This window comes from Camelus dromedarius, chromosome 21, assembly GCF_036321535.1.
Source record: "Camelus dromedarius isolate mCamDro1 chromosome 21, mCamDro1.pat, whole genome shotgun sequence".
Lineage (NCBI taxonomy): Eukaryota > Metazoa > Chordata > Mammalia > Artiodactyla > Camelidae > Camelus > Camelus dromedarius.
The window spans coordinates 23,453,627-23,524,943 of NC_087456.1; the positions used below are offsets into that span (position 1 = coordinate 23,453,627).

The 71,317-nt window shown below is 42.3% G+C and overlaps 2 protein-coding genes and 1 non-coding gene across 5 annotated transcripts; 2 read left to right on the forward strand and 1 right to left on the reverse strand.

Moving 5' to 3' along the window:
- Positions 1-2,567: 2,567 nt before the first annotated feature.
- On the forward strand, positions 2,568-31,649 carry TAF1A (TATA-box binding protein associated factor, RNA polymerase I subunit A). Of its 3 annotated transcripts, none has more exons than XM_010992886.3 (11): positions 2,568-2,705; positions 3,831-4,012; positions 7,825-7,994; positions 11,990-12,103; positions 14,986-15,184; positions 20,229-20,359; positions 21,626-21,784; positions 26,334-26,400; positions 27,124-27,247; positions 28,734-28,888; positions 31,112-31,649. In XM_010992886.3, exons 2-11 carry the CDS (start codon positions 3,892-3,894, stop codon positions 31,222-31,224), a joined length of 1,353 nt encoding a protein of 450 aa, XP_010991188.1. In that variant the 5' UTR covers positions 2,568-2,705; positions 3,831-3,891; the 3' UTR covers positions 31,225-31,649. The 3 variants fall into 3 exon arrangements, with proteins under 3 accessions (XP_010991188.1, XP_010991195.1, XP_010991205.1); XM_010992893.3 differs by having other exon boundaries at positions 3,880-4,012; XM_010992903.3 differs by having other exon boundaries at positions 3,890-4,012.
- Positions 31,650-37,476: 5,827 nt separating this feature from the next.
- HHIPL2 (HHIP like 2) lies at positions 37,477-56,831 on the forward strand. The gene is made up of 9 exons (XM_031438414.2): positions 37,477-37,836; positions 40,304-40,956; positions 41,844-41,987; positions 42,225-42,556; positions 43,504-43,630; positions 48,835-48,980; positions 52,525-52,606; positions 55,178-55,260; positions 55,953-56,831. The coding sequence occupies exons 1-9, from the start codon at positions 37,516-37,518 to the stop codon at positions 56,378-56,380; spliced, it is 2,316 nt and encodes a 771-aa protein (XP_031294274.2). The 5' UTR covers positions 37,477-37,515; the 3' UTR covers positions 56,381-56,831.
- Positions 56,832-59,837: 3,006 nt separating this feature from the next.
- TRNAT-UGU (transfer RNA threonine (anticodon UGU)) lies at positions 59,838-59,910 on the reverse strand. Its single transcript has one exon. It is a non-coding gene; the product is annotated as a tRNA-Thr (tRNA).
- Between the last annotated feature and the right edge of the window lie 11,407 nt (positions 59,911-71,317).

The following is a 71,317-nucleotide window of genomic DNA, read 5'->3' on the forward strand; positions in this document are numbered from 1 at the left end:
GTAGATCCAAGTAACTTTGCTTTATAGGGTTTTTTGTTTTTTTTTTGTCATTAAAGCTAATACTAACTTACTAAGTACATCACACTTCTGAATTTGTATTTTCCCTCCTCTTAGAAGGGTCTTATATTGCTCTACTTCCACATTCCCACATTTGTTCTCTCTTTTGCACTATCTTATCTTAAATTTAGATCTGAATGAATTATATGGCTTTTTTTGGTGTTTAATAGTCAAACTGTGCATATATTTTGAAATTATTTGGAATGGATAGAGAGGGATTTTCCCCCCTTTATTCTTAACAAAAGACCATGTTTCTCAATTAAAACTTAGGGGACTATAGGTTGAGATGCAGTATGTAGAATCATTAGGATAATAATTATAATTAAATAAATATACATCATCTTTATGATGATTGATCCCATTTACCCATTCTAACCAGGCTTCTCCACAACAGAACAGCAAAAACTCTGCAGCATTAACACCTACCAGTTGTATGTTAAAGTACCCAGGATAAGCAATATAGAGTGAGTGACTATCATAGTGATTGAGACGTATGATGGTATCAGTAATTATTTTTTAGTAAATATCTTTTTAGACACAAAAATCATCACTAAAAAGATCACGTATCTTTAAAATTGTATGTATGTATGCATATATGTATCCAAACTAAATCTAAATCTCTGTTGTGAACATAAACATTAATTGGTACATTAAGTGGTACTCTAGAGAAACTGTTGGCCAATGATAGTCCACAGGTCAAATCCAGCCTGTGAAAACCTGGTGAAGTTCATCTTAATGAGATGTAAGAAATGACTTCTCTAGAGAATTTTCAGGTAGATCTGATCTTTCCAATTTTCTAGAGTGTCTGAAGCTTGTTCTTTATTAGATTGCAGGAACTCTAATAAAGCATTCATGGGAGCAACTGAAGCGTTGTGGGAATAATATTCTCTAAATAACAGTTTGCAGTTCTTAAAAAATGTAATTCATCATATTAAGTTGCTCTTTAGCACAATGCAATCTTCCTGTTCCTTAAGATGTTTTCTCCTAGATTGGAGTCTAGAAGCCTTCTGTATGCTTTGCTTTGTTTTACGTTTGCATTTTTGTCATGCTTTCTTTTTTAAAATCTTATTTATGCTCTTGGGTGTGATATAGTATAGTTTTCTTTTTACTCTCTTCTCCCCAACACATTTTCTACCAGAATTACACCATGGAAAAGGGAAGAAGTAGGTAGAGCATATAAGGATATTAATTCTTAACTTTCTCTGTTTTATCTAATGTTGCCAAGTGTTGACTGAGAACATTAAGGTAAATCAGAAATTTCTTCCCCATTTTTGTGGGAGCATTAATTTCTAGCCAGATTATATCCAATCTAGGTTGGTCTGGGTGAAATTATACCTCACGGCAAAGGAAAAAATATAGCCAGACCAAAATCTTTACACTAGAAACGTGTGGCTGTGTTATTCTGTGTGTGCATTCCTCCTGGACCACAATGTCATTTTGGTCAACCTTACCTGCGGAGTTAGTGCACTGACTTGAGTGAGGCCAAGGATTTACGACCCAAAGAACAGCAGGAGAATTCTTCTCACAAGCCCATAGCTACTACGTAGTGTTTATGAAGACAACATAGTACTAAGTATTTCAGCATTTTAAGGAATCCCTCTACAAATTCTCCCTAGACCCTTTAATCACCTCTACAATACTGTGATTCTGCTCAAATGGTTCACTTTCAGGGCAGGGGCCACTCAAAAGATTCCTGTGGAAGCCTATGCCATTATTTGTGCAGCCTTAGTTATGAACAAAATACTTGTAATGACTTTAAAGCTGCCTCAGTTTAACTTTCACTACTTAGTCCTAGTTCTATTCTCTGATGCTACGAAAAGTCTGACCCTTCTTTCACACACATCAGCCCTCCAAATTTTGGAGATACTGTGTTCCCACGAGTCTCTGCTTTTCCAGGGTCATCACCCCTAGAGCCCCTCAATTTCCCCTCATTTCACATTTAACCATCTTACTTTCGGCCCTTATTTCGTAAGTTCGTCAACGTTCCCCATGAAAAGTGACCCCAGACAGGTCCACAGAACCACCCCGCTAAGGAGAAAAGTATTCTTGCCGAAATTTGGGCGGGACAGCCAGAGTCCCTTAAATTCAAAGCTAAACCTTTAATAAAAGAGAAAAGACTTCAAGGAAGCAATTAAAAGGCTAGACAAAGATTTATCTTGTCAGGACCGCGAGCCAAGCCTCTGAGGCTTGCGCCCTGCGCCCGCGAGCCAAGCAGTAAGGTAAAGGTCCTCTTACAGTGAATTACTAGGGCAAAGTGACATTCTGCTCTTTTGACTGCCACCCTAATCCAGCCTTCCTTCCCTTGCACTAGTCTCCCTTTGCAATTAAAGTCTCCCACTTTTCGGCTGAGACAGAATACGAGAGAAACCTGGGTCCAATTTGATGAGAAGGCGGCAGTCCGCGGCCACTTCCGGGTCACTTCCGGGGTCGAGGCGCCTCCACCACCCAATCGGGAGTTAGGGGCGGGGCCACGCCTGCGCGCCGCCTGAACGCCTGCGTCTGCGCGCCGGGGGAAAGCCAGAGGGAGGTTTTGCGCAAGTTCTCTCCAAGCGTTCGCTGGCGGACTCCGCTTCCGAGAGTTTGGTCACGCTGGTCTGGAGTCCGGAGAGTGGAGTTTAGTGTCACTGAAGAGCTCCGGCTTTTGGCGGGTAAGTCCAGCGTTTGTCGTCCATCAGTCATTGCCTGCGTCCCAGTGGAACGGGCAGGGCTGTGCTAGGATTCACCCGTGTTCTTCTCATATTTTCTGCTGATGCTCTGAAACCTCGAGTTCTGAGCGCGAGGCTGGAGAAGCAGCTTTGGTTACCGTGACAACTGCACGGCACCAGTTAAGTCTTGGGAGATTTGGGGAAGGAAGGTTGGGGGCTTCTTCTGGAATGACTCCTTTAAATACGTGTGAGTTGGGTTCAGATTCAGGTGTTATTTCAAACCCAGACTGCTAACCACAGAACTTGATTTTGAAAGGTTTACTCGGGCTGTAATGTGGAGAAGGCACATTTGAGGCAGGGTAACGAGTTAGAAAGCGAACGCAGTAATCCAGACACAGTTTGAAAGTGTCCCGAGCTAGGGGAGTGGTGTAGAGTGGCGGAGGAGAGGAAGATGGGAGAATTACTAGCAGGCAGTACCAGCAGAACCTAATAATCAGTTGGATGTATGAAAGAAGAGAGAGGGGCCCTGAGCATCTTGATGATTAAGTCCAAACTCACCTTGGCACAGGGCTGTTTTTGTAGATTATTTTCCCTCTATCAGTTCTGCCTTGCGTCCCCCTCCTCCACACACACCCCAAACTCTGTTCATTCCAACCGTGTTTGCTGTTCTAGTTCCTAGAATATTTTCCTCACCTTTTCTGTGACATTGGGCCAGAATACATAATTGCACTGAGCCCTTCGGTTTTTTTCAGCATGAAAATGGATGAAAATAATAGTACTTACCTCTGGATTTCTGTAATGATTAAGTTAGATACTGTATAGGCCTGGTGTATGGAAAGGGCCCAATAAATGTTAACTACCGTTATTCTTATTATTGTACTTAACGCTGTTTTGGTATTATACATCATTTGCTGTTTATTCCTCTAGATGAGTTTTTTAAATTGAAGCATTAGTATTTTTATATCTTTTTGAAATATATTAGTCATTGTAGTTCTCTTTTTTAATGAGTCATTCATTTCAGCTACTGCTGACATAATTAAATTTGTTTTCTTTAAAGGAACTACTAGGTACAATTAATTTTGTTGATCTTTGATATTCATTGGATAAAAGATGACTTTTCCTTTATAGCTCGGAAGCCTGTGGATTAAGATGTACAGAAAGTAACTGATATTCTCAGTTTGGAATAGGTATGAGTGATTTCAGTGAAGAATTAGTAAGGCCCACGACAGAAGATGAACAGGGGGAAACGTGTGTGCTCTCTGGTACAGGAATGTGCTTTCCTTGGCTCCAAAAGCATATAGAAACTGTGGGTAAGTAAAATAACATGCAACCATTTCAGCTTTAATGAAAGGAGATGATAAGATTCAATATGGGTACAAAAATGGATAACCAAGCTGGTTTAAGTTTCAAGATAAGACTATATGAGGGGTTTTTTTTTTTTAGACTGTTAATAAAAAAGAAATCACAAAACATAGATTCTTTTTTCCTTATAGAATTATTTTCCTTTTAATTAATAACAGTCGTATTATGGTAGATATACTTTTTTTTTTTTTACAGTAATCCTAAGTATTTACTGTATCCCTGACATTGGCTGAATATTGGGGATACACAGTTGAAGAAGTTATGGTCTCTGCCATTGAAGAGTACATACCAGAAGTTTCTGTTGAATTGCATTGAAATAATTTTTAATGGATCTATAATAGATTTCAAAAAAGGGTATTTTCTCCTATTTTCATGTAATATAGAAATAAGCAAGCTTTTCTATGGGATAAATTCCCCGTAAGAATATATAAAAGAAGCAGTTATAAGAAGCAGCATATAAAAGTATGCTGGCGTGTTGGGTGGAATAGGCCTGGGAATACATTGAACCAGCACTTTTCTAATTGACTGTAAATATATCTTTCTTAGCCTGGCCTCCCTTCCCCTTGACTGAGATTCCCTAACTCCTAGAATTTAGCTCCTGTTTCTTTATCTTTTAATCTAAATGTCATCTCATTTAATTATCTCAGTAAATTAATCCTTGGTAAATCTGTGCTAGGCATTTTAAAGATGAGGGAACTGAATTTTGAAGTTAAAACTCAAAATGCTGCTATCAGGAGTCAAACTCAGGTCTATCTGACCTCAAAGCCTACATTGAGATAGATACATATATGAAAAGGGATACTATATGTAAAGTGCCTAGCATAGAGCCTCATGCATAGTGAATGTTGAAAAAATAACAATTTATTTTCTCTTTCCTCGTTTTATTTTTGCTGGATCAGCGTACATAGTTTGAGCCAGGTTTGAATGGATGGCACTTCAGAGGGAGTGCTCCTTTACCCTTGTAGGGAACTAGTAATCTAGAGTTCCTGCTGGTTACAGCATAGCTGGGCATGTTTCTGTCACCAGTGTTCTATAGAGAGCTTGAGTCAGTCCACAGACAAGTAGATTTAAAACCAGAATTGACATGCTTAGAAATGTTTCGTATGTTACGGATAGCCTGTTAAACTCCAAATACTTTACGTCTGCAATGAGAATATTGTTGCAGGTAATATTGACATTATAATTGGTATAAGTGGTAATTAACCATAATAGGAAAACACAGTTGCCTAACAATTATTTATTTTTTATTCTCTTAGATTTCTTTTGGCATTTTGAAGGGTGTGCCCCCTAGAGCAGAAAATTTGAAGGCAGGCACCAATCTGGAATAAAGCTGTTATGTTGAATACCCAGAATAATGCTTGGAGCATGGTAGAGCTCAAAAAAGTATTTCATAGGTGGACAATTTTTCAGATTCTTTCAAGAGCATTAGAAATTAAGTCGATGATAACTGGTTCATTATTGTAACTCATTCTATCAAAATTTATTTTCCTTGACAGTTGTTCTTAAAGTTGATCAGCAACCGGTAAAATTATCTTTTGCTCTCAAAAGAATGAAATGAGAGCTATTCCTGAGGTAATTAGGCTCAGTTGGAAGACAGGAGGGGAATTTTCTAAGGATTTATATATAGTAGTCTAAAGTCAATTTCCAGTCTGAGCTGTGAAAACTAGAAGGGTAGAAGGGAGTTTGGCCTTCAAGTGAATGAATGAGGTTTTAGGGAAGAGGTATTTTGTCAGTTTCCTGGACTAGCTGCCTGGTGCTGCTGATCCTGGGAACAGATCTTATCAAACGCAGCTTCTAATTCAGAGAGGTGGGTGGCGCGTAGTATTCTGCATTTCTAGTAAGTTCCTGGTGATACTAAGGATGCTGGCTATAGGACCGCAGTGAGTTGCAAGCACCAGGATCCCAGGTAATTTGTATGTATAATTAGAAAAATTTGAGAAGCAGCACTGGTCAATGCAATAGTCGTCCACCCTTTTTTTTTTACCCCTGAAAAATTAGGTATTATCATGCAGACTCTTAAGGTGCCATCTAAAAATGGTATCCTAAGTTTGTTAGTTGCAAAAGGCATAATTTTCAACATATATTGACACTTTTAATTGAAATTATTATGTGACTTTTAAAAATATATTTGGTGGAATCTAAATAGTGTAGTAATGTGATACCTTTCACTAGCCATTTAGTATTTATGGAAGAGCTTTTAATAGATAGGAATTTTACATTGTTCCTTTCTTTTATACGTTTATTCTTGCCATAAACTATGTATCTACATTTGATTATTTTTTAACCATAATATCCTGTAAGGTTAAAACCTTAAGTATTAAAAGTATTAAAATTTCTTCTGGATTGAGACATCTTTATTATTGATAGTTGTACACAGCTGTTCAAAATAACGTAAGTATTAAAGTTTTTGTTAAATTTTAAATACTAAAAGTAAATTTTTATTGCTTATTTGTCTTGGTAGATAAGGTTTCCACTTTTTTCCATTTCTTATATCTATGAATGATATTATGTATTTCTAAAATGAGAAAAGATTTAGCTTCAATTCTATTATATTTTTTGTTTGTTAGTTTTGTTTTTTAATGGAGGTACTGGGGATTGAACCTAGGACCTTGTGCATGCTAAACACCACTGAGCTATACCCTCCTCCCTATTGTATTTTGTTTTAATTGGTAGGAATTCTGAGAGACTTTAGTCACATAAGTAAGTAGCTGGCAATGGATGGAGTTTAATTATAGCAATGTATCATGTCTTTGAATTCCTTCTGAATTGTTTATGAAAAAATTACATAGTGGTCTGTTACAAAAGTTACTAGGTTCTTCTACAGTTTTGATAAGTGATGAATTGGAAATCACCTGACTTTCAAATGGATGTGTTAGATTCGTTCTCTTTCTCAACACTTAGTACCTGTATTTTCACCTTAAAGTAATGTAGAATGATTTTGTCATGAAGTCTTGACATAGGCACCATTTTCTAGCAGATCAGTTTTAGGAAAGAGTATGTCAGAACGTTGAAGATCTGCTAGCTGATTGCTGTAAAACTGACTTTGTGTGGTACCTTTAGTCTCTGTGTACTCCCTAGGGTGAGGGTACCCAGCTGGAAGACTGCGGGCCTGGGCCTGTAGGGATCTCGTAGTGGTGTGGGAAGGGAAGAAGAGGTGGGAATACGCCACCTGTTACTCATAACGGGGTTTTAACTAAGCCCACATATTCTTAACATGAGGATTGTCAATACTTTGGAGATAAATAAATGCTAGTGTCTACAGTTGTTATAGTCTCATTTGCCTTTACTGTCATTGCCTTACTGGGAACTCTGTCCATAAAAAATAAAAGCTCACCTTTGGTGTTCTCAGAACATTGGTAGGTAAAAAAGACCAAGCTTCCCTAGGATGACCCTCGTGATTCTTACCCATTCTAAATACCCGGGACTGTGTTTGGGGGCGTCTTTGAGAGAGTCTTCCCAGATTGTTTAGTGCAAGGATGAAAAGACAGTTGAATCAGATTTGAAGGATCTGATGACCTTGGTAGCCCTAGAACATCCAATTAGACATCTCCTAATTAAACATTTGTTTCATTTGCTACAACTAGTTAAAATGGCATGGAAGAGTTTGTTTCAAGTGTTGCCAGCTTTGATAATTGGGCTGAGCTGGATTAAGTTATACCTCCTGCTCTGCTTGTGAAAACTATGCTTATCAGAAGTAAGCTTCTGGAATTGTTGAACTGGGGTCTCTGTGAGTCAAGACTCTTCTCTTTAACCTTTATAGCAACTGGAGGAAAGAGGGAGAAGGATTTTGCTCAGACAACAAGTGCTTGTTTAAGTTTTATCCAAGAAGCTCTGCTGAAGCACCAGTGGCAGCAAGCTGCGGAATACATGCACAGTTACTTGCAGATCTTGGAAGATTCAGATAGCAACAAAAGGCAGGGCGCGCCCGAGGTAAGTAAAGTGTGAGTCTGCTGGAAGAAGTGACAGAATCCTGGGAGATTCTGCCTCTTGAGCTCCACCCAGGATAGCTTTTGCTGTTCTCAAATTGATTTTACCAAAAGCTGCTAAAAGTAGTTTGGGGTGGAGAGTTGGTATCAGGACACTTTTTGCACATTTCTTTTTTCTATTATCATTTTAAAAGAGACTAAAAATAGTTTGGAGGGGAGGAAGGTATAGCTCAGTGGTAGACTGCCTGCTTAGCATGCACAAGGTCCTGGGTTCAATCCCCAGTACCTCTGTCAAATAAATAAACCTAATTACCTCCTCTCTCCAAAAAAAATAGTTTGAATTCTCAGATTTCCCAATATTTAATCATTCATTTAAATAATTCTTTCCCCTTGTCATAATTTTCCCCCACTGTAGAGTATTTCCCGTCTTCATACAAACATGTTGTTATTTCTTCCACTTTACACCATCTTTTTATTTTATTATTATTATTATTTTTATTTTTAATGGAGGTACTGAGAATTGAACCCAGGACCTCATGCATGCTAAGCATGTGCTCTACCACTGAGCTGTTACCCTCCCTCCCTTAATGACATCTCTTGACCCCCTACTTCTTCCACAGACTGATCCTCATTTTTCCACTCTCCCTTTCAGGAAAATTCCTAGAAAGGGTTGTATTCACCTGTTTGTTCCAAGCCCTCACCAGTTAGGCTCCCCCCACAACCACCACCATTTCTACTAAAGTGCTTTGTCAAGGTCAGCAGTGATCTCTGCTGAATCCAGTGGCTGATGGTCAGTGCTCGGCTAACTTAGTCTGTCAGCAGTTTTAAACGTGGTAGGTCACTCCCTCCTGTGTGATCACCGCACTCTCTGTTTTTCCTCCTCCCTCACTGGCTATTTCTCGGCCGTCTTTGATGGCTCCTCTTCTGCTTGGCCCTTTGACGTGGGAAGACCTGAGAAATCCAGTGCTTAGTCGTTGTCTTTATCTGAACTCACTCTTGACGATCCCATTCAGTTTCATAGCCTTAAATTCAGTCTCTGTGCCGATGATCGCCAACTGTCTCTGTGGCCCTGACATCTCTCTTCAAGTCCTCATTCCTACGTCCAGCTCTGCTCAGCGTCACCTCTTGGTATTGCGTATCAACTAGTATGAAATGTGACGTCATACTGACATATCTAAAATGGGTCTTCTGATATTCCCTGTCCAGCCCAATTTCCCTCATCTCAGGTGGTGCTGCTTTATGTACTTAATCGTGAGAGCCAAACTCTGGAGTCATTTTTCTTTTCTATCCCATATCCAAGCCATCAGAAAATCCTGCTGGCTCTACTTTGAAAGTATGCTCCCTGCAGTCTGAGTATATCTCACCACCTCCATTGCTGTGCTTTGATTCAAGCCACTGTCATCTCACTTAGATGACTGCTTGCCCTTCTCTGCCCCTAAGTCTATTTTGAGCATAATAACCAGACTGATACCTTTAAAAAAAATAATTTTATTCAGATACAGTTGACACACCATACAACTCACCCATTTACATTGTACAATTCAGTGTTTTTTCATATATTCACAGGGATCGTGCCACCATTACCACAGTCTGAATTTAGAACATTTTTGTCCCCACCCAAAAAAAGAAACCCTGTACCCACTTGTAGTGACTCCTTTCCATCCCCTAGACTCTGGCAATCACCAGTTTCTATTCCAGACATTTCATAAAAGTGAAATGTAATAAACGGCCTTTTGTGAATGAATTCTTTCACTGAACATAATGTTTTCAAGGTTTATCCATTTTGTAACGTGTTAGTACTTCATTCTTTTTTATTCTATATTTTCAAACTAATATTCCAGCGTATGGCTATCTCTCATTTTATGTATCCATTCATCAGCTTTTACACATGGTGTTGTTTTTACTTTTTGGTTACTATGAATAACGCTGCTATGAACATTCATGTATAAGTTTTTGTATGGGTGTTTGTAATTTCTTTTGGGTATATACCTAGGAGTGGAATTGCTGAGGCATATGGTAAATATATTTAATTTCTTAAGGAACTGCTAGACTGCTTTCCAAAGTGACTGCACCGTTTTGCATTCCCACCAGCAATGTGTGAGGGTTCCAGTTTCCCTACATCCTTGCCAGCATTGTTATTGTCTGTCTTTTTGATCATAGCCATCCTAGTGGTTGTGAAGTGGTGTCTCAATTGTGGTTTTGATTTGCATTTTCCTAATGATTAATGATGCAGCACAGTCCATTTAAAACATAAGTCACATCATGTCAGTCCTCTGCTGAAAACACTGCAGTGGCTTCCCATTTCATTCAGAGTAAGAGCCAAAGTCCTTGTCTTTCCCTGCAAGTTCTCCATGCTCTGCTCACTCCCTTTCCCCCTTTGACCTCATCTGCTATTACTCTCCAAGTTACTTTTTCTTCTCCAGCTTTATTGGTCTCCATGCTCTTTCTTAAACAGCCAGCCTTACTCCTTCCTGATTGCCTTTGCTATTTTACTGGAAAAGGTCTTTCTTCAGCTATCACTATGGCCACCCTCCTTCAAGTCACACTTTCATGACTGTTCAGAATCCCAACTGCACACCAGCCCCCCTTCACTTTCCGCGTGGCAGTCCTGATTCCCTTATCCTGCTTTATCCCCCCCCCAATAATATTTGCCAATTTAATTATTCTTTTTCTTGGTTTATTGTCAGTCTCTCTACAACAGAACGTGAATTCCACAAGGGCAGGGATCTGGAGCAGTGCCTGGCATATATTGTTAAATTTGTTCTGTAAAAGACAGTTTATCCACACAGAACTTCACATGACTGTCTCAAGTAGCTTTGACTAATGGAGTAACCACTGTATCAGTTAGGCATCTTAATAGAGCCCAACAATATGAAAGAAAAAAATTAACCATTGATTAAATAGTTTACGGACTTTAAGTTATGTAGATCTGTAAAACACTGGACAAGTTGCAGTCTCTTTTTGTCCAGAGTTTGTATTTTTAAAATGAAAGAATTAGATCAGTGGTTCCCAGACACTTAATTTGGGCTCTGTTTGTATCACATAGGGGTTTTGTTGAAAATACAGATTCTTGTGCTCCACCCCAGATCTACTGAATCAATCAGAGTTGACATCCCTAGAATATTTATTTTTAACTGGTGTCCAAGGTAATTCTTACATACAACTAGATTTAAGAACTAGTATGATAGGATAATCTGCACATTTTTTTTTAAGCTTCCAAATAGTGCAGTTTGGTGTTCTATGTATGAAATCTTGTTCTCATTTCTGACTTGGAAAGATGAATATTATGATGATAGCAAACAACTAATGTGTACTTGATCGATTTTCAGAGAAAGAACTAATTTAAAATTCACTTAAATTTACTTGAAAGTCAATATTATTGAAGTACTTTAAATTGGAGTAAGAGAAATAAGAGATTCATTCCCATGAAAAAGAAGATCTCCAAATTCTGTCACCAAAGTTTTGGTGCTCTGGGAAGAAGATAGTTTTATTAAGCTTTGTCCATAGCTGACGAGAATTCTTAAATTGGAGTTCTGAATATAGACCAGCTACAGTCTGTAGTCATAGAGCTTGTTGGCATCTTGGGAAACATCGAGTCCGGAGCTCTCATTTGGTAGATAACAAAGATGAGGCCGAGAGTGGTGAAAAAGCCAATAATAATAGAATCTGAGTTTTCTGACTTGAATATTCTTCATCCTATGGCAGCTAAAATTCTATTCCTTAATATGTATCTTAACTGCCTACCTTCTTTAGAATACTAGCTTAAAAATGACACTATTATATTTACCTGGTATTTTAACTTAATCAACAGAAGGATCTTTTTATCACATAAAACATTAGTTTCACTGGGTGAAGTACAGTACATTGTTGGCAGTTGTGGTATCCAGAAGAAGGAATTATAAGTTGTTTTTAATGTTGTAATCAGAAAAAAATTAACTTTCTTAGACAGTGGCTAAGGTGAAGATTTTACATTTTTGTTAGTAATTTCTGTTTTGACAGATTATTTGGAGGCTTGGAAGTGAAATTTTGTATTATCACCCCAAAAGCAGTCTGGAGACTTTCAATACCTTTGCAGACCGGATGAAAAATATTGGTGTCATGAATTACTTGAAGGTGAGATCGTAGGCTTTGTGAACTTACATTTGCAGTGCTCACTTTTTAAAATTGCGTGTCTCAGTGATAAGGCAGGTAAACAAGGGGGAAGGAGGTAAGACACTTGGATGAATGAGAGAAGCTGAAAGAAAGCAAAGCCTAAAATACTTATTTACCCTCTGGTTCCTGTTTTGTTTTATTTTTACTTTTCCTATTTTCCAAATATTTGAAAATTATTGTAAGATATATATAACATAGAACGTGGCATTATAACCATTTGTAAGTGTGTAATTCAATGATATTAATTACAATCACGGTGTTGTGCAACTATCACCAGTATTTCCAAAACTTTTCCATCACCCCAAACAGAAACTCTGGACCCATTAAGCAATAACTCCCCAGTCCCTCCTCCTCCCAGCCGCTGGGCACCTCTGGCCTGTTTTCTGTCTCTACAAGTTTGCCCATTCTAGATATTTCATAAAAGTGAAATCATAGTATCTGTCCTTTTTATGTTTTGGGTATTTCACTTAGCATAATGTTTTCAGGATGTATCCATGTTGTGGCATGTGTCAGACTTCATCTCTTTATGGCTGAATAATATTCTCTTGTACATATCTGTCACATTTTGTTTATCCTTTCATCTCTTGTTTGGTTGTTTCCACCTTTTGGCTATTGTGAATAAAAATGCAATGAACATTGATGTACAACTATCTGTTTGAGTCCCTGCTTTCATTTCTTTTGAATATATACCTGGGAATAGAATTGCTGGGTCATGTTTTATGTCACGTGCGTGTGTGTGTGTGTGTGTGTGTGTATATATATATATATATATATATATATATGTATATGCATATTGTATATATGTATGTAATATGTATAAGCATACAATTCTTTTTTTTTTTGGTGGGGTGAGGTAATTAGATTTATTTATTTATTTATTTTTTAGAGGAGGTACCAGGGGTCGAACCTAGGACCTTGTACATGCTAAGTGTGTGCTCTACCCCTGAGCTATACTTCATATAATTCTTTTTTATTGAAGTTTAGTTGATTTACAATGTTGTGTTAGTTTCTAGTGTACAGCATAGGGATTCAGTTATCCATGTATATTCTTTTTCATATTCTTTTCCATTATAGGTAATTGCAAGCTTTTGGCTGTAGTTCCCTGTGCTGGACAGCAGGACCTTGCTGTTAAACACAGATAATTCCATGTGTAACTTTTTTAGGACTCTCCAAACTGTTTTCCACAGTGGCTCTACTGTTTTACATTGCCACTGCTTTCTAATTATGAAAAAGGATTTTTCCTAGTTTAGGATTCTTTTCAGATTTTATTAATTAATTTAGGAGAAATCTTTTGTTTCTTCTTATGTGCCCGATTCTCCCTCATGTTCCCATTTCCTGGTAGACCACGTACGTGGTAAGTAGAAACGAAGTGGAAGCAGCATAAGGAAGAACTTTCTAAGTGAACAATCGGGAAAAGGAGTGGCCTGCCTTGGTGTTGTGGGCTCCCCCTTCTGTCCGTTCAGGGAGAAACTGGATAGCCATTTGATTGGGGGAGGGGAGGTAGAGTTTTTACTAAATTATTGGTTAGATCCTTTTAAGCTCATACAGTCTACTTAGTTGAAGTAAAGTAACCTGAGAGACACCTTATTTTGTACTCCAGAGTCTGAGGGTGGTGATTAGGATGGGCAATAAAACATTTTTTTTTTGTTAATAATTTTAAAAACACTGATTGCTGGTCTCCAGACAACGTGCTGGACATGGAACTTGTGGTAGAGGAAGACAGACGTGTTAATGGAATAAGTGGAGATGGGTGCCATGGAAGAAATGGGATGTGTAGGGAGAAGACCAAGTAGAAAACGGTCAGCTCTCTGGAACTGGTAAGGGCTGGGATTGAATGAGCAGGGGAGTCAGGAAAGGAAAAGAAATGATGCTTGAGATGAGTCTGGAATGGTGGTGGGTATTCACTCTGCTTACTGGGGGAGAGCGTAGTCTGGCGTGGCAGGGGATAATAAAGAACTTGATAGCTCTGTGCCTAATGCTTTAGGTACTCTAAGAATCACTTGGGTGGAAGCCAGGGGAAGGAAGCTGAGCTCTGTGTGCCATGTGTAAGGAGCTTAGATTTTTATTCTGTAGGCAGTGCAACTGTTGAAGGATTTACACAAATGACTAACAAGATCTCTTTGGCAATCACATGGAAGATGGGTTGTAGAGGGCAGGATTGGAGATAACAGTTGAGAAATGATTGCAATAGTTTAAGGTGAAAGCTTGAACTCCGACTCCCCTCGCGTGATTAACTGCACCTGCCGTTAGTATCCTTAATGCCCCGCCCCATAACGCTCGTTCTTTGTGTAATCTTACTGCTTCTCCTGTACCAGGGATACACTTTACATGTGAACCAGTGTCATTCTTCAGCACCCCTTACTAAGATGTCTTCTCTGAGTTTATATAACATGTATAAAATAATTTATTGGTTGCATACTGTAGGCCAAACGAGCCATTAGGTGATATGCAGATATTTCATTAATCCCTGTAATGCCCTTTAAAGGGGTTAATAATAATTATTCTGTATAAAAGATGAGACTCACAAAGGGTGAGAGCAACTTACTCAGGTTTATGTAGCTTTAAAGGTAGCATTTGAGCCTGGACTCTCTGTCGTCAAAGACCCTGATCTTTTCACACTGCTTTCTGTTTCAAGTTTATACAATTTAGCTCTCGTTTACATGATAATTTTTTCAAGTGTCTTTTTGCTAGATGGAAATTTTTGATAACAGGGACAATGTTGTTCCGTCATTTGTGTTTTCCCAAGGTCTTGGCCCCGCATATGTCATACATTTCCTGAGCTTTTTGACTAATGTTTCTCTAGTGACCTGTGTGACGGTGGGCTTTTCTCATCATTGTGGCAGATCTCCTTACAGCATGCATTATACCTTCTGCACCATGGGTTGCTTGAGGACGCGAACAGAAATCTCAGCCAGGCGGAGACGTGGAGATACGGTGAAAAGTCCTCTTCCAAGGAAGTGTTAATCAACCTTATTCAGGCCTATAAAGGGCTTTTGCAGTATTATACTTGGTCTAAAAAGAAGATGGAATTGTCTCAGCTCGGTGAGTGAATACGAGTGAACTTTTCTTATGGTGGTTAAGACTGAGTCAGAGGGACAAAAGGAATCTTAAGGAGTAATCTGATGCCCCTACCTCCATGCCTGGCTTTATCCAGACATTTCTGTTGCTGTAAAATTCTTGATCATCTTGTAGATTTCTGATATTTAAAAAAACTTTTCAGACATAAATTAGGTGGTTCACAGATTAAGTTCATGACCATTTTAGATTCATTGCTTTTTTTAAACATGATTTCCAGGAAAGGTTACATATTTTCTTCAGCAGGCATTATTACATATAATAAGCACTTCTTCCTGTGTGTTTAGAGTGGAGTTTAGTTTGTTTCATAACTTTGTCTCTTAGAAAAATATGTTTAAAGAATAGAGCAAGATTAAGTTGTTTCATTTCTGTACAAAGGTCATAACAGACAATTTTCTTGATTTACTGACCCCCCTCAAAATTGACCAGGTGTTCTTACTCCTCAAACTGACTTCCCCTTCTCTTACATTCTGTGGTGACGTCATCCTCACCTGTCCCTAAATGTGTGTTCCTTGGAGCTGTATGATTCTCTGCACTTTTCTTTCCCTCGTGTAGTTTTACAACTTCTCTAGGATCAAGTCCTTTCTATTTTCACGTCCTCTACCCAAATCTCAGTCTGACATTTATCACGTCATTTTTGTTAGGCAGTGTTTCCTTATTATTTCTTATGTGATAGTAGTATTTCCTTGGTCACTGGGCACATGGGTTCACTAATCTCGAAATTCCCTTCCTGCTTCCTGTCTGTGATCTCCCCCGAAACACTTCTGAAATGCTGTCTTCATCACGATACTCTTGTAAGACCTTTGTGCGCCCTCTTCCTCTAAAACGCCACCTGCCCTTCAAGACTCAGACCCCTCATTCTTTTACCTCCAACCTAACGTACCAGCTGCATATTCAGCCTGTGTCATTTGGCTCTTCACCTCTTGCTTTGTAATTTTTCTAAGTGTTCTCACATGTATTTTATGTTGTATCTCCTCGCCTAGACGCATTGGTTTTTTGAGGTCACACATCTGTCCTCTATTTCTTCTGTTAACTTTGCCGTAATGCCTGCTGTAATGTTTCTTTTTTTAAAAGGCTTGCTGATACTGATTTAGGTAAGTTTTAACATCAATATTTACTTTTCTTCTTACATGTTGTTAAGTAGAACTCAAGCCGATATTTGAGATGAAAGCAGTTGGAACATGGCCTTTACACCATCACTCCTGTGAAGATGATTCAGTCGCTTCTGCAGCTGGCACTGTTCTGTAGCAGCGAGAGTGAAGGCGGGACAATACATTGAGCTCTTTAGATGATCTTTAACCTCATATGTCTATTTAAGGAGAAAAATAGCTCGGACCGGTTCTGTATAGCCAGATTCCTAAGAACATGACACATGACTGTATGCTCAGAGTTGTCTTGGGATTTTTTCCTTGCTGCCGTGGCCTGTGCTGGTTGGGCTTGATGCACTTGGTGACTGGAAACCCTCTTCCATGTAAATTCAAACCCAACTTAATATTTACTTAGGGATCTGCCTTTTCTTCCTTTAAAATTTATTTTCGATATTCATACCTACTTTCCCGTTACCACTTCATTTCCAAGTTCATATTGATCCTTATTCAGTTGATCCACTAGGAAGAGAATAAATACCAAGCCCTATTTTTCAGTGGGGGAGAGGGTGTGGTGAAAAAGCAGCATTGGTACCAAAAAGTGTTCTGTGCTTCTGTTAGCTGTTGCTTTTGAAAGACTGTGTAACTTTCCTATTAAACCTTTAAGATTGTGAAATATAACATATACTGAAAAAGTCTTATGAAACAAATGTATGACAGATTGAATATGTGAAACAAACATCCATATAACTGCCACCCAGGCTGAGGAGCACAGCATTGCTGTCCCCCTAAAAATTCCCCTGTGTTCCTTTCTGATCACACTTCCTCTCATTCTGTCTCAAGAAAACCACTGTCCAACTTCATTGGTAATTACCCCCTTGCTTTTAAAGGACTTTTACCACTCAAGTATGCATCTGTAAACAATGTAATTTATACCTGAGTGTCAGATTGGATTTATACAGTATATATCCTTTGGGGCCTTGCATATTTTGTTCAACATTTAATGTGTGTCTGTATAGTTGAATTAGCTCTCGTTCACTCTTATTGCTGTAAAACTTACTATATGATATTCATGCAAGTTATTCCTTTTATATATTAATGGCCATTTAAGTTGTTAATAGTTTTGGGCTATTATAAATAATGCTGCTTTGAAATTCTTGGGCATGTGTAACGGTACACATACGCGTGTATTTCTAGGACTAGAATTGTCATAGAGTAAGTGTATCTTCAATTTAGCATATAGTAGGCTGACCTCTTTCCAAAGTGGTTACCAATTTATATTCCACTAGTTGTCTGATTAGGGCTTTCTTTTGTCTGTCTTCTCCTCATTGTTTGTTATTGTCAGATTTTTCATGTCACCCAGTTTATTGGGTGTGGTAATCTTTCATTTTTTTTATAAGAACTTTATTGAGAATTGAGATATGAGTCTTATTACAATTCACCCACTTAAAGTGTGCAATTCAGTGCTTTGTAGTATATTCACAGAGTTGTGCATCCATTGCCATAATCAATTTTAGAACATTTTCATCACCCCAAAAAGAAAGTCACCCTTGATTCTCCCCAGTCCCTCCAGTCCTAGGCAGCCACTAATCTACTTTCTGTCTTGAGAGAGCTGTCTATTCTAGGATAATCCATACAAATGGAGTCCTGAAATATGTGGTCTTTTGTTACTGACTTCTTTCACTTAGCCTAGTGTTCTAAAGGTTCACCTTGGTTGTAGCATGTAATGGCACTTCATTCCTTTTTGTTGCTGAATTACATTCCACTGTATGGATATACCACATTTGTGTATCCATTCATCAGTTGATGGACATTTGGGTGGTTTCGACTTTTTGGCTATTTTGAATAATGTTTCTGTGAACTTTTGAAGGACCACCAGACTGGTTTTCAAAGCAGCTGTGCCATTTTCCATTCCCACCAGCAGTGTATGACGGTACTGATTTCTCCATATCCTTGCCAACACTTGCTGTTATCTATCTTTGATAACAGTGTCCTAGTGAGTGTGAAGTAGTATCTTACTGTGGTTTTGCTTTGCATTGTTGAGCTTCTTTTCATGTATTTAATGGACCATTTATGTATCTTCGTTGGAAAACTGCATTCAGATCCTTTTCTCTTATTTTAATTGAATTAGTTTTTATTATTGAGTTATAAGAGTTCTTTATAAATTCTAGGTGTGAGACCCTTATTAAATAGATGGGGGATTTACAAATATTTTCTTCTGTTCTGTAGGTTATCTTTTTCACTTTCTTAATGGTGTTTTTTGAGTCTCAAAAGTTTTTAATTTTGATGAAATTCAATTATCTGTTTTTTCTTTTGTTGCTTTTGCTTTTGGCAAAGGCAAGAAATCATTGCCTACTGCAAGATCACAAAGATATAGACTTATGTTTTCTTCTAAGAGTTATATAGCTTTACTCTTACATTTTGGTTTTTTGATTCATTTTGAGTTAGTTTTTGTATATCATGTGAGATAGGTAGGACTTGAGCTCAGCTTTGTTATTTTGTGGATATTCAGTTGTTCCAGCATGTTTCTTGAAAAGGCTATTATTTTCCCACTGAATTGTTTTGATAAGGTACCCTTATCAAAAATCACTTGCTCATATATGAAGTTTTATTTATGGGCACTAAATTCTCTCCCATTGATCTATGTCTGTCTACAATTATGGCCATATCACGCAGTCTTGGTTACTGTAGTCTTGTAGTAACCTTTGAAGTCATAGTGTGAATCCTCCAAATTTGTTCTTTTTAGAGACTGTTTTGGGTATTCTTGGTCCCTTGCATTTCCATATGGATTATAGGATCAGCTGGTCAATTTATGCAAAAAAGCGAGCTGAGATTTTGGTAGGAAGTTCATTAAAGCTATAGATTAGTAAGTCTCCCAACCCAGGAACATGAGATGTCTTTCCATTTATTTAGGTCTGCTTTAATTTCTTTGAACAATATTGCTTTTCAGAGTACAATTTTATGTCTCTTTTGTTAAATTTGTACCCAAGTAGTTTATTGTTTTTGATGCTATTGTAAATGGCACTATTTTCCTAATTTCATTTTCGGATTGTTGATTGGAAATGTAGGCATAAAATCTGTTATTGTGTGTTGATTTTATATTCTGCAACTGTCAATTCATTTATTAGTTCTAATAAGTTTTTGGTGGATTCTTAGGATTTTTTATGTACAAGATCATCTAAAGATCTGTAAATAGAGATAGTTTTACTTACTCTTTTCCAGTCTGGACATTGTTTGAATTATTTTCTTGCCGATTGCCTGGCTAGAACCTCCGTGACAGTGTTGAATAGAAGTGGCCAGAGAGGGCCTCTCTCTTGCATTCAGTCTTTCACCATTAATTCTAATGTTAGTTGTGGGCTTTTCATAAGATTCCCTTTATCAGGCTGAAGAAGTTCCTCCCATTCCTAGATGTTGAGTGTTTTATCATAAAGGGTTGAATTTTGTCAGATGCTTTTTCTGCAGCAGTTGAGGTCGTTAAGAGGTTTTTGTCATTAATATTATTCTACTGATTTGGAGTATTAATTGATTTAAGGTGTTAAACAACCTTGCATTCCTGGAATAAACCCCACTTAGGCATGGTGTAAAATCCTTTTCATATGGTGCTAGATTCAATTTCAGAGTATTTTGTTGAGGATTTTTGCATCTGTATTTATAAGGGATATTGGTCCACGATTTTCCTATGTTGTCTTTGTCTGGTTTTGGTATCAGGGTAATACCAACCTCATAGAATACGTTGAGAAGTGCTCTTTTCTGCTCTTTTTTTGGGAGAGAGAGTTTGTAAAGAATTAGTACTATTCTTTAAATGTTTGTTAGAATTCACCAGTGAAACCATCAGGGTCTGAGCTTCTTTGTCGATAGTTTATCGATTACTGATTCAGAAGTCCTCAATACGGAATGACTTTGAAAAATCTTTTGTCTTTGGGCAGATGAAGATGATTATGCTTATAATACAGCATCCCAGAATATGCTCAACCACAGCTGGAAGACATCTATAAACCTTTGTGCACTGATTCAAATTCCTGGAGTTTGGGACCCTTTTGTGAAGAGTTATGTAGAGGTAAATAGACTTTTCATGAAGTTTTACTAGTTTCGTTCTGTTGTAAGCTTAATCCTTACTGATTAGAAGGCAATTAATGGAGAAAATTGTTTAAAAAATAAAAAAGGAATATGATGCCTTTTTGATCTGAATAATTTTTGTTTTACCAATTTACAGTATATTTTATTTTGCCAGTATACTATAAATATTTGTTTTTTTTTCACCTGGATAACATGTCTTGGCCAAATACAGTCGTCCCTCAGTATCTGTGGATGCTCAAGTCCCTTGTATAAAATGGTGTGGTATTTGCATATAACCTCTGCACATCCTCCTGTATACTTTAAATCATCTTTACAATGTAATACAGTGTAAATGCTATGTAAATAGTTGTCTGCACAGCAAGCATATTCAAATTTTGCATTTTGGAACTCACTGGAAATTTTTTTCCCAAATATTTTCAATTTGTGGTTGGTTGAACCCTAGGATGCGGCAACCAGGGATGCAGGGCCCACAGATGATGCAGGGCGCCTGACTGTATTTACAAAATTATTAACAAAATAGCTGTAAATGTCAATTTTATGTTCTTATTGAGCTTAAAAGAAAAAGATCTTTTATGATTTGGTGGAATATAGAGGCGAAAGGGACAAAAATCTGGAGCTAGGTCACAATATCTGAGATAAAGTATGGCTTTTGGAAGTTCTTAAAGATGTCCTGTTATCTCAGTCATTGTGAAAGGACAGAGGCCCTAGAACTGGGCACTAGGAATAAATCATCGAAATAATTTGCTTTTTGAAAGTATTATTAGTGCTAAAGTGATAATTGTGTTGTCAGAAGATAGTCTCTGAAACTATATGTCAGTGAATCTGGAAATTCCTGTGTCAGGATGAGAAGGAATGAAAAGGAAGGGGTTATAATTCCTGTGCACCCCTTGTGTGGCTGGAGTTATGTAGGGCACTGAGGTTAGTTGCATCATATAGTCTTTTTTCAGTCGTTAGTGTTCCCTACTTTAAAGGCTTTATTTCTTGTAGGAACAGTTCTTAACATTCAAGTTTTTGCATTTTTCAGGAACAAAATATGATAAGGAAAAAAATGGGAAACAGTGTAGGCCTTTGTTGTCTGTTCCATAGAGGTTGTGACATCTGCTGGTGAAAGCGACAGCCGGTGTCACTGTTGTTCCCCGTACAGTAAATACTGCTTCCCAGTTGTATGAGTTTTCTGTGCTCCTCAGGAAAGTTGTGCAGCTATCTTACAGAATTTAACTAAGATGCTATGACTTACTGTGTATAGATGCTGGAGTTCTACGGGGATCAAGATGGAGCCCGAGAGGTGCTCACCAATTACGCCTATGATGAGAAGTTCCCATCCAATCCAAATGCTCATATCTACTTGTATGGCTTCCTAAAGAGAGAGAGGGCACCAAGAGAGAAACTGATAAGTGTGCTTAAGGTATAGAATTTTTATTTCAGTGTTTCAACAGGGTTGGGATCTACTTTGGAACATTCTTAGGTCATTGCTTTCCAGCTTTCATGTTCTAGCACCCAGAGAAAATGACAGTGTAGGTGTGGTACTCTGAGGGGAGGAGAGGAGGCTGCAGGCTCCAGGCAGACTCCCTCCACTACCATGCCCCCATCCTCTGCCCAAGTGAGACATATTTCAGAAACCCTTTGCCTCCCTGGTTGGAAAGCTCTGCATTGCTATTTTTAGAAAATCACCTTTATTGAAATTTAATTTACATATAATAAAACACTTATTTTAAGTGCATACTTGGATACATTTTAACAAATATATACATCATGTAACCAGCGTAATAATCAAGATGCTGAACACTTCTATCACCCTAAAAAGTCCCTCGTTTCCCTTTACAGCCAACCTACCCACATGCTCCTGGCCCCGGCGGTCACTGATCTGCTTTCTGTCACTATAGATTAGTTTGATCTCTTCCAGAATTTCATATAAGTGAAATCCTACCGTGTGGACTTTTTTTGGTCTGGATTTTCTTGCTCAGCAGAATGTTTTTGAGATTCATCCATGTTATTGTATCAGTAATTTGTTCCCTATTACTGTATTCCATTTTTAAACATTCACTTCTGATGGTTATTTTCACTTTTTGGCTATTATGACTGCCACTGTAAACATTCATGTACAAGTCTTTGTGTGCACATATATTTTCATTTTTCTTGGGTAGCTACCTAAGAGAAGAATTGCTGGAAGATGTATGTTAAACTTAAGAAACTGCCCAGCTGTCTTCTGAGGTGACTGTACCGTTGACATGCCCACCATCAATGTATGTATCCACATCCTCAGTAACATTTGGTATTCAGTCCTTTGGATTATAGCCATTCTAGTGGGTGTGTAGTGGTGTCTCATGTGGTTTTAATTTCCATTTCCCTAATGACAAATGATGTTGAACATCTTTTAATATGCCTATTAGGCATATTAGGCACATAGGTTATTCCTATGTCTTCTTTTGTGAAGTGTCTGTTGAAATACTTTGTCTACTTTTTGAAGGCTTATTTGTCTTCTCATTAGTTTGGAAGTTTTCTGCATAGTCTGATTACAAGTCCTTTGTCAGGTATGTGGATTGTAAATACTTTCTCCCAGTCTGTGGCTTGCCTTTTTGTTTTCTTAACAGTATCTTCCAAAGAGCAGAAATTTCTAACTTTGATTTAAGTACAATTTTTTCATTTTTCTTTTACAGCTAGTACTTTTTGTCAAAGAAATTTTTGCCTACCCCAAGATAATGATGATTCTCTTCTGTGTTTTTTTCTAGAAGTGTTATAATTTTATGTTTAGGTCTGTTATAGATTTCAGCTAATTTTTTTTAATGTAGTATGAGGTAAAGATCAAGGTTCATTTTTTTCCCATGTGATTATTCCAACATCATTTACTGAAAAGATTATCCTTTCCTTGTTGAATTACATTGGTAACTTCATTGAAAGTCATCTGACCATAGGTATGGACTCTTTTATGCTCTAGTGATGTCTGTTTTCATCCGTATTAAATACCGCGTATCATGACTACTATAGCTTTATAGCAAGTCTTGGAATCATGTCATGAGAGTCATACAAATTTGTCCTTTTTCAAAATTGTTTTTAGCTTCCCTAGGTCCTTTGGCTTTTCATTTATTTGAAAATCAGCTTATGTAATGCTATAAATATATATATATATATATATAGAATGTATAGATCAATTTTGAAAGAATAGGCATCTAAACAGTGTTGAGGTTTCCAAACTGTGTACTTGGTATGCCTCTCCATTCATTTAGGTATTTTATTTCTCTCTGAAATGTTTTGTAGCTTTTAATATATATATTTCGTTGAATTTACCCCTAAGTGTTTCATATTTGGGATTATTATTGCATATGGTATTGCTTTAAAATTTTTTCTTACTGTGCTAAAATGTATGTAACATGAAATTTACCATTTTAACCATTTTTAAGTGCACACTTTATTGGCGTTAAGTACATTCATAATTTTGTGCAACCATCACCACTACCCATTTCCTGAAGTTTTTCATCATCCCAAGCATCAATTCTGTATCCATTAAACAGTAACTCCCCATTCCCTCAACTCTAGGTGACCTCTGTTTTACTTTCTGTCTCTGTAAATTTGCCTATTCGAGGAACCTCATCTAAGTAGATTCATACAATATTTGTCTTTTTATGTCTTATTTTGTAATGTTTTCAAGATTCATCCACATTATAGCATGTATCAGAGTTTCCTTCCTTTTTAAGCCTGAGTAACATTCCATTGTATATATACACATTCCACATTTTGGGCATTCATCTGTTGATAGACATTTGGATTGTTGCCAGTTTTTGGCTATTGTGAAGAGTACTTTGGTGAGCATTGGTGTCGAGTTTGTGTCTGAGCCCCTGCTTTCAGTTGTTTTGAGTGTATACCTAGGAGTGGAATTGCTGATCTTACGGTAATTCTTTGTTTAACCTTCTGAAGAGCCATCAGGTTGTTTCCACAGCAGCTGTACTATTTCACATTCCTACCAGCAGTGCATGAGGGTTTAAATTTCTCCACATCTTCCTCACCACCATTTCGTTACTTTCCTCTTTTTTTTTCTTTTAAAGAAATTGATAACAGCTATCCTGTTGTATGTGTGAAGTGGTATCTCATTTTTATTTTGATTTGCATTTTCCTAACAGCTGGTGATGTTGAGCATCTTTTCATGTGCTTATTGGTTATTTGTGCATCTTCTTTGGAGAAATGTCTGTATCATTTGCCCTTTTTGAACTGAGTGTTTTAATTTTGTGTTGTTGAATTTAGGAGTTCCTTATATATTTCATGGTTGGTTTCTAGTCATATTTTAGAGGAATAAGAAAAAGAAAGGTCCTTTTCGGTCTAAACAAATGACTGAGAAAAATCCTTTTCTATCAGTCTTCTTTTAAAAGGTCAGTTAGGTCTACTCTGTACTTGTCATCAAAATTGACATTATCGAACCTTCAGATATAGAAATTTTATGAAGTTTTCCACGGGCTTTGTTTTACTGCATAATACTTTTGAAGTTGCTATTTTAATTTTATTCCCCAAGATTTCTTTTTACCCACTTGTGCAAGAGGATACTAAGGCTAGTTACAACAAAAGCAAGATGGTGAACTTCATGCAGGTTGTCAATCATTACTGGTGCTTTTGAAAAGACTTTTAAGAATGTAGCAAAAGTACTGTGTTGAATACTTATGTATTTTCAAGACAGTAGATTTAGAGAAATTCTAAAAATGAAAATGAAAAATGCAGTATTTGAAATTAAGAACTCAATAAATGGGTTTAAGTAGCAGATTGACCACAGCAGAAGAGAGAATTAAGGAATTACATAGACCATCAGGCTAAAGAAGGAAGAGCAAAAAAGGATAAAAAGTGTGGAAAAGAGTGCACAGAGGACTTGTTGAAAGGTCTGACCTACTTGTAATTGGAGCCCAGGGAGAGGAGATAGAGAACAGGGCGAAAGCAAACAGACAAAGCCAATATTTGATGAGCTAATGGCTAAAAATTTTACAGAAGGGATGAAAGACTTCTAGAGTTCTGATAATACTCTGCTTTTTAATCTGGGTGCTGATTATGTGTATGTGTATGACTTGTGAAATTTATTGAATGGCAACTCATGATTCATATTCATTTCTAGTACATACGTTCTGTTTTGATAAAATATTTTTTAAAAAGTGAATTGAGCCATATACAGAATTTCATAAGTAATAAAACAAATGTGACTTCATAGGACTGAGTCTTAATAATACTCTGATATTGGTATATTGATCATGATTGATAGATCGCTAATTAAAAAAAATTAGAGAAATTAACAAAATTTACTTTTCGTTTGGTCAGAAATTATTTCAGTAGAAGATCAAAGTACTTCAGCAAGCAGATGAATAAATTTATTTCTAATATTAAATGTGTTTAGATGACAGATATAGTTTAAATCCTATTTTTGGCATATCCATAAAAATAGTCCCTCCTATTTTTGAAAAGAAAAATCTTTAACTTCTCCCTATTGTGTAAAAAGATTGTGAAAATATTGACTTGAATACTTCTTCGTGTACTGTGTTCCTGAACACAATCTTCCAAAATAACCACCCTTGCCCTTTTTTTGGTTTTTGTTTTATATATTCTGTGACCTTTTATGATCAATAAATATTAAATATCTTTTCTGCATAATATTGATTCTTTTGTCTTCTTTTTTTTCAAGTCCTGGCTACTGAAAAGAAATTAAATTTTTAAGTGTGGTAAACAGCATAAATATATACATGGAGAAAACAAGAAGTGTCTGTCTATCCTCCTCTCCCCTGGCCGCCCCAGCTATCTTGTTATTAGCAGGGATTTTTTTTTTTTAATAGCTTTACATAGAACACCTTTCTTTACCCAAATTGAAACTGGATAAAAGCAAAGTATCTTTTAAATCCTTAAATTTAATGAGGGCATATTGGACAGTAAGAGCTTTATTTGAAAGGAAGCTGAATGTATAAAAATCACAAGATTATTCTCTCTTCCAGATTTTGTATCAGATTGTACCATCTCATAAACTGATGTTAGAATTCCATAGATTACTGAGAAAATCAGGTAAGTCATTTTTGTTTTATCTCTCTCTGTGCAGATGAACCGTAGACCAGGGGTCAGCAGACTATGACCGTGGGCCAGAACCACCTCTCCCCTGTTTTTATAAATCAAGTTCTATTGGAGCACAGCCATGTCTGCTTATTTCCGTATTGTCTGTGGCCCTAACAGCGGAATTGTGCAGTTGTGATGGACTGTAAGGCTTGCAGAACTTAAACATTTAGCGTCTGGCTCTTAACAGGAAGAGTTTGCTATCCCTGCTTTAGAATGTTAGGCAAGAGTTGGCAAAAGAGAAATGGCTTCAGTTTATATAATTCACCTCATTTTAATGTTTCCTGGGTTTCAGCTTAGTATAGAAAAGAACATGATTCTTCATAGGAGTAGAGCTGCGTATTAAGGCCAGTGGGTGCTGGGACTACCTCAGTTCCTCTCCTAATCGAGAAGGTGTATAAAATGCCCAAAGAGGGCAGGCATCTTAAATAATGATCTCAATAGTGCAAACCCACATAGAGATCAGACTCAGCACCCTGCCTTCGTTAGCATAGATTAGATTAAATTATTGAATTTTTCAGATCCATCACAGGAGAGTATGATCGTAATGAATTGTTTTCAACTGTTAATCAACATAGAAGGCTTATGCTTCAGTGATACTTAATCAGTGGAATGTAATCTTTTAGCTTTGTGCTCTCCAGTGCTTTATGTAAACTCTACTTGTTATGACCGTTGCAGAGAAGGAAGAACACCATAAACTGGGGTTGGAGGTGTTATTTGGAGTCTTGGATTTTGCTGGATGCACTAAAAACATAACTGCTTGGAAGTATTTGGCAAAATATCTCAGACAGACTTTAATGGGGTAAGATGCACACAGCATTTATTACTGGATCAGCATGAATAATACTTTCCAGTATTTTAGCTAATATTTTAAAACAAAGTTCTTTATGTTTTTGGATTTCTTGAACTGTCTTCAGCTGTTTTCTTCTGAATACATCAGGAAATAGAAAGTCACAAGTAAAACGTACAAAAATTTTATCAAGCGTTTTTGTGCTTTCACAGTAAGTACCTTCCCTGACCACTGACTACACCGTGGAGGGGTAAGCATGTGCCTTCTAATCGGACTTGAGGATTGGAAGGGGTTGCCTGCACCCTTCACTAAACTCTTTGTCAAACTCTTTGTGATCTATGTCGTCAGCTTGTAAGGTCACACGAGAAGCAGCTTTTCTCCCAGCTGTTTTCCATCATTTTCAGTGGGGCTTTTAGGGCCTCATAAAATCATCATGGGTTATTCATTCAACAAATGCTTACTAAGTCCCTTGTGAGATGGAGATCTAAAACTATACATCTGATCGTAGACATCTGGGTACAAGAAAAGGAGTGGCCTCGTCATTTTTACTTTGTGTGTGAGAATAAAGAATATCACCAAGTTAAGTTTAATTGATTTATTATATCCATGTTAGTTGGTTAGGAAATTCATTATCAGCGGGAACTTGCTTCGGGCTTCAGACCTGACTTGACCTTAAAGGTTGAACAGTCTTGATTATAAAATGTTCTCAGGGTGCTAGGTTGATGTACTTATTGTAAACCGCTTTCTAAATCTAAAGCGCCATGCAAACCCTGACTAACCACAAAGTTCTTGAAGGCAGAAAAATGTGCTGTTCACTTTTTAAACCTCTAGAAGTTCTGCCACAGGGGGAAAATAGGTGCTAAATAAGCCTTTGCTCTATTAAATTATTGATGAACACTTAGCACTGCCTACGTTCAGCTGCCAAACCTATGTGTTCATGTCTTCGTGTAATAATGGCATCTTAATTTGGATAGTAATTTGTAGCATTTAATTTAAAGTAAGGTTTTAAAGTAACTTTTAAGTAATAAATTAATAATTTTGGGTAATATTTATTGAACATTTTCTTGGTACTAGACAGCATGCAGAGAGCTTTAAATGACACCTGCTGTACTGTGGACCAGTGAATCCTAGTAACAGTGCTATGAGATGGGCACCATTAGTCTCCTTAAGGAAGTTGAGGCTCAGAGAGATTTAAGCAGCTTCCCAGGAACACATAGATAGTAAATGGAAGAACTGAGATTTGAACCTGAGATTTTGACCTCAGAGTCTGCTGTTAACCACTGTCTGGTACGGAACTATTTCATTAAATGGAAAATGAGTCATGGAGATCGAAGAGGACTAGAAAGGATTTGCGTGTGCTATGCCATGGCCATCTTTGGAAGCTAGTTTGAGAACATCTTCCTTGTCATCTGTCCACAGACCCTACTTAAGTTCAGATTCTGATGATCTAGGTCTGTCTCCATCATTGACCTTCCCTTTTGACGTTTTTCTTTTCCAGGAGTCATCTTGCCTGGGTTCAAGAAGAGTGGAACTCCAGGAAAAACTGGTGGCCAAGGTTTCACTTCAGTTACTTTTGGGCAAAAAGTGATTGGAAGGATGATAAAACTTTGGCTTGTGAGAAAGCTTTGGTAGCTGGGATATTGTTAGGAAAAGGTATATGTTTTATTTTCTTTTTCTCTGGACATGGCTTTTAGGTGATTTTTGAAATGACAAATTATGACCATTCATTCATATTAGAGTTTACCTGGAATAGTGTCTAAGGATATTAGATGCTGGCAGAATGATTGAGTAAAAAAATGAGCACTGAGCTGGGCCAGGTGTTCTGCTTGTAAGGAATCTCCATGGATTAGAAACAGTGATTTCACACTGTTGATTGTCTTTGGTTTTTATGCTCTAATTTGAGTATCTTTAGGCGCTATTAAAATACAAGATGCAGACTGTTTTCACAACACATGACCATTTGGTTGTGCTGTGGAGAAAGTTTACTGAAATTGTCTACTGTAGTAGAAATAGAAAAATATTCTTTATTGACCTCATTTTTTATGATAGCTTTATATTATATTTACTTACCCCTTCCTGTAAGGGTGAAACATTTTCTCTTGCTAAGAAAAGAAAAAAAAATACCTCCTATTAACTTATTTAAAAATCCCTCTTAAGGGGAAATCGAGCTTTTCTTTGGGTAATATCTTGGCTGTTAAAACTCTTACCTGCTTTGTACCACTGAAATATGAAAAGGTAGCCGGTACCGAAATGAGACAGCCACAGAACGTGTCCAGAGGTGAAGAGAGTGACCCTCACAGTGGCCACAACTACGCGGTGTGTGGCTGGGGAGTTTAAAGTCTCCTAAAGAGATTCTTCAGGTCAGGTTTAAATATGTTTGTATTAATCTGGAGTTAGTGTTCTCCGTGAGTATTCCAGATGGTTACTGAGATTAATAAAATGCTGATTTTGTGGGGGGAAAGGGATTGATAGATGTGTAAGTCATTTTAAAATTTCTCTACTGTACTGATGACAAGAAACAGATCTGTGATTTGGACTGTGGCTCTACTTTGTGAGTAGAGAGGTTTCTAGCACAGATACCAAAAGGCACCCGTCTGATCAGAGGCTGAAGCCCTGGGTGAATTTTCCCATCCTGTCCGTTACTTGCATGTCAAGGTCAAGCAGTGAACCTTCGGGAGCCCTCTGTGAGAGATGAGCATTGTAACATCTGTTCTCATTTGCTTATGGGATTGCTGTAAGCATCACGCGGACATCACATCAGCGTGCTTTATAAATTCTAAAGGATTCTGTGAACATCAGGCACAAAAGGCCTGGAAATGGTCTCACTTCTTCTGACTTCAGCTCTGGTGGGCTTGAAGCTAGGCGTTTGCAGTTTATGTGGCTTTTCCTCTGTGTTAGGGTGGGAGCAAAGTTCTTTCCAGCTTTCTCTTTTCTAGGTAGAAGCAGAAATCTCTGCATGAAGTGTTTTGATTTTGCTAAAGTGGTAGATGTGTTTAGAAACACACATTATTATATTTAATACCACACATACCACTGCCTCCCAGCTAATAAAATATTAGCAATTCTGGCATACTGTTTTCAGGGATAATGAAATTGTTACTGGAGGTACGGTATATGTCCTAGCCATTTCCCAGGGAAGGTGGACATATGCACACTGAGACTGGAGTAAAATTAATTTTTCATATGTGATTTATGGTCTCACTTATCAAATATAAAAAGTTTCATAATATCCAGTATGATATTTTTCTTACAGGAATTTGGTTCATGTCTCTGAAATGTTTATCTCGTGATCCCCTTAGCATCATAAAACTCTGGAAAGCAGGTAGAACCTCTAATGAGCACCTTTGGCAGAGCTGCAGGCTCCCCGGCCAGATGCCGGCCAGATGGCAGGAGGGACTCGATAGCTCTTATCTCTTCTAACCTATGATTTGTTTATTCTAATTCTTCACATCAGGGTTTTCTACGGAGAACCTCCTTGTTGTTACAGATGTCTCTTTGGCTGTTGTACAAGTTACCGTTGAGAAGGAAGCGATAGCAATTTGCTTCTGGAGAAAACTCCTTTAACGTTTGGATGTACATAACAGGCACAGCACCTTAACTAAGGTTTGGGAGGGAAGGTGGAGAACCAGCCAAAGTACATGCCTTCATTATGATGGACTGGAAATATTTTCGTATGTAAGAAGCAGTACATTTCCTTGGTGACAGCTCTGCAAACGTGCTTAGACACATTGGTGTAGATGATACAGATCAGTCTATTTTCCCCATCATCAGTGTGCTGGACTTGAAGCAAAACTTTAAAAATGTAGAAATGTACTTGCAGAATTTGACAACAGGTATTAAAACTTTCTGTTTTTCTTGCTTTGTTTTGTTTTTTAGGTTGTAGATATTTTCGGTATGTTAAAAAACAAGATCACCAAGTCTTACAGAAGAAAATTAAGCAGATGAAGAAATCAGTGAAAAAGTACAGCATTGTCAATCCAGGCCTCTGATACTGAATTCTAGTTATTTCAGATTAGTAGCTACGGAGTACTACCTCAGTTGATAATTTTAAATATATTTATTTATTTGGTTTTTAGACAAGATCGGGCGGGTTCAGGGTGGTATGGCTGTAGACTATTTGGTGTTTTAGGAAGGGAGTTGATTTGGCTACAAAAAAGTTATTTTTACAATTTTTAATATATTTTTTTTTACTATCAGCTGTAACTAGAGAAACAACCTCACTGCCTTTGCTCTTTGTAAATATATATTTTTCCTTTTTTGTACTGTTAAATGTAATATTTATTAAAGAGGCGATAATCTTCCAATAGAAGTATATTTGTTCAATGAGAGAATACAGCTCTACAGCAGTTATTGTTGAGTGCAGGTAATTTGCCTCTGATAATTATATAATAAAATATAACTCATGGTACTCATATTTGAAGTTATATTCTTATAAAGTTTTTTGGTTTGTTTTTTTTTTTAATGGAGGTACTGGAGATTGAACCCAGGACCTCGCACATACTCATAAGCACACGCTCTACCACTGAGCTGTACCCCTAGCCCGCTTTTAGATTCTCAGTGGTCCATGTCAGGTGTACCACCGTGAAGAATATATTGGTGATGAGTTCTGGTGAGGAATTTTGGACAGAGAGAAGGATTTAGAAAAGGACTCCTCCGCTTTCTGTTTTGGTAGTAAGACATGGCAGTTTGGAGTTAAGTGACCTCTGAGGGAGGTACCTTTGACTCTAGAGGGCTAATTTGGGTCTCAGAGAGGTTAGAGGGTTCTGGTTGCTTTCAGCTGGCACTGGCCTAAGTTTAAAGGGCTCTAGGTTTGTGTGTGTGTGTGTGTGTGTGTGTGTGTGTGTGTGTGTGTTTGCCTGGCACAGCGATCGAAGACATGCTCTAGAGCCCCCGTGTCCCTCTCCTTTCTCTTGGAAACCAGGATGCAGCCGTAGGCAGCCGGACAGCGGAGAGGACTCTGCTGGTGCAACAGTGTCCGGGTCAGACAGGAAGCCCAGTGTGGAAACCTTCGCTCAGAGGCCGAGCGCAGCTTTCCTGGAATATGAGCTGAGCTTTCTGACATGTTGTGGTAACTGGTAGAGGAAGTGCTTCTTCAGAACTGTCTTGGCCCATATACTTTTACTGTTCAGATAATTAGTACTTGTGTTCCATGAAAGCTCACTCACTTCAGAGCAAGTCCAATATTAAGGTGGCAAACCACACATTTTCCCCATTGGCATATATTCCTACTAATTTCAAACCGTCTGTGAGAAAATTGGGGGACAAATTATGCTTTGTTAATGATTTCATTTGATATTTTATACTTAGTAACAAAGACTATCAATAGATAATTGCCCAACCTTACGATCTATGCATGAAACAAGTAGGTGCCCCACAGAACCAAAGTAAAGCAAGTGAAAGCCACCAGTGAACAAGGCCGACCCTACACTGGGAGGCAGTGGTTGGGCAGTACAGGAGTTCCGTGTAAGAGCAACACCACGGGGATGAAATTCCCAGAGGATGTGGACAGGGTCTCAACGCCAAGATCGTCAGGGCATCTACTCCCTGGAACCTTTAGTCAAAAGCTGTAAAACTGGATTTAGGAATTCTCGTTATCCCTCGTAGAATGGAGGCGAGGATGAAAGAGAAATGAGTAGATACGGTTCTTGGTTTCCACCCAAAGCTTAGTTTCCTAGAGGTTTTCTATCAAATGTTCATACCTAATTATGCAATAAGAGCAGCGTGCATCGACCGAAATCCTTTTAAGCCACTGAAGTTAAAGCCAGCTTCGTGAATAATGGCTAAAGTTTATCAAGCGTCTGGGCGTTACATTTCATCCTGTCATCGCCGCAGTCCTATGTACCCGTCTTACCAAGAAAGAAAGCGGGGTCCTCAGTAACTTGCCCAAGGTCACAGCTGGTGGGCGCTGGCACCAGGACTAACCCAGTCAGTGTGGTTCCAAAGGTCGCACCCTGTCTGTGCTGTCTGTACTGCCTCCCAGTTTAGTCAGTGTTTATAGCCTGCAGAGCCCTGAGCTGGTAGCAGGGAAAAGAATGGAGGGGGTTCGTAGCCTGTCCCCTCTCCCAGGCGTGGAAGGTTCCCTCTCTGTGTCCTCGCTGATCTCTCCCCCTACAGCCTCTTGTTAGATCACTGCATTGCTTAATTAGATAATTAACCTTTGTACATGTCCTTCTCAGTAGTGTATTATCTAGGCTTAATAATCTCCATATCACCAACACCTAACAGAGTTTCTGGCTTATTAAATATCAACTAGAACTGAATGCAAATTTATAAATGTTACTGACTTGAGTATACTTGTCCCATAGGCAGTAATGCTTGGTGAATTTATGCCAAGCATAGGCCTCGGGAGACTTAGGTTTGAATCCTAGGTTTATCAGAAGCTCGTAATTTTTTTACTTGAATTTTATTGCCATCTTTTCCGTTCACCTAAAGCATGACCCTAAGTATTTCATGGAACCATTCTGAAACTTAAGTCACTTGTCTATATATTAGTAGTTAATAGCTGCCCTGCTTAGCTAATAGAATTATTGTGAAGGTCACGTGAGATGAAGTATGAGAAATACTTTGTAAACTATAGTGTGTAACACAAATGAACAACATTATTAATACCTTCCCTAAGCTCACACACGCCTGCTCATTTTCAGACTGAGAGGAGGCAGATAGACTGCCAGAGAAATCAGTAAACTATGTGATAGGCAACGTGTGTGTGTGTTTGTGTGTGTGTGTGTGTGTGTGTGTCTCTTCCAAAGATACATATATTCCTAACCCTCAGTACCTCAGAATATGACTGTTTGGAGATCGGGTCTTTACAGAGGTCATCAAGGTAAAATGAGATCATTAAGGTGAGCCCGAATCTGACTGAGGTCTTTATGAGAGGGAAGTTTGGACACAGACATGCACACAGGAAGAATGTCACGTGAACACGAAGACAGAAATTGGGGTGATGCATCTACAAGCTGAGTTATGCAAAACATTGCCAGAAAACCCTGAAAAACCTAGAGGGGTGGCGTGGACCAGAGTCTCCCTCCTGGTCCTCAGAAGGAACCCCCGCTGTCCACACCTGGATCTCAAGAGTTCCAACCTCCAGGACTGGGAGATAATAAATGTTTAAACCACCCAGTTTGTGATACTTTGTTATGGCAGCCCATGGAAACTAACAAAATGTTTTTAAAAATATACATATCATGTCTGCTTCAAAATTGGGAGCTAAAGTGATTTCAGGTACTCAGCCTGGTCCCACCTTGTGGTTCCAGATTCATCTCCTAAGCTCACCTAACAGTCAACTTGTCTTGCGCCTTATCTGCGTACCCTGCTCAATCTTCCCTGAGATTTTCTTTGTCCCCTCCAGCTTGATGTCATCTCTCCCTCCTTGGAATCCAATAGCAGTTTGTTCCTTCCTTATTATCTTAATACAATCTGCCTTGTATTATTTGGAAAGTTTTTTTTTGCATTTTTTATTGAAGTATAGTCAGTTTACAGTGTGTCAATTTCTGGTGTACAGCATAATATTTCAGTCATACATGTTGGACATTTATTTTAACCTTTCTTAGAGCATAAACTTCTTGAAAAAATTTGTGTATCAATTTTCTATTACACATTCCTCTGCCAGCATAATGCATTACATATGACAATACATACCTACTAAATTGACACAGAGACATCCATTATAAAACTGCGTCATTATTACACAATCACATGTATCATGTAATTATATCTAAAATAATATGCAGTCCTGTCTGAAATATTACTCATTTTAATCAGAAGTTCATGCTGTCATTACGTCTGAAGGGAACTGCTTGCTGATTTCTCCCTGCTAATTTTGTAATCAGTCTGTTGAAAACAGTAAGATCTGATGTCCTGGGTAGGTACTGGAAGATTTATGTTTTACTAAGGTCAAGTTTTGTTTGTTTGTTTGATTTTTTTTCAATGCTGTGCTACAATTCTGTAAACAGAATCATTTAGAATTATTTTCCAAAAAGGAGACATTCCTTTGGACTCAATTTTTTTCCATGGCAAAAGGGAAACAGACACAAATGTCAATTAAAAAAAATCAAAAAGTTGTCTCAGGTCCTGCATGGATGAGAGAATGCTCTCATTTTTACAAATCACATCACAGGGTGGACGGTGACCTCTCAATTATGAGGCCTTGGTGCTGTGAATTCACTGGCTGAAGTTAGTCCAAGTGTGGCTCCTCCCGCCCAAGGCTTCCAGAGCAATGACATCATCTGACCTTTGCACAAACAACCCCGTGGAATCAGCATAGCCACGCGTGAATTACAGGTGTTGTACTGTATTTTAAAAAGTGACATTCACAAGGGTTTACCATATAGCTCAGTGAACTATATATATGTGTGTGTGTGTGTGTGTGTGTATATATATATACTGAATCACTTTGCTGTACACCTGAAACTAACACAACATTGTAAATCAACTATACTTCAATTTTAAAAAAAAAGCAACGTTCAACAAGGTGTGATGTTGAACAGTGCCAACAGGAGAGCAGGCTGTGTTGGCAATCATTCTGGTTTCTCCTCTCGACTTCCCTCTCAGTTATAAAAATGTCTGTATTTTAGTGCTACTTTGGGCTTCCATAATCTAGAGCATGGTGAGCACAGACTTGGCTAGACTGAGGCTCAGTGTTGCTTCCTGGTGACAGTCTGGTAAAGGCTGTTGGTGGTGAGGGGAGAGCTGGGTGGGGAGCCCTCCTGGGAAGCCATCAGGACTGAGAAGAATCTCTGGCTTCAGCTGCATTTCAAAGGGCAGCTTTTGCAAGTATGGAAATTTCAGGGTGGAGAGAACCGTGGAAAATACCGAAAGGAAAGGGAGCTCAGGTACCGGATGTGCCCTGAGGGCCTGAGCCCCCCCCCCCCCCCGCGCCCCGCGCGTGCCGCAGTTAGGGTTTGGGTTTGGGACCCTGTGAGTTTGGGATTTCCTGTCCTTCATCACTCATTCAAGAAATATTTATCAAAGGCCCATTATGTGCAAGGGGCATGTATAAGACAAAGCACATTCGAACAGATGCTAAGTGAGGAGGGGCGTCCCCAGGGTAGGCGTAGCTTTGGCAAAAATAAAGAACCCAGATGCTCTGTGCTTCCTGATGAAGCTGTCCCAAACAGCCTTGCTGACATCTTGTTTACACCAGGCCACACTCCCTCCCTTTCCTTTACCATCTTTTTTATTTTTCTGCCTTAGTTTTATTGAGTTACAGCACTGTATGACTCTAAGGTGTACAGCACAATGATTCGAGCTACATTCACCACAAAATGATTAACACAGTAAGTTTAGTGATCATGAGATGAGAACTCTTAGGATTTACTTTCTTAACAACTTTCATATAGAATATGCTGCAGTGTTAATTATATTTATCATGTTGTACATTATATCCCTAGTACTTACTTATCTTGTAAGGAGGAAGTCTGTGCCTTTTGACCGCCTTCATCCAATTCCCCACTCAGCCACCTGTGATAATCACAAGTCTGATCTCTTTTTCTATGACTTTGTTTTTCATGTATAATTGACATATAACACTGTGTTAGTTCCATTTACACAACAGTGATTCGAGATTTCCATACATTTCAAAATGATCGCCAGGATAAGTCTAGTTACTATTCACCATCTCCTCCTGATTTGTGAAACACCCTGTCTTTCTAACCCTCAGAATACACACCTTTTCGGATGGCAGGAATCGCACAGCCCCCCTTCCTCCACAGCCTCCCCTCTGTCTTCCCAGATCCACACCCGCGTCCCCCTGGTGCCATTCAGCACAGTGGAACCTGAAGGTGCTGGAACCTCACCTTTAGGTCTGCAGTCCGGGACTATATGATATGTGGTGTTCTCCTTGGAAGACTGGGCTGCTCAGCTTGTGAAGGGACTGTAAACAATGTGTGAATTTCCGGCCCCCATCCCCACCCCCACCCCACGCAGGAATCCTCTGCAGTTTGAATGAACCACAGCCTGTCTACTGTGGACATCACTGCCCCTTTCTGTCAGCAGCCATGCACCCCAGTAACTCAGCAGTCAGGGCAGGATTTGTGCCAGCTTCCTGTTTAGGGGATTGGAGGAGACGGGGACACCGTTCACTACTTTCACAAGAGACAGCTACCCAGCCCCCAGAAGGGACACGGCTCATAAACCACCTCCATGAATCTGGTGAGAGGAGGGAAGAGAAGGAGGGAAGGAAAAAGCAGCGGGGGAGGGAGGGAGGGAGAGAGGGAGGGCACCAGCACAGAGCAGGAAGCCAACCTGAGCACACAGCCACTGCCGGAGTGCCCAGGGCCAAGATGCTCAGAAGGTCCATTCCTAGGAGTGGTTGGAGTCAGCGGGCCCCCTGGCTCCTTACCTCTTCTCGAATTTTCTACCTCTGCCTCACAGTCTTGTGGGGCCAGGTGGGCTTGCTGCAGGGACACCCCCAGTGCCTGGATTATGGACCCCCCTTCCGACCCCTCCTGCACCTGGAGTTTTGCTCTGACTATGAGTCCTTCGGCTGCTGTGACCAGCGTAAGGACCACCGCATCGCCGCCCGGTACTGGGACATCATGGAATACTTTGATCTGAAGGGCCATGAATTGTGTGGTGGTTACATTAAAGACATCCTTTGCCAGGTAGGCCTGAGCGTAATCCTGTGGGGAAGCGAAGGAACCAGCGGAGAAGAGTGCCTTCCAGTCCCAGCCATGGGGTGCTGGGCTGGCTGGCCTGGGTCCTCGGGGGAGGGCTCTTTGGGCGCCCAGCCCTTTAGGAGCTTGCCTGCTAGCTGCCTTGACCTGGCTTTGGGCTCTGCACGGGCATGCTGAGATGCAGTCTGGTTTCCAGAGCTCTCCCTCTGGGGTTGTATGGGCCCTGGTGCTTTCTCAGGCCCCGAAAGAATGAGACTGAGATACTTCATGGAGCTCTCTGGGCAGCTCTTGTCTGCATCCTCCCTGCAGGGCTCCGAGAGGGCACAGCACACACCTGCGGTGCTCACGGAGTATGAGGAGGGAGTGGTGGCGTCTGCTGGGACGCAGTCCTAGACAAGGTCATTTGTGCCAGGGGGTCTCTGGTGTGATGGTGGGGGCTTTCCAGACCTGGACTAGGAGAGCTTCAAGCTGCTGACTGGCAGTGACTCAGAGGTTCTGCTTCTCTTGGCTTTCCAGCCACCAAAACCCACACCCCTGGCAGACATCACCTCAGTGGGGCTCAGCCTTAACCCATGCCGGATGCAGGCTGCACACACTGACTTTGTGGGAAGAGGGGTTCGGGGATGCAGCACTGGAGAATGGATGAAAGAGGTTGCCGTGAGGAGAGGTGCTCTAGTGATGTGTTGGGGGAGAGACACAGCAAATCCAGGCAGACCTTTGATCTGAGACCCTCCTGGGCATGTCAGTGCAGTTACTTGGCTCTCCTGCTGGCACGATTCCTGAGCCAACTGGCCACCCCAACTTCCTGTGCAGGGAACAGAACAGAGCCAGGCACAGAGCCTGGCACACAGGTGGCTGGCCACCTGGAAGGCATTGCCCCAGGCTGTCCTCTCTCACCTCGGGCACCACCCCTTGGCTGTTTCCTGGAGAATTAACTCTGGGATAACCATTTGGGCAGAAGCTGGGCTCTTAGGAGCAACACTGAGACTCAATTTCTGAGAGAGCCCCTGAGAAAAATGTCTCCTCCCTCCCCCCTACCTCCCCCTCCCCTATTGGGTGATGTTTCAGAAAGCCAAATTCAGCAGCTCTCCCATTTCAGGGATTTCAGAAAACAGAATAACCTACACATGTCTATTTATTAAAATTCACAATTTAAACTTCTTTGCCCACTTTCGTCCCCCGTTGTGTGTTCCCACTGATGACTCTGCAGGCAGCTACTATGACCCCCATTTTACTGATAAGGAATCAGGAGAATTTTTGTCTCCTGTCTGTCTTCTTTCCACTCCCCAGGAGTGAACAGGTCAGTCAGGTGAGACTCAGAGCAGTTCATCTGGCTTCTCGTCTGCAGCTCTGACAAGTATCCTAAACTGAAACAGACAACCCAGAGAGAAACGCTGCGAATCCCCAGGCTCTTTCCTCCCCTCTTCCTGATATCCAAGAGCTTGCTCTGCAGCCTGCAGTCAGGGTTGAAATAAGAGAGAAGGGGGACCTCAAATACATCTGAGAATTGCTGCTGGTCCCTCTGTGAAGTGATGAGAGACAGAGGTGAAGGAGATGTTCTCCGGGGCCGGCGGCTGCTGGGGGAGCTGTCAGTGATCAGAAGTTGGTTCAGCGGACACTGCTCAATTCCACGGCCCCAAACTATAGCCTTTAAACTGGCCTGTCTTACTTTCCTCGTCTCAGTTGCCTCTGTCTTTCATCACCACTCAGAGTTGGATGGCTTCCCACAATATCCTATTTTCCTCCTAGAAAATGTAGTTTAGGGAAGCCCAAGTAGCAGATACGCCTTTGGTTCACAGTCCTTGTATGTCTGTAAAGAGGAGTCGTACAGACCATTAGCCACGATTCAGATTTGTGCAGCTCCCAGCATGGTGCTCTGTATATATGAAACACTTCAATGCCTTTAATAAATAAGGGAAAGTACGACTAGATGCCCGATCTCTGGGAGGAGTACCCTTGCATATTCATTTTGAGCATACTATTTTTAAATTATAAAATATTTTGAACCTATGGAAAAGCACGGAAAATTAAATAATTAACACCACGTAGCCAACATTGAGATTCAATAAATGTAAAACTCTTGCCTCGCTGCTTCAGATTTGCATAAAGAAGTAAAATCTTACAGATACAGCATTTATGATAAAAGATGGAGACATCTGGTATTCTCTTTTTTAAAAAAGTTATCATTTCATAAAACTTTATATGACAAAAACTAAGTTAAAGTGCTAGAGGCAGTGTAGTGCATATGAGAGTTTTTTTTTTTTTTTTCCCTTTCTGCCTTTTAGGAGCATGAACTAGGTAGAAAATTTGAGTCCAGAGAATAGCGTTACCAGTAGTTGGTAATAGAGGTTCTGATTCTTTCCCAGACCGTTTTCCCTTCTGTTTGCTCAACAACTGGGGCCAGCCCCACCGCGGCCAGCCTGAGAGCCAGGCTGAGCTGCTGCTGCTTTTCTAGGAGTGCTCGCCCTACGCAGCCCACCTCTACGATGCTGAGAACCCGCAGACGCCACTCCGGAACCTTCCCGGCCTCTGCTCTGACTACTGCTCTGCGTTCCACTCCAGCTGCCACTCTGCCATCTCCCTGCTGACCAATGACCACCGCCTCCAGAAACCCCACCAAAAGGATGGTGCGCACTTCTGCCACCTCCTCAACCTTCCTGACAAAGACTACTGCTTCCCTAAAGTCCTGAGGAGTGACCATCTCAACCGCAACCTGGGGGTGGTGGCCGAGGACCATCGGGGCTGCCTGCAGCTCTGCCTGACTGAGGTGGCCAATGGGCTGAGGAACCCGGTCTCCATGGTCCACGCAGGGGATGGCACCCATCGCTTCTTCGTGGCCGAGCAGATTGGGGTGGTGTGGGTCTATCTGCCTGATGGGAGTCGCCTGGAACAACCCTTCTTGGACCTCAAGAGCATCGTGCTGACCACGCCATGGGTTGGGGATGAGAGAGGCTTCCTGGGGTTGGCGTTTCACCCCAAATTCCGCCGCAACCGCAAGTTCTATATTTATTATTCATGCCTGGGCAAGAAGAGGGTAGAAAAGATCCGGATTAGTGAGATGAAGGTTTCTCGGGCTGATCCCAACAAAGCTGATCCCAAGTCAGAGAGGTGAGGCACATCTGTGAGAATCTGCTGCTGTGTACCGTGTTCCAAAAGAATGCCAGTCAGTCCCCTGAGATGACATTGAGGAACTTTCCTGGTTTTAGAGCCACCAGCTTATAATGCTGACAAAGGAGTCATTGCTGATTGATGAGGTTAACCTGAGTTTGACTCTGGGTCCATGGTCTTCATAGGGTAGAGCCATCCACCTTACAGTTACTGGAGCCATGCTTTCTTGATTTAATAGAGGGTGAGCAAGGGCCAGCAGCCATGAGTTTGAGAAATTACTTTAGATAATATCGATATATTAAATATAACAGCAACACCTGGTTATCGTGTGGCCGTTGGATCCCAGGCCCTTTACCTTTCTCATGGGAGTTCTCATCCTCATGGGAAGCTATGATTCAAGGTCATAAAGCTACTCATGTGCGGTCAGATGAAGGGCTCAGTTCTAACTGACCCCAAGCTCATGCTCTTTTACTCTACCTTGCTGTCTTTTTCCCTTGTCCCTTCTGCCCCATCTCTCTCTCCCCACATAGTCAGGTTGGGGGGCTGAAAAGAGCATGAAGACGCGATAGACTAACCCCTGCTAGGTTGCCCAAGGGAAGGGACTGAGAGTTCTGGTAGAGCGGAGAATAAGGCCAGGCCCCAGAAAAGGAGGATGGTTACCCTGCTGTGTCTACAGCTCATGAAGTCATGATACGAAAGAAAAATGACCCATGAAGGAGTCATTCTAGGAAGCAAGGGGTGGCCCAGAGCCCCTGTGCTACCTGCTTTGTGATCCTTGGAAACTCCGAAGCAGGTCTTGGCGGGCTCGCACCATCCAGCCGTTTCTGGATGTCTCAGGAGGATGCTGTTCCAGCTTGCATCAAAGCATGGTTTCTCTTTCCTTCCAGGGTCATCTTGGAGATAGAAGAACCAGCCTCAAATCACAATGGTGGACAACTTCTTTTTGGCCTGGATGGTTACATGTACATATTCACTGGGGATGGGGGACAGACTGGGGATCCCTTTGGCAAGTTTGGAAACGCTCAGAACAAGTAAGCTAGAATGATTATTATAAAAAAACAAACAAACAAACAAAAGACAAGTGTTGGCAGGATGTGGAGAAATTTGAACCTTTGTATACTGTTGGTGGGAATGCAAAATCTAGAGAGCAGCTGCTAAGGAAGACACTGGAGAGTCTTCAAAATATTAGAAATAGAACTAGCATAGATCCAGCAATCCCACATCCGAGGACTTATCCTGTGCCTGTGTCTTGGCCTTCTTCCTTTCAGGAGTTCCCTGCTGGGAAAAGTGTTAAGGATCGATGTGGATGGGGCAAGCTCAGGTGGCAGGCGGTATCGAATTCCCCTGGACAATCCGTTTGTTTCTGAGCCAGGGGCCCATCCCGCCATCTACGCCTACGGGATCAGAAACATGTGGCGCTGTGCCGTGGACCGAGGGGACCCCACCACGGGTCAGGGCCGAGGCCGGATGTTCTGTGGGGATGTGGGACAGAACCGGTTCGAAGAAGTTGACATCATTGTTAAAGGCGGGAACTACGGCTGGAGGGCAAAGGAAGGGTTTGAATGTTATGACAAAAAACTTTGTCACAACGCCTCCTTGGGTAAGTGAGAAGCCTGATTTCTTGGATGAGTTGAGTGAGTTGCAGGTGGAGATTGGGACTGTCTTGCCCAGTGGGTCATTATAGTGCCTTTAAACATTTTTTTTATTATTACTATTATGTTTTAATGGAGGTACTGGGAATTGAGCCCAGGACCCTGTGCATGCTAAGCATGTGCTCTACCACTGAGCTATCCCGCCATCCTCTGTTACAGTGCCTTTGTTTGTGTCCTGTGGGACAGGGTGGTCCTCCAGCCACTGGGGCCTGAAACGCCTTGGGCAGTGCTCGCTAACCTAGTAAATGTGGATCGTGGGTGGACTGGGGGAGTGTACTGACCTAGGAATCTATATTTTATCTAAGTTACTCATGTGATTTTCAGGCACACAATTTTGAACCAATGGCAGAAGAAAATAGGTGGCTGTATGTTTTTACTTATTTCCCATTTGGGATGGCCCACTGAAAATTCCACACACAGTCAAGTAACAGTACAACCCCTAAGCATCAATACTCAAGGTGTGCTTTAGAAACTCCCTTTGGCTTAAAATTCCATTTTTCTGACTTTATCACCACTGCTTAGTCTTTTTTGTCCTCTAAGTTATGGAGCCGTCTTCCAGACCCTCCGAACACTCCAAATCCTTAAGCCTGAGTATTGGCCGTATCAACCCAGAGGAAAAAATTTAGGTGTGTGGATTTCCAGGTCACTGCCTCACAGACGGGGGAATCTGAGGCTTCCTCTCTGCCTGCAGAAGCCAGTCGAGTGGGAAATTCACAAATCTCAAGGCTGGTCTGTTGGGAAAAATAAACATGATTCACGTGGCTGCCTGTCCTCCCAAAGACCAAGAGATGAAATGTCCTCCACTCAATCAGGCAACTACATTAAAAACCCCCCTCCTTCCTCTTTGAAGCTTCCAGTTTTTAGGCATAACACTCTTCCCCTTGTTCCCGGACAGATGACGTTCTGCCAATCTACGCTTATGGCCATGCAGTGGGGAAGTCAGTCACTGGAGGTTATGTCTACCGTGGATGTGAATCCCCAAACCTCAATGGCCTCTACATCTTTGGGGACTTCATGAGTGGGTAAGGAAGGACTGGTGTCCCGTCCCTCTTTTTTTAAACATTTTTACGGAAGTCTAAATTACATATGATGAAATGCAGCCTCTTAAGAGCATGGTTGGATAGTTTTACAAATGTTTATACTCATATTGCTACCAACCATGTCAAGATACAGGACATTTCCATCACTATAGAAGGTTCCTTCTTGCCTACTGCCTGTCAGTACCACCCCTCTCTCTCTATCAAACACACACACACACACTAGCCAGAGATAACTGTGCTCATCGCAGATTAGTTCTGGAATTTCACACAAACAGAATTATATAGTGTGTGCTCTTTTTTTGTATATGCTTCTTTCATTCAGTCATGTCTGGGAAATTCATCAATATTGTTGCAGGTATCAGTTGTTTGTCTATTATTGCTTTGTAATATTCAGTTGCATGAATATGCCACAGTTTGTCCATCTGTTTTCCTGTTGATGGTTGCTTTGGTTATCCCCAGTTTACTGTGAATAAAACTGCTACAAAGTTTTGTAGTTTTCAGTGTAAAGGTCTTGCACATCTAAGTATTTCATAGTGTCTGAACTCCTCATTAGATCTAGTGACTTTTTTTTGACGATTCTATTGGATTTTCTATGTAGCAGATCATTTTGCTGTGAATGTAGGTATTTTAATTTTTTCTTTTCCTGAATTGGAAGCTTTCTGTTACTATTTTATTGACTTGTTTCTTCAGTACAGTGTTGGACAGAAGCGGTGGGGAGCGTTCAGTTTTTCACCAATGAGTATGAGATCAGCTGTTGGTGTTTTGTACACGCCCTTCATCAGACTGAGGATGTTTCCTTCAATTCCTAGCTTGCTGAGAGTTTGCATTAGGTATGGCTGTTGTGTTTTGTCATATACATCTTTGCGTCTAGTAAGAGAATCATGACTTTTTCATTTTTAGTTTGTCAATATGGTGAATTGCAGTGACTTTTTTTTTTAAATCACGGAAGCAATCTTGTATTCTTAGGATAAACACCACTGGGTCATGTTGTGTTTGATTAACATACTGTTTTATTGTTGAATTCGATTTGCTAACATGTTTGGAATTTTTGGATCTATGCTCATGAAGAAATAGTGAGCTGTAGTGTTTCTTTCTTGTAATATCTTTATCAGACTTTGGCATCAAATTAACGCAAGTTTTGCAAGGTGAGTTGAAGAGTATTTCCTTCTCTTTAATTATCTGGACTAGTTTCAGTAAAGTGTGTGTTTCTTTCTTCCAAGTGGAGCCATCAAGGCCTGAAGCTTTCTTACAGACAACATATAGTTGAGTTTTATTTTTTGATCCATTCTAATAATCTCTGTCTTTTAATTGATACATTTATACCATTGACATTCAAAGTGATTATTGACAGAGTTTGATTAATATCTGCCATATTCATTTGTGTTTTCTGTTTGTTGACCTTGTTCTTTGTTCCTGTTTTTCCTTCCACTCTTTCTCCTCCTTTTGCAGATTTAACTGAACATTGCATATGATTCCGTTTTCTCTCCTTCCTTAGCATATCAGTTATACTATTTTTTAACAGCATTTTTTTAATGGTTGCCTTAGAATCTGCAATATATATTTACAACTAACGTAAGTCCACTTTCAAGTAACGTTATACCATTTCATGGGTAGTGTGGGTCTTAAAATAATCTTCCTTCTTTCCTCTTGTCCCTCTTATCACTGTTGTCATTTATTTCACTTATAAATCATACATAAATATATAATATATTATGTATATGATCATATATAGTATATACTATAATACTATTATTTTATTATATACATGAGCATACATAATCAAATACATTGTTGCTATTAGTATATTGAACACACTGTTATCTGTTAGATCAATGAAGAATAAGAAAAATAAATGTTTTGATTTTACCTTCACTTATTCCTTCCTTAATGCTCTTCCTTTCTTTATATAGATTTGAGTTTCTGACCTATATCATTTTTCTTCTCTCTGAAGAACTTCTTTTAACATTTCTGGCAAGGCAGAGCTACTGGTAACAGATACCTTCAACTTTTGTTTGTCTGAGGAAGTCTTTATTTCTCCTTCAGTTTTGAAGTATAATTTCACCAGGCAGAGGATTCTAGGTTGGTGGCATTTTTCTCTCAACACTTTAAATCTTTCACTGCACGCTCTTCTTGCTTGCATGGTTTCTGAGAAGTTTAACGTAATTTTTATCTTTGCTCCTCTGTAGGTAAGGTTTTTTCCCTCTGTCTTCTTTTGAGGTTTTTTTCCCCTTTATTTTTGATTTCTTGTATTTTGAATATGATATGCCTACTTGTAGTTTTAAAGCATTTATCCTGCTTGGTGTCCTCTGAGCTTCCTAGATATGGGGTTTGGTATCTGACATTAATTAGGGGACATTCTCAATAATCGTTGTTTAAAATATTTCTTCTGTTCCTTTCTCTCTTCTCCTTTTGATATTCCTGTTATGCTTATGTTACACCTTTTATAGTTGTCTCACTTTTCTTGGATATTTTGTTCTTTTTCAGTCTTTTTACTCTTTGCTTTTTAGTTTTGGAGGTTTCTGTTGAGATATTCTCAAGCTTAGAGATTCTTTCTTCAGCCACGTCCAGTCTACTAATAAACCCGCCAAATGCATTCTTCCTTTATGTTACAATGTTTTTTGATCTCTGGCATTTCTTTTTGGTTCATTCTTAGACTTTCCATTTCTCTGCTTACATTGCCCATCTGTTCTTGGATGCTGTCTACTTTACCCATTAGAGCCCTTAGCATATTAATCATAATTGTTTTAGATATTTACTTATTTATTTATTTTAACGGAGGCGCTGGGGATTGAACCCAGGACCGCCTGCTTGCTAAGCATGTGCTCCACCACTGAGTTATACCCTGCCCCCATCATAGTCGTTTTAAATTACTAGTCCGATAATTCCAGCATCTCTGCCATGTCTGAGTCTGGCTGTGATACTTGCTCTGTCTTTTTGAACTATTTTTTTTTTTTGCCTTTCAGTATGCCTTGCAATTTTTTTCCTGATTGCCAGATATGATGTACTGAGTAAAAGGAACTGCTGTAAATAAGTCTTCAGCAAAGCGGGCAATGAGGTGCTGGGGGAAGGGAATTGTCCTGGTTGTTTGATTAGGTCTCCGATTTTTACTGAGCCTGTGCCTCTGGACTAAGAATTTCATAAGTGTTGTCTGTTGTTCTACCCCCTCCAGGCACACTTAAGTGAGACAGGATGGCTAGAGTGGGCTGGAGTTAGCTACTTCCCTTCCCTCAAGTCTGTGAGGCTTCTGATAAAAATCCCATCAGGTTAGTCTCTGCCTAAATCATTTCTCCTGAGGGCAGACATTTGTTAAGAAGAACAGAAAGCATATTTCAAAATGATTCCTTTCCCCCTCCCCCTGCTGGAAGCACAAGGGGATTTTTCCCTATTTACTGTTGGAAACTGGTCCAGCTCCTGGAGGTAAAAGTCACAAAAGTGTGGGGATCCTCTGATGACGGGGCACCCCTGCAGTTTTTAACTCTCATACTTTCTCTCACTGAGCGTCTAGCAACTTGTTAATTGTGTGTTAGGTTTTCCAACCCTGGAGCTGATTCCTGCGAAGGTTTCTGCTTGTGGTTTTCTGTAAGTTGTGATTCTCTGCATCCTCCTGTTTTTCTCTCCAATTTAGGGGGTAGTGGTTTACCCTGAGACCTCACTTCTCTTACAGATCTAAGAAGAGTTGTTGATTTTTCAGTTTGTTCAGGCTTTTATTTATTGTTAGGATGGACTGATGACTTCCAAGCTTCTTACTTACTGGACCAGAAAACAGAAGTCCTCAAATTCAATTTCTTTAATAGATACAGCATATTTAGTTTCTTTCCTTCTTTTAAGGAATTCATCCAGTTCAGGTAAGTTTTCAAATGTATTGGCATAATGTTTCCTTATTATCCTTTTAACAATGTGGAAACTATAGTAATGGCACTTATCTTATTCCAAATATTGGTAATTTGTATCTTTGCTCTCTCTCTTTTTTTTTTCTCTGATCAGTCTGACTAGAGGTTTACCACATTTATCGATCTTTTCAAAAACCAGCTTTTGAGTTCATTGATTTTTGTCCTATTATTTTCCTGTTTTCTATTTCACTAATTTATGCTCCTTTTCCTTCCTTCCTCTTGCTTTGAGTTTGATTTGATCTTCTATTTCTAGTTTCTCAAGATGGAAGCTGAGGGCATTGATCTGAGACCCACCATCTTTTCTAACAGATGTTTAGTGATATAAATCACCTCTCAAATACTGCTTTGACAATATCCCATACATTTTAATATATTTGTTTTCAGTTTCATTTGGTTAAAAAAGATTTTCTGATTCCTCTTTTCATTTCTTTGTCCCATGATTTATTTTGAAGTGTGTTATTTAGTTTCCAAATATCTGAAGGTTTCCAAACATTTCTTTTTGCTCTTGATCTCTAATTTAGTTTGATTATGGTCACAAAACATACTGCATATGATTTGGGAGATTATCCTGTAATAGCTGGGTGGGTCCTAAATGTACTCACAAGTGTCTTCAGAAGAAGGAGGTTTGAAGACAGCAGAGATAGAAGGTGATGACAGTGGAAGCAGTGGGAGAAAAGGCAGTGTGATGTAGGACCATGAGACAAGGAATGAGGAAGGACAGCATCCTGAAGCTGGGCTTCTCCCCCCCAAGCCACTGGTGGGAGCACAGCCCTGCCAATACCTTGATTTTGACCTAGTGGAACCCATTTTAGAATTTTGAGCCTCCAAAAGTCTAAGAGGATAAATGTGTGTGTTTTTTTTAAGCTACAAGTTGTGGTGATGTGTTACAGTGGCTGTAAAAACGAATACAGTTACTGTTCCTAATACTCATCATTCCTACGTATAGATGTATATCTCTTTCTGATTTCACTTTTATTCTGCTTGAATAACTGCCTTTAACATTTTTTGAAAAATGGGTCTAGTGGTGATGATTCTTTCTACTTTTGCATCTTTATTTTCCCTTCATTTTTGAAAGATACTTTCGCTGGGTATAGGAGTCTATGTTGACATATTCTTTCTTTAACTCTTTAAAAATGTCCACTATCAGAAATTCTGCTTTGCAAGAAGATAGTTATGGATCTCCTATGGGAGACTCAGTTATCAGTGCTCAATGATTCCCTGATTCTAGGAGTAAAAAAATACCTTGCAGGGTGGCAATATGGATTCCTAAAATATAAGGTTTTATTTTTCATCTAGTCGACTTATGGCTTTGCAGGAAGATAGAAGAACCAAGAAGTGGAAGAAACAGGACATTTGCCTGGGCAGCCCTGAGTCCTGTGCCTTCCCAGGGCTAATTAGCACATACAGCAAGTTTATCATCTCCTTTGCTGAAGATGAAGCAGGTAACAGTTGTACAAGGTTATTCTATTTCTGCCTACAGGAACTTAGATAATCATGGGCATTGTGAACTGCACGTTTATTATAGTAATTACTATTATTACTATTGTTGTTGTTATTATTGTTATTTAAATAGCAACTACCACTTCTCCTATTTTCACTGTCATTTTATAATGTTCTGGATACTGTTCTAAGCACTTTATATTTATTTTTTGTCCTTTTACTACTCACAACACCCCCATGATGTAATTATTATGCTTGTTTCACCAAGGGGGAAACAGATTGACTGTGCCAACTACTTACCTCCTCTTGGTTGAGCTGCACACCTCACTGTGCAGGACAGACCAAGGTCTAACACTTCGGTATTTTCAGCCCTTTGACTGTGAAGGAGGTGCATGTGTTCCTTCCTCCCTGATTTTATTCTAATCTGCAATTATACGAATGTGAACAGGGCCAACAGTGGGGCAGACAGTGGCTATTCATCATACTGATGTTGCCTGGGAGAAAGGAGCTCTGATGGCCAGCCACCGGCTGGGCTGGGCTCTTTCCGGATGCTGCCAAGAGTTTGTTAGGCAACTTCTGTGAATGAACAAGGGAGAATTTCTTTCTGGAGAGATTTGAGAAAAGGGTAGACAGCTAGGTAGGAGGCTATTCACTAGAGAGATTAGGTGTATGTTAAGAGCATCAGCAAAGCAAGACGTGTGCACATATAGGGTGGTGGGGGGGGAGGAAGGGAGAGACAGAGGGAGAGGGGCTCAGCTTTAATAAATAACCTCAGATTTTGTAATCAGAAAATGAAGTTTTGATTTCAGCTTGATGTAAGTTCTGTTTCATTCTGGGAGTTAAAATTTTATTTTGTTTTATGTAAGTGGCGACAGGGCCTGTGTTCTTTCTAGTTTTTGGCACTGCGTCTAGCCATGCTTGGAGGCAAGCAGGAGAACAGAATGATCTCGTAGGGGTCCCTCCCAGACAGTGGATGCTCTGCAAGTGGACGCCAGAGCCTTGAAGGTTTCTTCAGTGTTTGGTTTGTTTCCACTCTGAGCCACGGGTCCCTGTACAGGAGATTCATTGGAGTGGGACATAAAGAAAGTCAGTCAGTGGAGCCTCTCCTCTCAGGTAGCTATGAATAGATAGTTTGAGATGAATATTTTACAGGAGCAGAAGATATTTTGGAAAATTCAAGCTGTAAGTTCCAAATTGGAAGTCCAAACATACAAAAAAGGAGAGAAACCACAGGCCGTGGTGGGGCCTCTCCCCTGCTGGAGCCCCAAGGAGGCTGGAGCCCCCTAGGAGCAGCCTGTGCAGGGATCCCAGGATGCCACAGGACCCCAGCTTTTGGTGGTTCGGTTTGTTGTGCTGGTAGAAGTCTCACAGGAGAAAACAGGCAGCTTTTGAATACCACTCAGTACGTCTGGCAAACGAAGTGTCCTTGGCTGAATTTTATCGAGTGGACTTGCCAAGGTGTTCCCAAGCCAGACCCTGCCCAAGGGCAGCCCTAAAGCCAGGGAGGCTGTTCCCAGGGCAGATTGCTTTCTTCCAGAGTTGCTTGTTTGTGTGTTTTGGCACAGAGTGATTCAGATTTTCTGCATGTGGCATGGTCCTTCCCATTACAGGCGTATTTAGAAGTGAGTATTATTTCATGATTTTTACCATCAGTCACCAGTGTTAGACAAGTCATTGTAGTTGCTCCAGAGCTCTGCCTCCACTGTTACTATTTATTTCCCGAGTTCTCCTAGCTAGCAACTGGCACGAATACACAAGTGAGCAAACAAACGAGCGAGCAGCGGGCGTGGGGCTGCCCGCGGCTGGGTTCCGATGGGTGCGGTTTCTGAATGTCAGCCACTGAGGCACATTCTCGAGGGGACTTGCTGAGGTCAGAGCGCTTGCAGGAAGTTCACGTTGCCTGCATTTTGCTTTACATGGCATATTATAATATTTTGGTGGTTTTTTTTTTTTTTTGCCCTAAAATATATTTGTAAAATGTCAGTTGGTCATTACTGATGAAATTTACTTAAGGCATTGTCTTCTAAAAATACAGTGGGAAGTCTAAGGCATGGTTAAGACTTATAATTTACACAAACTCTAGTCATATATAGGGAATAGGCAGCAAGGCAGGGTCTCCAATTCTCCTTAGACCGGAAATTATTTGCATGGTTTGGAGGAACCCCTGCCTCCGGGCGCCTTGTGTCCTGACACAGGGCAGATACTTGGTAGACACCTCGCTGATCGAATGTCAGCATCACCCCGGATGGTGCATGGGATTTGTAATCAGAGGGGCAAACTGGCTCTAAGGGAAGGGTTTGTCCTAACTCCTCAGACCCCCTTACGAGGGGAAGATTCTGGTCTGTCAGCACACAGAACCAGTCAGTTAGGCACTGTTACCTGTGTAGGGGCCTCTGCGAGGAATATCAGTCTTACACTCAGCAGGAGATAAACTTTGGTCACTGTTCTCCATGAATTTAAGTAGCTCAGGGCTGTCTAAAGCTCTAGGCTTTTCCAATTTGCAACTCAGTAAGACGTTTCCTTCCATAATGTTGAGACAGCGCGTGTGTCAAGCACGCAACAGCAAGTGGATTCAGTTCAGCAAGACGGCACAGGCACGAATGTCGTGCCAGGCTCCCCAAACTGTCACCGCACCGGCCCTTGGGGAGCAGACAGACAGGAAGGTACGAGGAACTGCTGGCTAGCGAACACTTCCTGATTTAACCCCTAATAATCACGGGAGGGGTTATTACCCCTGTTCTACAAATGACTAAATAACACGAGGGCCGCCCAGGGGGAGAGGTTGCCCAGGACAACACTGAGGGGAACTGGTGTTATCAGAAGTCGAACTCAGATTTACCCAACTGAAGTTGGGCTGCAAACCCAATCCTGCACTGTCCTCACCGGGAACTGTGAAACGAGGTGGAATGAGGTACTTTCTGGGAGAAAGGGATGGCGTTTAGGAAACAGGAGCCCCTTGTAAAGATGATGAAGGAGACAGTGGGAGGAGGCTATTTCTGCGGGGTGTGAGATGGCACGGGGGGCTTTGGGGAGTGGGGGAATGGTCACGGGAGATAAGGGACCAAGGACTGGGGAAGGTGGAGCTGGAGGAAAAGAGTGAGGTGGGGCGAGGAGGGGGAACTAACGGATTAATGAAGGGGAATGTCAGGTGTCTGATAAGTGGTCCTCAGCCTGGAAATCACCTATTTCTGCCTTCACAGAGAATCCATATCAGTGGTGAGGAGGTGGGGGCCGGGGAGATGGAGACTCACGGAGGTGAAGTGTCTGAAAGCAAAGAGATGACCAAGGGGATGAGAAGCTCTCTGGCTCAGGGAACACGAGCACACAGGTGCCTCTGCTGGGTGACACCCCGAGCTGGTCTGGAGGCTGAGATGGACGTTTTCCTCGGGGGGCTCACAGATCTAGCTGCCAGTCAGGATGCTGGGGTCCCCTTCCTGGGGCTCACGCATTTCGGGGCCACACCCCCTGATGATGATCTCCTGTGCGTCCAGAGGTCCCGGCCCGGCCTCGGGTCCTGTCCTTGATGGCCTGCTCTTGTTTTCTCAGGGGAGCTCTACTTCCTGGCCACCTCCTACCCAAGTGCCTACACACCGCGTGGATCCATTTACAAGTTTGTTGACCCGTCAAGGTGAGATCTGGGCTCTTTTTCTTTCCAGGTGTTTTGTATTAGTCCTTATCTCCACGGCAGATCAGAACAACAATCCTTACTCCTCAAGAATTACCAGAAATGAACAGGGAAGCAAATCTTTGCTTTAGATGCAAAGCAGGTTGGGCAAACAAATGTGTAGGACAATGCGTCTACAGGAACTATGGAATATCTGGGAAACGGTCTCTTTGTGGTTGGAAATGAGGATCTTGAGCCTTTTTGGGATGACTAGCCTAGACCTGTGGCTCCTGTTTTGTTTCTGTTTTTTAAATATGCTTCTGGAAACGTCTCTCTTGGATCATCTGACAGTGGGTGTACACTTCCTGAGTAAATATTGCTGCCCTAACCTGGATTGGTCTTTGGCAAATACAGTTGGCCTCCGTATCTGTGGGTTCCACATCCCAACTAGCCGTGGATCGAAAAAAAAAAAATCCCAGAAAGTTACAAAAAGCAAACCTTGAATTTGCCATGCCCCAGCAACTATTTATGTAATATTTACATTGTATTTACAACTATTTATATAACATTTACATTTCTTTATAATTATTTACATAGCATCTGCACTGTGTTAGGTATTGTAAGTACTCTAGAGATGGTTTAAAGTCTATGGAGGATGTGTGTAGGTTATTTGCAGATACTATACCATTTTATATAAGGGACCTGAGCATCTGTAGGTTTTGGTACCTATGGGGTCCTGGAACCAATCCTGGGCAGACACCGAGGCACAACCGTATCTTAAACTGTCAAGTTTCTCAGTGTCTCCACCTGATCCCGTCTGGAATTCAGCAGCAGTGTTTACTCACTTGGTGGACTCTGTGATGTTTACCTCTGCTTCTCCGCCAACCTCTCTCTCAGAGAGACTAACCAACTCATCGGGCGGAAGCCACACTACGGCTTCCTGTCGTGAGGTTGTCACGGGTGTGTCCGTACCTGTCCCTGGTGGGGGTGTTGCAGTGTATCCATCCTGAGAGCTCTGGGCAGTGTGCTGGATTGATCTCAGGATTCTTACCCAAAGCAGGAAAGTCTCCCCACGAATCAGCTTGAAGACAGACCACAGAGAAAGGCTTCCTTGTGAGGCTTTGTTGCCATCTTTTGAGAGGACGCTTGGCAAATAGGTTCAGTTGCTGGTGAGGGCTCAAAGGCCCAGCATGGCTTAGCTCCACTTGGCAACAGGGCTCAGTTCAGGTGCTCTCAGAAGTTCCCAGAAGAGGCTCAGTCCCGGAGGCTATGCCTATGGGCTCTCCTGATGGAGTGCAGTGTTGCCAAGGGGTGAATTAGGTACTGAGCTGTCTCCAGGCCTGAGTCTGCTCCATGCAGATCTCCTGTGCTTGGGGGACAGAGCAAACCCAGGGTCTTTAAAGTGCTTCAGGTGGCTGACAATGCCTGGATGGGGAGCTCTGCCCTTTCCACCAACAGGTTTCCTGTGTGAATCCCTTTTTCTTTCCTTTGACAGTTTCCTGATTCAGTTGGGGGATAATTTAGGTCCCCTCCATCATAAGAGCAGCGTGAGAGGTCAGTCATAAAGCAACTGTAAAGGCTGTCCCACACTGAAGACATCCTTACTCATTAACCTTTCTCTCGGCTGACATCGGTCGGGTCATTACTGTGTCCCAGGCAATGTGACTTATTTATAAAGCATCAGTACAGTGCCTCAGCACTACTGAAGTGTTTGTTAAATAAATACAATTATCATTATTTTTTCCCACCTGGGGTGGGGGTGATGGCAATGAGAGACAGAATTGGAGCAAGACAGAGAAGGCGGCAGTGGGACTGGCTGGAAAGTTCCATCTCTGCTCTGAATAACAGGAGTGCTCCTAGTCTGCAAGGTCCCTTTTATTTCAGAAGATGCACCCTGGGGACAGCAGTTTAAGAATCATAATACTAGGAGGCAGAGGGGCTGGCATGACCTAAGGGACTGTACCATGAGTTTTAAAGGAGATTTTATGTAAAGGGAATCACCACCACCATCAGAAACAGAGGCAGAATCATCACCATCATCATCTTCATCCTCCTCATCCTCTTCCTCCTTCTCATCCTCCTCAGCACCATCATCCTCATCCTCAGCACCATCATCTACAGAGCATCTGTTACGTGCTGAGCACTGCTCCAAGTGTTTTTAAAATCTCATTTAAAGAAATTTAAAAAGTTATATATCAATCACTGATGGTGTGCCAAGTGCACAGTTCTCATTTCATCTTCTCCATCTCCCTGAAAGGATGGCTACGATTAATTTTCCTATTTTATAGATGTGGAAATTGAAACTCAGCAAGGTTTACTTGTCCATGGTCCCCAGGATCTGAACTCTATTCTCTCTGTCACCACGCCCATGCCCCAATCCTCTCACTGCGCTGTCCCCTAAGGGCGTGTGGTGTCCCTGTGATGTCCATGTCCTTTATTCTCTCCATTTGAGCAGATTTCCCACTACATCTCTCCCATCCCTATGGGTCAGGGAGGGCTGAACCCAGTTCTTGTGAATGTTTGCCTTCTGGTGACCTTGACTTCCTGGTCCCATCTTCAGAGTCTTGTGTCCTCACTTTTTCTGTCTGTTTTCAGGCGAGCACCTCCAGGCAAGTGCAAATACAAGCCAGTGCCAGTGAAAACCAAGAGTAAGCGGGTCCAGTTCAGGCCACTTGCCAGTGAGTCCCTCTTTGTCTCAGGCTCAGGGCTCGGCATCAAGCTGTCAGCACAGCGCCCTCTGCAAACAGCTGCAGTCCCGGGCTGGGAGGTCTTATTTTCTCACTGGAGGCTTAGCCCCTGGATGAGGACTGTGACCTGTGGCTTAGTCTCCTCTGTGTACCAGAGTGAGAGGGGGCAGCGCCTGCTGCCCTCCATTCATTCACTCAGTCGGTCATGTATCCATTCATTCGTTTAGTACTTACTTTGTGGCAGTCTCTGTGCTAACCCCTGGGGATACGGCAGTGAACCCTACCTGCAGGAGGTCAGAATCAAACGAGAGGTGGGGCATGCAGTGGAAGCAAGTGAAGAAATGAGTACAGCACTGAGGCTCTGGCTGGAAGGATGTCCACGGAGCTGAGAGCGGCCCCCGTGAGAGGACCTCCTCTCTGGGGAATGGCAGGGGGTCGGGGAAGACTTACAGAGTGGGGATACTGTCTTAAGGGAACTGTTCCAGAGCCACGTATCACTGGAGTGAGCCCAATAAAAAATTATTATTTTTAGATCAAGGCCAGTTAAGGGAATTAAAAACTATTATTTTCAAAAGAATTTATATTTAAGAACGCTCAAGCAGTCATAGGTTTCCCGGGTGGCACTTGCCTTAGAGCTACTTTGCAGGACTTATATTTCTCCTAAATAAATGCTTGTTTCCCAGAGACAGCCTTGGACTTGCTGAAGGAGCAATCCTTGAAGGAAGCTGCGAGAAGATTTCCTGATAGGACTTTGGCTTCCAGGCCAGACCGGGCCTCATCTCGGAAAGGCCCCTCCAAGAAGCCGATTTCTGCCACAAGCGGCAGGAAGACGTTCCCGGGACCCGGGGCAAAGAAGGGAGCCAGAGTGTGGTCCCCGGGCCCGCAGGGGAAGCGAAGGAAGAGCCCGAAAGCGCCCCGTGGCAGAGGCAGCCCGTCCGCGAGGCGGGGGCGAGCGGCCAGGAGTCTCCCCGCGCCTCTGCTGTCCGGGGGGCCGGTCAGGGGACGGGCTTGGGGACAGCCGCCTCGCCACGCGGAAGCTGCCGCTGCTGCACGGGACCTCAGACGTAGGAGAAGCTGGGGGCGCAGGTGGGGCCTGGCGCAGAGAGCCTGACTTAGGGCGCCGCGGTTGTCCTCTCCCGCTGAATCTTGCCATCTGAGCAGATGCTCCTTGTCCGCTTCTGCGGGGAGACCAAACCCCCAAGTTGCCAGGGCACCTGGCTAATCGTAGTCTGTAAGCCTGCTTGGAATCCCACCGCGTGCCTCTGCTTTGTAAATGCCTGTGACCCAAGGTAATGATCCGCACTTGCTCAAACGAACAGATACCCTTTGATCTGCTTGATGGTTGTCTGGCATGAAAAAATCTGACCGCCCCACCAGCTTGCCCGAGAACTCTGAGAGGAGGCCTGCAGTGACAGCTTTCCAGGGAGAGCCCCTCTGAAATGGCCCTCTCATTTGCCCTCACTGAAGCTCAGAGTGTGAGTGAGGGCAGGTCCTGTTCTGGACCTCCAGTGCCTACTTTTCTGCCTTGGCAAATAGCATAATAAACATGACTACGTTTTGCATACCTGTTACGTGCTAGTTTATGCACATCATCTGAAACCTCAAAACCTTGCTTCTTGTGTGTTGGGGTATAACCTCTGGTGCAGATGAGGAACGTGAGGCTTGCTGAGGTTAAGTGACTTGCCCTAGACCTCAGCAGTGAGGGAACAGGAAATTGTTCAGCTAGACTTGAACCAGTGCCCCTGTCAACCTCCTGTGAACTTGCCTCCCCGGAGGGCCCCCAGTGAGGGTTGGTGGCTTTTAACCAGGTATTTGAGGAATGAAAGAGCTAAGAAAGGAAATGATCTCCGTCTTCAAGAAGTTCTCCAAATTCTGCAAAGCATCCAGAACATTATTGGCAATTTGACTTCAGCAGAACAGAGACAAAAATGCCAGGGTTGCTAAGGACTTTTGGAGGTGACGTGGTCCCTGCTTTAGCTGGGGTAGGGCATACTCTGGGCAGATTACTTTCACTTCCAAAGACGCAGATACCATTTTTTTTTCCTTTAGGAATCTCCATTTGCAGGGTAGCCTAACCTAACGTGGCTGAAGTACACCAAGACTCTCTTTGATTCTTTTCCTCTTGTTTTGTCTTTATTAAAGACACAAAACACTGGTCATCATTTTCTGAAGATCATCTTTAGATCATCTCTTAGCCATCTTCCTTGCCCCGTCTCATGCTTTTGCTTTTATTTACTTTTGCCTGCCTTTGTCGCTCTTATGAACAGTCTTGTTGACAAAAAATTTGCACAACCTGAAAGTTATTTTGCAGACTAACTGAGGGCTGTAGCCTAGGTGGCAGCCTCTCAGATAGCTCTGAGGGGCTGTTCCAAAGAGTAAAGGAGGAGCCAGGATATATAGTAGTTTTTGATGGAAAACAAAACCAAACCATGGGGTTCAATTAATCAAAAGATTAACGTTAATCACAGAAAAAAGACATCTCAAGTTAAAGAACTTAGTGACTTTCTATATATGGGAAGATGCAAGAGTCTGGACTCATTGAAATTATTCCTTAGGTATGCATCTTAACCATCTAGGGCCAGTATCTTGTTTTTCTCCATCCTCAATTACCCTCATGGTGCACTGTCATGGCTAGCTGCCATGGCTGATGGCTTTATGGCCTCAACATTCTTTGTTTACTGAAATGGCAGGTGACATTCTTTGTCCACACTCTCTAGGATACCAATAAACTTCAGGGTCTGACCAACCTTGACATTTTACACTTTTAGTGTCTTCTCCGATGAAGACATCAACAGAAATGTGGGAGGACTTACAACTTGTATCATTTTGTTGAAAGATGACTGAAAATCCTGGGTCAGTTCAGGGAGGTTGAATCTGACCTCTGGAACAAATACATGAGCTCACTGCCTCATTTTTCCTGTACAACCTTTCTTCAAAGACGTGTGGCAAAGATAAGTTCTGGCCCTATTTGATGAATAGAGATGCAAACACCCTCAACAAAATATTAGCAAACTGAATCCAACAATACATAAAAAGGACCACACAACAAGATCAAGTTGGATTCATTCCAAGGTCATAATGACAGTTCAACATATGCAAATCAATGTGATACACTACATTAACTGCGCTCCTAGCAGCAAATACCAAGACCACCAACACAATACCCACCAAAAGTATGAGTGTGTTTTTCCAGATCTGAAATCTTGCAAGCCAAGACACAAATTCTTAGTGTTGCATCTCTCTCAGAACTAACCCGGTTTAAAAAGTTATTCTTTTGCTCTTTGTGGAGTTTGAGACTATGTTGGAGAGAGATTTGATTTCATCTCAACCAATGCTGTGTTTACTGCTTTCCAGGCACAGGACTGGCTCCCGGAGACCCAAAGATGAAAGAGTTTACTTGGTGTGAGCACAGGTTAAGAATTAACTTGAACTCAAGGTCACAGGACTCTGGCTCCTCAAACCTGCACCATCCAACACAAATATGAGAGTTGCAAATGGGAGCCACACACTTAATCAAAAATTTTCTAGTAGCCATGATAAAAAAAATAGGTAAAATTAATGTAACCATGTATTTTTATTTAATCCAATATGTTATGATATTATCGTTTCAGTATGTAATCAACTAAAAATTCCAATTGAGATCGTTCACGTTCTTTTTTTTTTTTTTTTTTTTGCACTAAATTTTCTTAATCTGATGTGTGTTTTATTCTTTCAGCACATCTTAGTCTGGAATAGCCACATTTCAGGCACTCAATGGCCAGGTGTGGCTAGTGGCTACTTTACGGACAGTCCTTTATCAAGAAATCTTGGGTGAGGAGAAATCATGTATTCAGGACAGACTCTCGTGACTCTGTAGCCACAAAGCATTCCGGAATTCAGGGGGAAAAAAAAAGAAATGAAACCGGCTGCAAACCTTGGCTTCCCAGGCAGCTGGGCTGTTTATTTTTGGGAATCGCTCCCCTCTCCTCTCGAAGGGGGCAGGACCTTGGAGTCAGGCTGGGCTCTGAAGTCCGGGCTGCCACGTGTCATCATAGCGCGGGCTTCCGTCCAGGCCACGCTGGCCAAGCTCTGAGCCCGGGGAAAGGCGTTGGGTTGGACGCGCGCTCGTCGGCGGTGGACAGGCGAGTGGGAGCCGGCCCACAGCGCCGCCTGCCGGCCACGCGGCGTAACTGCAGGATCCCCGCCCCGCCCCGCCCGTCGGCCTCCTGTAACTCAGAGCTGGGTCTGTGTTTGCAGGGCGTTGAAAACGAGCGGGTGGAACCGCGCGCCTCCCTTTCCGGTGCTCTGCCCCGCAGGTCCGGGTACCGCTGGCTCTCCGAGGACTGCTTTGCTTTGCTTTGCTTTGCTTTGCTTTGCTTTGCTTTGCTTTTTCCTGCTCTTTGTTGCGTTCCAGAATTTTTTCTTCCGGTTCGTTTCTAAAGCGCAGTTATGATGCTCATGATTTGCATTTCAGGAGGAGTTAACTTTTATTTTTGCTAGAAGTAACGTTTTCGGAAATCACTTTTCCGTTTTGGAATCCCTTGTCAGTATTTGTAACGGATGATTTAAAAAAAACCGTAGCGGACAAGAGGCCCCAGCGAGGATCGAACTCGCGACCCCTGGTTTACAAGACCAGTGCTCTAACCACTGAGCTATGGAGCCCGCCTGCCACCGAGCGCAGTCTAATTCAGGGACATTGGGAGCAACATTACTTTCTGGCAGTCAGAATGACCCTTTACATCCACTATTAAGGATAATATGAAGACAACAGAATAAGCAAAAAAAAAAAAAAGCCGAATCTCAAAACCATATGTTTGTGATTACAGAACACCAACTCATACCTACGATAAGTTATGCATACAGATAAATGCTGGAAGGGAAAAGGCAAAAACGAAATAACGTTCTGATGATGTTCTAAGTAGTACCTTTAAGTCTTAAAAAATTCTCCAAACTATTGTTGATGTGAAAAATTGCATCAAGTTTCGTACTTACAGGGAAGTTGTATCTTTGGTTCTTATAAATTAAATAAATTAGTGAGTATGGATGAATTAATTGATTCAACACATATTCATTGAGTGCTTACAGACATTAGACATTAAACATTAGAGGTAGAGCAAATAAGTAAAGCTCTGTCTCTGCTCTTTTTTTTTTTTTAATGATTGGGGTCATGAAATGATGCCTATTCCCTTTTGCTTAGTGAACTATTTACTGAAGGAATGAAGTTATGGCCGCAACATAATCCATCACTGCAAGGAGGGGATGACGATCACGAGGTCCCAGTGGTCCTCGGGCTCCTCTTCCTTACCTCCTTCAGGTGTCTCCTGAAGGTGAAAGAGGTGTCTTTCTCTTTCTCGACTAGCCCCTTCCTGATCCCCTATTTAAAGCTGCACCATCCTCCTTATCCTGACCGTTTACCCCATGCTACTCAGCCTTCTTCCCTCCTAGATAATGTGCTCATTATTATGTTTATTATTCTCTCCAGTTTAGAATGTCGGGTTCTTTGAGGCTGAGGCTTTTGTTTTATTCCCTGCCGTAGTCCCAACACCTAGAATAGTGTCTAGCACACAGCAGGTGCTCAATAAATGCTGAATGAATGACATCTATGGTGACATTCATTTTGTGAGCCAGGAGAAGTCAGGGAAGTGCTCTGGGACACGTCTTCTTATCATTCTCCTTTACTTCCACTCCCACTGCCTCTGCATCCAAGTTGGAATTATCCAACACATTTTAATTTCCTTGGTCCTTCTGGTTTTCTACTGTCCTGCTTCCTCTGTCCTTTGCGTTGAGATCAGCTGTCCTAATGTGTAGCTGTCCTTCCTCTGCTCCTGGAGCCTCCAGGGGCTCCTTGTTCTCAGGATAAAGCCCCACTCCTCAGTCAGTTTCACTTTTTGTGTACAAATTTTTCCTCCCCCTTTTGTACTTCTTGTGTACAAACCTGACACCCACTTCCATGTCTCACTTTACATGGCTTCTTCTGGCTCCACCGTCGGAGCCTGATTTTAATGTCTCCTGACATCAAAAGGGTCAAGAGCTGGCATATTTTCCGTCTTAGAGGTGATTCTGAGGAAGTCATCAGTTTTCTGGGGCTGTCCGAGCAAAGTACCATGCCCTGGGGGCTTAAACAATAGAATTGTGTTCTCTCACGGTCTGGACGCTACAAGCCAAGTTCAAGGTGTCAGCAGGGTTGTTTCCTTCCGAGGAAGGTTCTGAGGGAAACATTCCCCCAGACTGCTCTCCTTGGCTTGTAGATGGCCGTCTTCTTCCTGGTCTCTCTGCACTGTCTTCACTCTACATGTGTCCACTTCTATGTTCAAATTGCCCCTTTTTTATGGGGACACCAGTTAGGCTGGATTAGGACCCACCCCAGCGATCGCACTTTAACGTGATTATCCCTATGAAGATTCTGTCTCCATGTGGGTCACTGTCACATTCTGCGGTACTGGGGTTAAGACCTCCATATGAGAATTTTGAGGGGACAATTGAACTGGTAACAAGGAGGTCGGGCATGGAACTGAGGGAGAAGCAAGGCCTCCCTCCATTCTCTTGATCTTGTGGTGCCTCTGTCTGGTGGGGGATTCACCAGCAAGGTTCACTGCACCAACCTCCCCCCAGCAATGGTGGGCAGGCTCTGCAGGCCGCTGCTGGTGGGATGTGACAGAAAAACAACCTCTCTTCTCAACTCTAACTTCTGAGCTGTAGGATAAAGGACTTAAAGGTGAAGGATGAGGTGGAAGAGAGATCAAGAGGGGAGTGCATCCTGTGAAGACTTTAATTTGCTCTTGAGTCACATGGCATTAGAAGAACAAGTCTGGGAGGGTTTTATGTTTAATTTTACACGCCTCCCTCCTTCTTCTGACTCCCTCCTTCAAGCCCGAGCTCAGGCCATTTCCCCACCTGTGAAATGGAGATGATCATTTCGGCTGTAGCTCAGAGCAGTTTAGGGGATGCAGCGCAACAGTGAACTTGGCAGTGGCAGGAGACTTGGAAGCCAGATACAAACGTGACAGGCGTTGCCCTTCGTGGGCTGATCATTTCCTTTGTTGACAAGAATAATCAATAAACGATCAATAATAAGAACAGAAAAGAGTTTTATTGGAGCCAAACTGAGGACTAGCCCGGAAGCCCACTTCCCAGATTCTTCAGAGGCACTGCTCTGGAGAAGCATGGTTTCCAGTACAGTTTTATATCTTGTCAGAACAAAGAAATAGTAACAAGCCGGAGATACATTTCTTCAAGGTTTAAAGAAAAATGGACACACTAGCATGTATGTCGTGAGCCGTGGCAGCTGGGAAGGGAGTCTTACCATCAAGCGAGGACTAGAACTGGCGTCCCGCAAAGAGAGGGATTTAATCTTTACTTTTAATGTGGACATTCTTTACTTCTGTTCAATGTGCCTGTGCCCTTTTCTTTAATTATTAAAGCAGATGTACAATGCATGTTCAATAGGCCACAAACAGGCTGTTTTTGTTGGCTTGAAATTCAAGTTAACTCATGGATAAGCCAGAATGAATTCCCTACATCTCAATATGTGAAAATTTCCTTTATCAACTTCTAGTCTGTGGCTGACCTGGAGCAGACAATTTCCGGGAGAAATTCCAGCTTGAGGCAGCGCGAGGAGGGACGGTGTCCTGGGTGTAGTTTGCGTGGAGGGAGAGGAGGAGACGGAAACCAGAAGTCCCCCGGCGGCGCGGCGTGTCCCTTTGCTGTAAGGCTGCAGTTTGCTTTGCTCGCCCGCCGCCCTCACGCCCTCCTTCCTCCCCAGCTGCGCGGGGCTGGGGCCCCTGCAGCCCGGAGGCCGGGGAAGCAGCCGACCCACCCGCCTGGGGCCTCCCGCGTCCGCTCTCCCGGGTGCAGGCTTTGTTCAGCCCCGTCCAAAGTCAGACTCAAGGTCAGAAGTTACAAGGGGTAAGGTCCAGGAGGGACTTTCAAACTCATCCAGCCCGCGCTGCGGTGTGAAGGCGACAAAGCTTAGCCCCAGGGAGGGGAAGGGGCTGGCGACCTCGTGTCCAAGATGAAAGGTGGGCTCTGCAGTGGCGGACGCAGGACGCGGAGGGAGGGAGGAAGTCGAGGGGTCTTCCCTGGGGTCTGGTCCTTCCCTACTCACCACCCAGCCGGGGGTGGGCGGCGGGAATAGGACTTCTTAGCTGGAGCCTCAGAGTCCGGACGCGGAGGGAGGGAGGAGCATTACTAAAGAAGGGGAGGGGCCAGGAAGTCGAGGATGCCGTCCACTGTTGCTTTAGAAACCTAACATAAATTCACAGGCAGAAGTGACAGCAGTCGGGGAATGTGACCCTGTGGCTCAGGAAACTGTGTCCGTTTGTTTAGGTACAGGAGATTCAAAATGAGTAAGAAGGTGTAACCCCTGTCCTCTGGGTTGCTGTTTAGTGTTACAGAGGAGGGACCGACACCAGAGTGCACAGGTGTCCAATGGCGCGGGCCGCCTGTCCCAGGTGTCTGACTCCGCCTCGGCTCCGCCCCCTCCCCTCCCCCTCCCCCCAGAGGTCGAGGCCGGTGGGAACTCGGGACACAGGGGTACAGGAGGGGCTCAGAATCTGGGACTCTGGGGTCAGGGGCCCTGGACTCTCTCCTCTGCCCAGAGTGGCTTGGCGGGAGCGCGTGTAGCATCCTTCAGAGTGACTCAAGGCACACAGCCCTTCTCACCACCCAGACCCTCCAGCCTTAGGGCTGTCCAGAGTTCAGAAAAGAACAGAATTAAAGCCAATGAATCACTGAAGTAGTAAATAGTGAAAGTTCATTGTGCACACACCAAAAAGATGGTTTGCCCATGGGGAGCACTCAAACTGAAACGTGGAATGAGGCTCCTTGAGGAATATCGTTATAAAGCAGCTCATATTGTGTGGACGCAGTGACTATTGATTCTTCCCGGAGACTGGTGACAATATTGCGCTTTTCTAAATGAAAGGGAATTGATTTAGCGGTTACCTCATATCCACTATGGGAACAATGTAAGTTTTGCTTCTGATTTTCAGAAGCATAAGCAAGAAGCGATCCAGGTCGAGCGAACCTCGCTTGTCTGGCAAAATCAACTAAATTAAGCTTTGCTTGTGTAATGAAACTGGTCTTGTCTGCTCAGAAAAATTTTAAGTATGGTCTCTGTTTGTGTTTAACAGGCCAGGTGTGACTGCACGTGGGTGAGCAGAGTCTGACCTCTGCCCCCAGGCAGCTCAGTAGTGAATGCCCAATGGAATCCTCCATTAAATGTTACGTATTAAAATTATTGGAACAAAAATCCACCTCCTGGATTTTGGTCCCATCCCACACCAAACAGCCCTCTCTCAGATAGGATTTTAATCAGACTGCTGGATTTTGGATGGGATTGATGGAAGAAGGACTTCGACTCTGAGTCTGGGGACAGTCGTGCACCAGGCGTGCAGGGCTGTTGTTGGGTCAGGTACACCGCCAGTTAGCAGTGGGCCTGGGGCTGCTGGTGTTTAGGTTATTCTGAGAAGGAGGAGTCTGGAGGAGTGAGGAGTAAAGAGGATGGCGAAATGCAGCCCTAGCCCCATGGCTGTGATCAATTAACTTTCAGGGCTAATTTACCAGCTCAGACAAGGTCTCGCTTCCTGGGCTCCCCTGAGCCTTGCGTCTGTTCGGGAGATGCTGCACCAACAAGGACTAGTTCGCCCTGGGGAGGGGAGGGCTGATCACTTCTGGATCAGAATGCAGGGGGAGGGCAGGGCAGAGGAAGGATCATGTGCTTTGGGGTTGGGTAGTCTCAGTTCAAATTCTGTGACACCTGGTCCTCAGCCTCTCACTCTCCACTGGACCCTCCATCAGCTTTTAACACGTTTGAGTCTCTCACAGAAAGCATAATAAAACAAAACAAAATTAAATAAAAATTTAAAACCCCTCTCTCCACTCCAGGAAGTTGTCTTCATTCATTCTGTAATAGGGGAGAAACTATTCTATTACAAGTTAATCACTAAAGGGATGTTGCCAATAAGCTTAAATTATACATAATGGCCCATCCCTGGAAACTCTGCATTCCAGGGAATGAGTGCTAAGCTAAAATAACTTCGTTTAGCTCACAGGGAACCACCTGACCAGGCCCACTTGTGAATGGCCACAGGAAAGGAGAAATGAACACACTCCCCTCTGGAGTCTGGCTGGAACCAGGACTTTACCCCCTCCCTCTTTAGCATAAAAGAAGCCTGAATTCTAACTCAGGGAAAGATGGTTGTTTGGGACACTAGCCCACCATCTTCTCAGCCTGCTGGCTTTCTGACTAAAGTTGCTATTCTTTCCCCCAACAGCTCATCTCTTGATTAACTGGCCTGTGGTGTGGCGAGCAGTATGAGCCTGAACTAGGTAACAGTTCTCTCTGGTTGTCAGCTCCCACTAACTCAGCTCACCAGCTCTTCTACCCCGCATCCCCCCCCTGAAATGACCCTTCTGGGCCTGGGCATGGATACAACCTTGCTGTCTTGGCAACACTTGACCTCCACCCCCCACCACGACCACTTCTTCAATACTCCCTTCCGCGTCCTTCCCCTACTCTCGAGAACGCCACCCCCCACTCCTTCCTGGAACCCGTTTCTCAGCCTTCTTTACAGAGTTTTCAGGCACATGGGGCCCAGTCTGAGTCTGAATTCTGGTTCTTCTCCTGCCAGTCTGGGAGCCAGTGGTGAACCAAACCAGATGTGATCCCTGCCCTTGCAGAGACCGTGGGCCAGTGGGGACACTGCCATTATTTGGATGGTTGGTGGAATCCTGGCGACCAAGGCTGAGAGCAGGAGCAGTGCATGCTGACAACTCTGTTTTCTCATTCGTAAAACAGGAATAGTGGTGATGATAATAGCAGTAACAATAATACCTTCTGACGTGGGTACTTGGGGACAAGAAATGAAGGACTGCATGTAAATACTGTACCCAGAGCCTGGCATCTGGCAGCGCTTAATTGATGTAAATTACTTCTATGACTCATTCGTACCTAAAAGTACTGTCCGAAGCCCTCTTATTGTGTGTGTGTGTGTGTGTGTGTGTGGTCGCTCACAGAAACAGAGGTGGCAGGAGGCAGAGGAAGTGTTGAAGGGCGTGGGGTTCATTGGGTCCAAAGCCTCATGTCTGCAGCCAGAGCTCCTTTCAGGCACCTGCTGAGTGAGATGTTATCACTCTCCTTTGGGCTGAAATAGGAGTCAGTGAGTCATGTTCAGAAAGGGGAGATTCTCTCACCTCCTGAAAGACCATGGATTAGAATTAACCTTATTAAAGTCAGACAGGGCAGAGCTCAACAAGGCCAGGCAGGGGATCGTTTTTCAGTCGATGCAGCTGTCTTCTGTCATGTCCCCTGCTCTTTGCAGCCTTTTGTAGAAGGAGTTTTCAACCCCTAGCTACCACAGACGATGGGGTGGGGTGTCCATCCTTTGGGTTGGTAGGATGAGATGCTAGAAATGGTTAGTTTAGGGACAGGAGGGTGTTGAGATACTGAGGGAGTCCCAGAAAGGCTTTTGGAACAGTCTTAGGAGACAGAGAAACCAGCCACCCCCGAAACAGCTTTGTGTGTCCTATGATTCTAGTGGGCCATGGAAGGGAGAAAAGATCTCTGGTCTAAAGGGAGTTGGGTCCCAAGGTAGAAACACAGGACTGAAGGGTCTCAGTCCCATGGGTCTCTGTTCTAACTGCACCTTAGAATTACCTGGGGACCTAAAAGTGTCATTGCCCAGGACCTAGAAATTCTAGTTTAATTGGTTTGGGCTGAATCAGGCATTCTTTATAAAATGCTCCCCATGTGTTTTTAGTGTGCAGCAGGGTTGAAAACCTGATCTAACCAATCCTTCTTATCTTGTAGATGAATAAATGGACTTTGAGAGCTTCAATAATTGACCCCAAATGAAGGCCACATAATTATTGGCCACAGGGTCTGAACCCAGACCCAGGGCTCTCCCCGGTGGCAAAATCTCCTCTGCACTAACACGTGGATTGATCTTACAGGGAATAGCTACAGTGTTTATGTCTTTAAGCCTAAACCTGAATACATTATTTGAATAGTGCCAGCATACTCTAGAATGACTGCAGAGAATCAGCACTGTTCCAGAAACATATGTGATCTGTGGTCTTAGGATCTGCAGGTGGTGACAAGTTCAGATTTTGGAGTCAGGAAAGCCTGGTTTTATTTTTCATTTTTATTTATTTATTTTTAGTTGAAGTACAGTCAGTTACAATGTGTCAGTTTCTGGTGTACAGCATAATATTTCAGTCATACATATACATGCATACATTCACGTTCATATTCTTTGTCATTATAAGCTACTGCCAGATATTGAATATAATTCCCTGGGCTATACAAAAAAAAGTTTGTTTTTTAAATCTATTTTATATATAGTAATTAATATTTGCAAATCTAAAACGTCCAATTTATCCCTTCCCACCCTCTTCCCCACCTGGTAACCATAATTTTGTTTACTATGTCTGTGAGTCTGTTTGTTTTGTAGATAAATTCATTAATACTTCATTTTTCTTTTCTTTTCTTTTCTTTTTTTTTTTTAGATTCCACATATGAGTGATATCATATGGTATTTTTCTTTCTCTTTCTTGCTTACTTCACTTAGAATAATGATCTCCAGATCCATCCATGTTGCTGCAAATGGCATTATTTTATTCTTTTTCACAGCTGAGTAGTATTCCATTGTATACATATACCACAGCTTCTTTATCCAGTCTTCTGTTGATGGACATTTAGGTTGTTTCCATGTCTTGGCTATTGTATATAGTGACGAAAGACTGATTTTAAATGGTAACTCTGCCACTACCAGCTGTGTGACCTTGGCCGTGTTACTCAACATCTCTGGTCTTCAGTGTCTTTATCTGTAGTGGAAGTATTTCCTGAGAGTCAGCACAGGCTGGTTTCTTGGGTGTGATGGTTAAATAAGATAATGTCCTAAAGCTCCTAGCATGAGATCTGTGCCTTTAAACGGCAGCAGCCGTGGTGGTAGTTGTTATTTGTATTCTTATTTTTATATTTCTGTGTCCTTGCCTTCTAGAAGAGTAGTTCCCAATAGGGGTGATTTTGCATTGCCGGGGAACATTTGGCAATGTCTAGAGGTATTTTGATTGTCATAACGGGGGGAGGATGTGACTAGCATCTTGTGGGTAGAAACCAGGGATGCTGCTAAACATTCACGGTGCACAGGACAGGCCCCCCACCCCACAAACAAACTGTTATCCAACCCAGCGGTGCGAAGGTTGAGAAACCCTGCTCTAAATATCTGAGAAGAATTGGGAGCTTGAAGGCGAGAACTACTGAGTGGTAATAGATGCCAGAGATTTGTTCTTGTACTGGTGAGTTTAGGGGGCCGTGAACAGCCCAATCTCTATTCTCAGCCGCCCCAGAGGAAGGACTTTACACCTCTTCACATATGAGTGCCTGCAGGAACCTGCAGGTAATAATAACACTGAGATTTATACTCCGTAGGGGTGCTGTGAGGATAATCCTGCACCGAGAGCTGAGAAACGCTGGTATGAAAAGCTAAATAAAGCCAAGACGATTGCATCAGGTCCTGCGGGAGGGCCGCCTTTCTCCACGGTTGTGCTTTGGGCACCTGAGGGTTGTGTTAGCCCTCCTCTCTCATGAGCTCATCATTTATAAATGACAGCCACCCAAGTTGGAAAGTATGACCCCAAATTGGCAAGTGGAGACCTACTCAGCTTTCTTGCTGGAGCCTTGTGTCTTAGCTTATTTATTTAAAAAATAAGACAAGTATAATACAAGCAAGCTCTGTTCTGCGAAAAGAGAAGAACGCGTGTAGAAAGTTGCGTTGAGAGCACAAAACTTTCTTGCTTGCCAAGGTTAATTGGAGTTTAAGCGCGGTTATTAATTTTGGCTTCGGTTGAGCGAGTGGACACTAGGTGGCGCTGCGTTCTCACACGAGAGGAGGCGCTGCCCGCCGTTTAAGTTATTAATGTCAGTCTTGGAGTACATACACCCCAGAGTGAAAAATATAGTAACAGGAAAGATTTAGTTCTTAAAATAAGTCAGCAGCCCAGTGAAGCAAATACTTCCATGGCAGGTACATTTTCTTGCTTGAACTGATGGAAAAGGGCATTTATGGCCCATAGGCATCGGGGCTGCAGATATCAAATGGTGAAAACACACAATTAAATGAAACCACGCAGCAGGCCTGGCCTCAGAAGAGAATGAGAAGCAGTTGGGCGCAGCCACGGGACTGGGATCTGGCACCGGTGTTCCTCTGTCATGACTGTTGCGTAAACGTGCAGTTGTCATGCGTAGACCCCTCTGGTTGCCTGGCTGACTCTTCCTGAATTATGAGAGGCCTGACTGCCTTAGGCAGCCACCTTGCTGAGCTCCGTTTTCCACCAGTTAGCATAGGGATCACTTTCCTTGCCCACCTTAGAAGGTTAGCAGAGCGAAGAGCCCAGTGGCAATGAATGGGACCGGAAAGGAGGACGTGGTGTCTGCATGTTGCCATGGTGATGGGGCCAAACTGCCCACCGGCCCCTCTGGCCTCTGTGAGCTGTCTCCACAGGGCCTCTCTAACCCAACTGTAAGGGGATTTGGGCTCACTGGTTCTGATGCAAGTTCACAACCATCTTGCCACTTGTCCCCACAGTCTGTAGCCACCACTGCGAAGTCCCAGGTGGGCCAGGGCTTTAGAAAGGGAGGGAGGTACAGGGGTGAGAGGGTGCCTTCGGATCCTATAGTCCCGCATTCCAGCTCTGCCTCCAGCTAGCTCTTTGACCTTGGAAATGTCATTTCACTGAAGCCTTAAGTGTTCTGCTTGCATCTGTAAAATACAGACAGAACAGGCAGGATGGTTGCAAGAGGGCCTGAACATCTCCAACCGAATGCACGTATTCAGAACCTGAGAAGGTTTGCAAATCAAGTGGCCAGAGGGCCACATGTGATGTCAGGAGAAGGGTTAAACCCAGCAGAGGGTCCTCAAATGGAGATGGTCTAATGCTGTTCCCACCGATTCAGTGCCTTTGCATTTTTGCTTGTATCTGCCCAGACTTGGTCCCCACCCATCCTTAATAACCTGTTACAGTGTACTCTTTGTTCTTCGGTTTACTGGCTGGTAATGATGTACTGATAGCTATCAAGGATGGAGGGGCGGGGGTAGCGCTCGGACCGTAGGAACATTACCTTCCTCAGTTAATGCTCACAGCACCTGAGAGATCAGTACCTTAAAGGAAACAAAGGCGGATCCCTGCGGAAAGCCCTGGGGCAGGTGGGCGGTAGGGTTGGGAGGCCAACTCAGGTCTCTCTGAGAAAGCAGGAGGGCAGGAGGCTCGGCTGCCCCAGATTGAGAGTGTCTAGAGGATGCCCTGGGAAGAATATGCAACGAGTTCTTGTTCAGTCATTGATGACAATTTGAAGGACACAGAGACAGACACATACTCCATGTAGGTGCAGGGCTTTATTTTTATCCCAAGCTGCACACATTCATCATGTTATTTATAAACAGCCATGAACTCAGCTGGGTGTCCTGGAGGGTGGCTCTCCTAATGGCCAGTTTAAGAAATTTGTCAACACAGAAGGGGGGTGTGAGCCTGCTGGTCCAGGCCTGACGGAGTGAGCCTCCATCTTCCCGCATTTGTTGTGGGACAGGCCAGTTCCCTCACTACTGGGCAAGTAAACCAGGGCGGTCTGGGCCAGTTACCCTGCAGGGCTGAACGTTCACCTTCCTGCCAAAGTGACAAAGCGGTAGATGGTTTCCCATTCCCTGCTGAGGTCGGACCTTTGGGATGGAAATGATTCTTGAAGTAACTGATTTCCAATTGGCTAGCATCTCACCATCTCTCAAACCTTGTTTCACGTCCCCTTAGGGTCAAAGAGCATCTTGTCTTTCACATGTTGTCAAGAGTGCTGAGCCCCTGGGCCAGGATCTTTGCACTGTGGAATGTAAAGGGCAGTTGTCAGCTTTGCCTGCCTCCTTTTAGGTCATTCTATGTTGTCAGTTTCAGGTAGGGTGGCAGGGCAAGGGAACTAACCTTTGTTGAGGGCACACTGTGTTTTAGGTACTCATTAGGTATGTTATCTGCATTAACTCACTACTCAAAACCACCCTGTCTGGCAGCAGGAATTAGCAGT

Coding starts and splice junctions, on each gene's coding strand:
- HHIPL2 (XM_031438414.2), top strand. CDS start 37,516: ATGCTCAGAAGGTCCATTCCTAGGAGTGGTTGGAGTCAGCGGGCCCCC. Junction 43,631..48,834: donor TTTGGGGACTTCATGAGTGG/GTAAGGAAGGAC, acceptor TTTTTCATCTAG/TCGACTTATGGCTTTGCAGG. Junction 48,981..52,524: donor CTTTGCTGAAGATGAAGCAG/GTAACAGTTGTA, acceptor TTGTTTTCTCAG/GGGAGCTCTACTTCCTGGCC.
- TAF1A (XM_010992886.3), top strand. CDS start 3,892: ATGAGTGATTTCAGTGAAGAATTAGTAAGGCCCACGACAGAAGATGAA. Junction 12,104..14,985: donor GTGTCATGAATTACTTGAAG/GTGAGATCGTAG, acceptor TCATTGTGGCAG/ATCTCCTTACAGCATGCATT. Junction 27,248..28,733: donor CTCAGACAGACTTTAATGGG/GTAAGATGCACA, acceptor TTTCTTTTCCAG/GAGTCATCTTGCCTGGGTTC.